Source organism: Rhinatrema bivittatum, chromosome 1, assembly GCF_901001135.1.
Source record: "Rhinatrema bivittatum chromosome 1, aRhiBiv1.1, whole genome shotgun sequence".
Taxonomy (NCBI): Eukaryota; Metazoa; Chordata; class Amphibia; order Gymnophiona; family Rhinatrematidae; genus Rhinatrema; species Rhinatrema bivittatum.
In genome coordinates this window covers 749517918-749590006 of record NC_042615.1, presented here as the reverse complement: position 1 = coordinate 749590006, position 72089 = coordinate 749517918, and the positions used below count along the sequence as shown (strand labels likewise).

The 72089-nt window shown below is 43.2% G+C and overlaps 1 protein-coding gene across 5 annotated transcripts; it reads right to left on the bottom strand.

The window, feature by feature from the left end:
* Positions 1-25746: 25746 nt before the first annotated feature.
* Positions 25747-39584, bottom strand: GDNF (glial cell derived neurotrophic factor). Of its 5 annotated transcripts, none has more exons than XM_029578513.1 (3): positions 38916-39584; positions 33347-33571; positions 25747-30374 (listed from the first exon to the last, which is right to left on the bottom strand). In XM_029578513.1, the coding sequence occupies exons 2-3, from the start codon at positions 33543-33545 to the stop codon at positions 29887-29889; spliced, it is 687 nt and encodes a 228-aa protein (XP_029434373.1). In that variant the 5' UTR covers positions 33546-33571; positions 38916-39584; the 3' UTR covers positions 25747-29886. The 5 variants fall into 5 exon arrangements, with proteins under 5 accessions (XP_029434373.1, XP_029434363.1, XP_029434391.1 ...); XM_029578503.1 differs by having other exon boundaries at positions 38470-39583; XM_029578531.1 differs by having other exon boundaries at positions 33461-33571; positions 38470-39583.
* Between the last annotated feature and the right edge of the window lie 32505 nt (positions 39585-72089).

The following is a 72089-nucleotide window of genomic DNA, read 5'->3' as shown; positions in this document are numbered from 1 at the left end:
GGCATATCTTGTGGCCAGACTGGGGGGGAGGCATGGTTATGGTCAGAGCGCAGACCAATCCTCAGCCCAATCGGTCACCTTCCTGCCCTGTGTACCATTATACCGTACAGTATGAGGGCAACAGGCCACTGTATCCTACATACTTTATGAGCCACACATGCTTCCAGTATGTGGAATCCTTTATTTATTGTAATTATGTATTTCAGTTTGTTAGATCCCAACATTCCTGACAATAGTCCCATCATGCTGGTTCACATGACACAGGAGTGCAAAATAAGCTTACACCTGAACAATAGTGCAGAAAAAGCTGTTACATGTAACAGCGGAATATGGAATTTGGAGTAAGAAGGCAACATATGAAAAGGAAAACACGATAAGTATATATAATCACATTGTATGAGGTAGCTAATAGTCATATTTATGGTGAGGTGTGTTGACTGTTCGGAGTTGAATAATAGTGGAGTTATGGCCAAGCCTGCATGAACAGCCATGTCTGGAGTCTCCATAGATGATAGGGTCAGCCATTGGTTTCTCACCCTGCCTGACACGCTGTCCTCCCCATCACATGCCAACAGTCAGGCCATCACCTTTGTAGGCAAAAATGCGTAAGGTGGCTGGGTAGCCCCAGCCCACAGCTCCGTGCAGCCAGCACTGCTGACACTTTCTTCAGGTGAGATGTCATGACGGGAGTATGTCCGGCCTGCATTAAATGGTGGCTGTGTGTCCCAACAGGGGCCATCTATATCATGAGGGGTCTGACAGCATGTGTGTGTGCTGCTTCCAGGAGCATGCATGGCCAGGTAGCTCTTCCTTGCTGCTGAGGTGCACTGTGTTGCTGAGTAACCCCATCAGATAATGTGTGCCGTATCTGGAATGACACAGGTGTGTGGTACACCTTGGATGGCAGAAGTGCACTGCACAGCAACCCAGAGTATGTAGCAAGTGCTTAGCCCAATGGCACAGAATAGGTATCACACATACAGCACCTCAGCAGAGGCTTGAGGCTGCGCTTCCCCACCCTATTATGGCCTACATCCTCTGTGGCAGGCCAGCACCCCACACAGTTGTTGGGTGGACACACATAGCAGGTGAAGCACGTAGCAGACTGAAAGGAGCTCTGCACACTAACCTATTTCCTAACCCATCGGTGGGCAAACAGGCCGTCTGGGCAGGGGTCTGCCCCATGCCAACCTTAAAAGTGTGTCTGTATAAGGTGTTGCCGAACCTGGCTGCCCCTGAGTGTGTTGTCATGCCGTCGTGCACGCGCACATGGGGGATCAGGTCTGAGGTCTGGAGCTATAGCCACAGGTATTCCATGGCGAAGAGCCACATTATGGAACACACAGCAAAGCAGGATTATTTGAGCAACCTTGGGGGGGGCATACAGTAGCGCTCCACCACTCTTGTCCAAACATCGGAAGCGGCTCTTCAAAAGGCCGATGGTACGTTCGATGACCATGCGGGTAGCAGTTAAGGACCGATTATAGGCCAGCTGTTGTTCTGTGGCAGGCTGGGGGATCGGGGTCATCAGCCAGGGCCTGCATCCATAGGCTGCGTCTCCTGTAGCAATGACATAGGGAACAGATTACACATACTTATGTTTCTGTCCCATGGATGTATGTGCTCAATACATGCAGTTGAACCGGATGGCACGAGGCAGCCCATTCCTGTTTCCCTACACCTTATGTGTGTGGTGTCAGGATTGCTTTGGCACACAGCTGGTGTGTGGCTATTAGGCGTTATAGCACGTGAAGGGCCCCTAAACAGTGAGATGTATGTCAGCTCTGTGTATGCGGTTGGTGCATTACACCACTGTCCTGACATCCCTGTGTTTAAATCATATGCAGTATGCACTCCAGTCATTGTGTACTGACATATGTGCTCAGGTACACCTTCTCTGTCGGTATGCCTACCCAACAACATACATGGTGTCAACTGGCTGCCCCTCAATGTGCACAACTGAGTAGAGATGTTGATGCAAGGTCTCAGGAACGTCAGGGGCTCACTAACACCTGTGGATGTGAGCTGCTCTTACATGACAGGTCTCAATTCATCTTGCACACTGCCAGTAGCCATGGCTACACCCAATATGTGTAGGCTGTCCACCTGTGCGGTGAGGTGAGCAAGCCATGCCACATACAGGGCGTACTGCATAGTTTGTGCTTGGCAGCCAATGGTACATGGTTGGGTGCCTGAGCCATTACGCCACTTTCAGTAACACGATGTCCCACTCAGGTCTGTTGTGATGGGGACCTGTGACTCCATCACAACAGGCGTCTACATCACCTTTGTGTACCATTACAGAGATGACCCTTGCAAAAATGTTATATGTATGTTAACGTGGATCTTACCTACAAGCCAACCATCCCCATACAGGCCATCTTCGAATTTGCGATACAGAGCTGATTGCCTGAGTACGAAGGCATCGTGCGCTGACCCCGGGAATCTGGACATCACCGAGAGGATCCGCATTCCAGCATCACACACCACTTGCACGTTGAGGGAGTGGAACTGCTTCCTGTTGCGGTAGGCTGCCTCCGTCTCACGGGGTGGAACGATGGCCACATGGGTGCAGTCAATAGCTCCAATGACATTCGGAAAGTGGGCAATGGCATAGAAACCACGCTTGAGGTCCATCAGGTCCTGTCTGTTGCGTGGGAATGCTATGTAGCGAGGCATGCGGTCCATAACAGCTGCAATGACCTGGTGCAGACACCGGGAAAAGGTGCTCTGTGACATGCCACCCACAACAGCTACCGTGGATTGGAAGGAGCCACTTGCTGTGAAATGCAGGGCGGCCAAGAGTTTGGTCAGGCCAGGGATGGCACGGCTCCTTCGGGTTCGGGCCTCAAGGGCACCTCGTATGTCTCCATATAGTTCCATGATGGCACGAGTGCTGAGGCGATATCTGCTGATGACTACATCCTCTGGCATTCCCAGCAATGAGGTTCGTGGCAGATGGATCCTATGCCTGTAACGATGGCGACGTCGACCAACATCCTGGCGTCTGCGTCTGCGTTGGGCCTGGTCAGCCATGGCGTGCACCTGCCCCATACACTGTGAATGTGTGGAGCAGATTCACCTACTAAGAACAGGCCTTTTTATTGGCCAGCTCTACATTTGTAGGTCTATGGGGATTGGTTTGGCAAATTTTCGTTCAACGCGCTAGTAGCGCGCTGCGCGCTGTGCGCCGCGATAGACTGTATCGCATTTGAAAGGGTTGTAGTTATTGGCCGCGTTAGGAGCCGCTCTAACACCGCCGCAGAGTTCGCGCCACGCGATACGTCTGCGCTAACACCGCCGCGGGTTTCGCGCCACGCGGTACATCCTGCCTACTTTACATTTGCCCCGCCCCAACTCCGCCCCCTGAATACATTATTCCATATTTGCATTCGCGAACCGCGATATATGCGTGTTATCGCGGTTCGCGAAATTAGCGCAGGCGGTACAGCCGTATCGCGCGCGGTAACTCTTTGGAAAATGAGGCCCTTAGAGAGCCTCTGTGACACTCTATATATCTCCTATTCCGGACTTTGCAAAGACTGAATGAGAGAGAGACTTAGAGAGACTCTATGACACTCTATATATATCTCCTACTGTAAGAGGGGCACATTCAACTCAGGGTGTGGTTTTTTTTTGGGGGGGGGGCAGTGTTACATTGGTCTGCCTAGGGCGCAAGGATCTGTAGACCCTTGTAACACGGCCCTCCCCCAAAACCCACCCTGAATTGAAAGTGCCCCTGTTACAGTGGGAGATATATATAGAGTGTCAGATTGTCTCTGTCTCTCTCTCTCTTAAAGGAAGGGTATCTTTGCTCGTGTGCGTTTATTGGGCGTGCTGCTTTTAAAATTTACCTGTATGACACGCGCACATGTGTGCGGGCACATGTGCGCGTGTTTGTGGGCCCAAAGATGTGGCTGTTTTATAACAAACGCACATATATATGCACATGTTATAAAATAACCTACCGCGCGCACATGAGGGTGCACACAAATGCCGTTTCTACTGTGTAAGCGGGGAGATTTTAGTGGACGCGCTTGCCAATATCAGTTTTACCAGTTCATACCCAGTTCACCCAGGTAAGGGATAGGACTTCCACCCCTCCCCCCAGTTTAATAGCCTCCATTCTCCCCTGTTAGCCCCTTAAAACCCTACAAATCTATTTGTCTTTACTTTAGAACTTGTACATCATCCATGGCAGCAGTAAGGTTACGTGGCAAGGGTCCCTGGCACACACCTTTGTGCGTAAGTATTTACATGCCAGTTTCAATGTGAAATTCAGGCATGCCCAAGCCATGCCCATGCCCTGCCCTTTTTTGGAACTTTTCATTTGCGTGCATAGCGGCGAGTATGTTTGTACTCGGGCAGCTTTTAAGATCCGCTTGGCGCGTGCTGGCCCAACTTGTGCGCATATATCCCAGTTCAGGTGTGCGCCGAGCTTTTAAAATTCACCTTTTAATTTTTCAAGGGACACTCCACACACATTCCCAAAACACTGCAGAACAATGGCTAATTGTCATTTTATCCACGTTCTTGGCATCACGTTAACTTGAGGAGCCTTAACCTGCCCTCTGAACAGCACCACTAAGAATATGCAATACTATTAACAACCTCATCAAACCCAAGGCAGAGATTAAGTGAACTCCCCTACCCAGAATTTTTCCAGACAATACTCTAGTGACACAGGGCCCTTCTTAAAGTCCCATCATATGGGTTTTCAGGATATCCTAAATGAATATTCATGACATCAATGTCTATGCAAAGGAGACAGTGCATGCAGATTTATTGCATACATATTCTTTATGAATATCCTAGCAACCTGTCTAGCTAGGGGCCCCTAAGACAGGTTTTCAAACCACTGGTATAGTGTGTGTGTGTGTATATATATATATATATATAAATAGATAGATAGACATATATAACTGTTACCATAGACCCTGAACTTTCCTTTAAGTCTCAAGTCAAGCTATTGTAAAAGAAACAAAATCTTTCTTAAGTCTTTTTGTTTTAAGAAATATTAAACCTTGCCTTGGGGTATACAAACAATTTTCCAGGTCCTTGTTCTCATAGGCCTGAATTATTGTAACTCCATTTATCTGAGGTTTCTTCAATATACCATTAAAACACTTCAAGTGGTTCAAAATTCTGTGGCCAGACCACTGACAGGAACATCACACTATGACCACATATGACCCAAAACTTCATTCCTGTCACTGGCTCCCAGATGCTTGGAGAATTCAGTTCAAAATTGTAATGTTAATGCACAAAGTTTTAAGTAATGATATCTCACTTTGTATCAGTTTTCTTTTGAAAATTTATCGACCGTCTGACTCTAGAGCCTTGTGATCTGCTCATAAATGTTTACTTGATATTCTTAATACTGGGATGAATCTTCTGATAGAATGTTTGCAACTATGGCTGTAAGTCTATGGAGTGAGCTTCCTGAATCAATACAAAAAGAAAGTTGTGCAAAATCTTTCAGGAAGCAGTTGAAGGCTTTCTTGTTCTCAGAAGCTTTTAAACGAAGTTAGAACCATTTCGGCAATATTTTAAACTTTATCGACAGACTGTTTTGTTTTGTTCCTTTTTCTTTCTTCTGAAAGTAATAGATTTGATAAGAGATGATATATCTGGATCTCTTTATTCTTGTGAACTCAGTAGGTTTGGTACTAATTGATTCATTGAGCCTCAGTAGAGCTGTGCACTTACTTTCGCGTCAATACTGATTTGGTAGTCATTTTAGGGAGCAATGCTGATTTTTAGTAGTCACTGTCAATAGTCTGAGATTGTTCTATCTCATGGGAGGTATTTGTATATTATATAATATGTTTGCTTTTGTGTAATATTTTTGGGAGTCCATATTCAGATGTTATGCAGCTCGGCAAGTTAGTTAAGTACACTTATCCAGTTAACTTAACTGGGATATTCAGCTGTGCTGCTGTGCCAACCGATTATACTCCACTTTCTTAAAGTTAGCCGGATAAGAATATCTGGCTAACTTTAGGACAGCTCCGCAGTTTGACCAGAGCTAGCCAGCTAAGTTATCCAGCTAAGTTAACCAGGTAACTCTGAGCCCCTCCCCCCACCATACCTCTTAAAGATGTCATCCGTAATGTGGGGGCCAGAACGCCCCTTAGCTCCGGGCCCATGATAGGGGCAAGGTCAAGGGATTGGACCTAGGCTATGTGGCAGGTTTGGGGGTTGAGATGGGGTCCACCTGCCCCCCCCAGACCACCAGGTTTATTTTTTGTGATTGAGGTGAGGTAGTGGGGGAGAACCACTAAATCCCAGGGATAATATGATATTTGGATGGGGGTGGGGAAGAGATGGGGATTAAAGGGGTCCTAAGTCAAAGGGGTAAGAGAAGGAAACAGGCCATTGCAGTGCATTTCTCCTTATTGTTTTTTAGTTTTTGGGGGCAAAAGCCGCCTCAGTAGGCAGGGGCAGTCAGATGGGGGGGTCTCCATAGACCTATCTCACAACACACGTTGCAAAAGATTTTTTAAACTTTTATGTGCAGAAATTTATCTCACTATGTGGACCATCATACCACCCTTGGTTGATTCAGGCAGTAAGCCACGCTTTCAACCACAATGGGTCACTTTTAATCATCGGTCCGATACAGTCTTTTGAATTGCTTCAATTTTCTACTTTATTTAATTTGCTTTTTTTATTCATTTTTTGTCCATTTATAATAAAATGTCTTTTAATGATGTTAGAAGCGGAATTGCCTTACTTGAGCGGAGCGCCGCCGCGCTTCCGAGCTGTTACCTTCACTCACTTGTGCAGAGCGTCACCGCGCTTCCAAACCTCTATTTTCAACACTGCCGTGCTTAGTGGGCAGGGATTTCCGATCAAAGGTGCTCGTGTAACTTCGAGCTCCTGTAGTCCGACGTACGTTTCGCAGTTGTGCTGCTTCAGGGACTCTGTCCTAATCGGAAGATTTGGGCTTAAAGACGCAAGGTTAATTCCCGCCAAAATTTCTTCAATGTTTAAATGCCTTCATGTTGGCTTTCGTCTAATTCATGCAGTATGTAATGCCTACAAAAATGACAATAGATGTGAAACCACATGTATTTTTTGCATATACTTTTTGCACTGACATTTTTTAACAGAAAATGTGCACCTCCCAAATGAATTCATTTGGGAGGTGCACATTTTCTGTTAAAAAAGTATTGTGCAAAAAAAGTAATGTGCACCTCCCAAATGAATTCATTTGGGAGGTGCACATTTTCTGTTAAAAAGTATTGTGCAAAAAAAGTAATGTGCACCTCCCAAATGAATTCATTTGGGAGGTGCACATTTTCTGTTAAAAAAGTATTGTGCAAAAAAAGTAATGTGCACCTCCCAAATGAATTCATTTGGGAGGTGCACATTTTCTGTTAAAAAATGTCAGTGCAAAAAGTATATGCAAAAAATACATGTGGTTTCACATCTATTGTCATTTTCGTAGGCATTACATACTGCATGAATTAGACGAAAGCCAACATGAAGGCATTTAAACATTGAAGAAATTTTGGCGGGAATTAACCTTGCGTCTTTAAGCCCAAATCTTCCGATTAGGACAGAGTCCCTGAAGCAGCACAACTGCGAAACGTACGTCGGACTACAGGAGCTCGAAGTTACACGAGCACCTTTGATCGGAAATCCCTGCCCACTAAGCACGGCAGTGTTGAAAATAGAGGTTTGGAAGCGCGGTGACGCTCTGCACAAGTGAGTGAAGGTAACAGCTCAGAAGCGCGGCGGCGCTCCGCTCAAGTAAGGCAATTCCGCTTCTAACATCATTAAAAGACATTTTATTATAAATGGACAAAAAATGAATAAAAAAAGCAAATTAAATAAAGTAGAAAATTGAAGCAATTCAAAAGACTGTATCGGACCGATGATTAAAAGTGACCCATTGTGGTTGAAAGCGTGGCTTACTGCCTGAATCAACCAAGGGTGGTATGATGGTCCACATAGTGAGATAAATTTCTGCACATAAAAGTTTAAAAAATCTTTTGCAACGTGTGTTGTGAGATAAGTGTGGTTTGTTGCACAATACTTATTAACTGTTTCTGTATAGTGGGTCTCCATAGACCCCCAGGGAGGTTTTGAACTAATCTGGGTGCATTTTTAGGCACCTTTGCCCTTTAATTTTCCCGCAGGCAATCGGGGACCCATGTTAGCACCCTGATGCTCCCTCGAGGAAATATTTACAATTACCTCAAAAGCACTACAATAACAAGGCTGACTTTTTCTAAGACCACAGTGTTATTTTATTATTATAGGATTGCCTATGCATAAACTGCTTTGTATACATTAGGCAATTTTATGCATGCAGATGCATTCTATAAAGCAGCTTATTTACATGGGGGAAGAACTCTTCAAGTCTGCCGTGCAATATGGTGCTATCGCATGATCAACATCATTTAACAGTAAATCTAGGCCTAAACTTGCAGAGGTATCTTACAGCGATATCAATGCTGCAGTCGTTGGGTGGCAAACATCACTTGATGAAGAATTAAACTCTTTGGCTTAACTGAGAGTACTCTTTACCAAGGAGAGTAAGCGAGTCCCTTGGTTCACTCCTAGAGTCTGCGACTCTACGTATGAGATAAGGCATGGTGAGCATCACTGGGGTAAGTCTAAAATGGATGATGCACTAAATAACTGCAAATACAATACGATAACTGCAGTGCAATACAAGTCTTGTACTGATAATGCCAAAAAGGATTATTGCTCGCCTCACATTCCGGAAGCCCCGTTACAATTTCATGAACTATTTTTTTATAGTTAAATAATTGACCCAAAAAATCAGCCCCCCTTCTACCCCAACTCATGGAAGCCTTAACTGTGAAGGCTTTGTTTCTTTTTTGTCAAAGCAAGATTGAACAATTCGTGCAAAATTTTACAGATGGAAGACCTGCACAGCAAATAGTTCACCTGGCTGATGGCACTTGCTGAGAACAGTTTGAGTTGACATCTGCTTCTGAGGTACTACAACTTGTTAGCAAGCTGAAAGATAACTTATATCCTTTAAATTCATGTTCCAGTGCTCTGTTAAAAACATTGTGAAAAGACCTTGGTAGTTATATGGAGAACCTGGTTAATTTATCCTTTAAGAAAGGCCACATACTGAGCATTTTAAAAAGAGCTAGTGCGCACCCTTTACTTAAAAGACATAATCTTGATTCTGCTGATTTGCTCAACTAGCGGCCTATTTCAACTGTACCTTTCCTGGTTAACTTTATTGTGAAAGTTGTACTCAAGCAATTACATTGCATTGATGCGAATCGTTTTTTTGGATGATACACAATTTGGGTTTCATTCTTGCTCATAGCACAGAAACATTACTGCTCTCTAGTTTTTGATATGTTCCATCACGGTTTTGATTCAGATTCTCAGTATTTTTTCATCTTGCTAGATATTCCTTCAGTGTTTGACACTTTGAATCACTCAGTCATGATCTAGTATTTAGAATTTGTGGGTATTTCTTCAAAAGTGGTTTAAATGTTATGTGTCTGACTGCACTCAGAGAGTTTGTTTAGGGAATGAATGCTCTAAAGCTTTAACTACAAGTGTACCTCAAAGCTCTGTACTATCTGCCACTCTTTCTAATAGCTATATATTTCCATAATGTCAATTATTAGTAAATCTGGGAGTACAGTTTAAACTATATGCTGATGACATTCACATTTTTTTCTTCCCATTTCAATTTCTAGTTCCAATACTTGATTTGAATAACTCATTAAGTGAAATCAAATGCTGGATGTCATGTAGCAAGCTTGCTCTGAACCTTAACAAAAAAACCCCTAACTTCCTGGGCAGACTGGATACACCACTTGGATGTTTTTCTGTTGTTATTTACTATGTTAACCAAGCATGGTAGGGGGGCATGGAGCCAATCAGTTGAATGGATGGAAGGGGAACCCCAGTCTAGGGTTTCCTCTATTTCTTAGCTATTTAGGAAAAATGTGAAATTTACTTTAAAGATATGTTGGCTTCAGGTCAAATAATGTACCTCTCAGGGGTTGGCTTGGCATATTTGTAGAAGCTGTTGAAGCATGTGCTGCATAGTAAGTGCACAAGGATGTCAGATATGCAACTTGTGGGCTTGTTTTGAAAAAAATTCCCCTGGGCTGATGTTTTTCTGCAATCCGCCTCTGGATACTAATGAAGCAGGAGAGTTAGGGCATCCCAACATAGAGATTCCAATAAAAGCAAAAATAGTCCATATACCAAAAATAAAGAATCATCTGTGCTATAAGATTCCAAATTATCCCTATCAACTGAAAAACAGGCTGTTAATATAAACAAAAACATACTTTGAAATGTCTGTATACCAATGCCAGAAGTCTAATGGTAGATGGTAGAGTTAGAGTGTATAGCATTGAATGATGAGATAGACTTAACTGGCATCTCAGAAACATGGTGGAAGGAGGATAACCAATGGGATAGTGCCATACGAGGGTACAAATTATATCAAAATGATAGGGAGGAACAACTTGGTTGGTGGTAGGGGTTGCGCTTTATATCCAAGATGGCATAGAGTCCAACGGGATAAAGATACTGCAAGGGAGTAAATGCATAATTGAATTGTTATAGGTAGAAATCCCATGTGTGTTGGGGAAGAGTATAGCAATAAGAGTATACTACCATATACCTGGCCAAATTGATGAGACGGATGATGAAATACTAAGAGAAATTAGGGAAGCTAACCAAATTAGTAGTGCAGTAATAATGGGAGATTTCAACTACCAAAATTATATCAAGGAGAGTCAACAAAGTAACCCCATAGGAGAACTGTAAACAAAAAAGGGGAACTGAACTTTAATTCAAAATATTACCTATAGTGACGGTGTCAGCAAGCCAGACATTGTGATTCAATCCCGAATCCAACCGGACCTCTAATCATTCACCATCACTTGAACAACTATTTTATTATTTTTGTATGAAACTATTTTTTATATGTTTTTTTTCTTTTTCGTTAAAAAATTAGTCAAAAAGACTTATGTAATTCACTCCATAAATGACGTGAAGGCAAGAAGTAGCTGGCATTCTCTCAGAGTGTTGTATACAAAAACGCCCAACACGGCCGATGTTTCGCTTATTAAAGCTTCCTCAGGGGCATCTAGATGGATATCAACATGGGAGTGTTTTGCCTAAAAATTTAAAGAAACAGTCTTAGCAACTTTCAATGAAATAAAGTGAAGAACAGTACTTATCTGACCGCCGTAGGTTACCGATTCAAAATGGACCTGACGTCTCAAACATTCTTCTGCGTCGCAGGGAGGAAACGAGGCTAACGTTTACGTCCTATTAAATATACAACAGGTGTGACGTCATGAAGATGACGTGTCATGTGTCAAAAAAAAATTGTTTTGTTAATTGATTAGTAATATAGCACTGGATCCTGGGAAAGATAAGACATTGTATATATGTGAGAACAAATTTTCCTATCCTAAAAAAGGATGTAATTCCAGATCAGCATTTAAACCTGCCGGACTCACGGTCCCCAGTCAATATATCCAGCGTTGTTCTAGTTTCAATAGCTGTCCTTCACGATTACCGCCGCGCCAGTGCACTGGAACGTGATCGATAGCACAGAATTTAAGATCATTGAAAGAATGTTTATGTGTTAAACAATGTGTGACCAGTGGCTCTTCAATCCGGGAATTTTTTATGTTGGATCTGTGTTCTATCATTCTTGTTTTCAGAAGACGTTTAGTTTTGCCTATATATTGTAATCCGCATGGACATACAATCATATAGATTACCATTGTGGAAATACAAGATGTTACATATTTCAAGAAAATTTTGTAACCTGATTGTGAGATGATACTCTCTGTTATTGACATAGACATTGGACAGACTGAACAAGAATTGCATGGTTGATGAGAACCCATAACGATATTGTCATTATTCTTGGTGGTGAAATCTGAACGAACTAACATATTTTTTAAATTGGGTGCTCTTGAAAATGTAATCCGGGGGGGAGACTGAAAAACTTCATGCAACTGCAACACATGCCAGTTATTGTAAATGGCTCTGCGGATTTTATATGCCTGTGTTGAAAAAGGTAAAACACAAGTGATTTGAGTGGAATTATCAGTAGAATTGTTAGGCAAAAATAACCACTCACGATGTGCAAATTTTGCACGCAAATAAGCTTTTCGAATGCATGTGCGCGGATAACCCTGTTGTAAAAACCGTTCGAAGAGATTTTTTGCGTGAACTTCATAGTCTGCTGTAGTGGTGCATAGTCTCCTCAATCGAATAAATTGGCTGATTGGTAGATTGATTTTAAAATTTCTCGGATGAGCACTTTGAAAATGAAGGTAAGTATTTGAGCACACCGATTTCCGAAATATAGATGTCATAAAGCCTTGTCCTGTGAGTGTAATTTGAATATCCAGAAATGAAATTGTAAAATCATTGATCTCAGATGTAAATTTTAAATAAATGTCCCGAGTGTTTAACCAATTCAAAAATAATGTGGTCTTCATGAGAACCTCTCCATATTACAAGAACATCATCAATGTAACGTTTCCATATTACTAATTGATTAGAATATGGATTTTGTTTCAGCCATTGCTCTTCAAACGTGTCCATATATAAGTTTGCCAAGTCTGGGGCCATTGTCGCACCCATGGCAGTTCCGTGAATTTGCTGATAAAACTGTTGATTGAATGCAAAGAAATTTTCTTTTAATGCAATTTCCAATAGTCGAGACAGAAAGTAGCTGGGAACACGATGAGGACGCGGTCGTCGTTCAAAATAAGTTTCAGCTATTTGTATCGTGGCATCCTGGGGGATTGAAGTGTAGAGGGCCTCGACATCCAACGTGGCTAATTTTAAATCGGAAGTGTTCATAGTGAGATGTTCTAAGAATTGTACCATATCAGACGAGTCTCTAATAAAAGTTGACATTTGAGGGATGAATGGTGCCAAAAATTTGTCAATGAATCTTGACAATGGTTCTAATAAAGAACCGCATCCTGATACTATGAGACGACCCGGTGGATGTTCCAAATTTTTATGAATTTTTGGTACTGTATAAAAAACTGGTACCTGCGGATGTGATTTAATCAAAAATTTGGCTTCTTTGACTGTAAGAAAACCCGACTTGGAGCCGTTTTCTACTAATTTTGTGATGGTATCTTGCAATCTAGAGGTGGAATACACTTTTATAACTCTTTCAGAGGCCATCATAATAGGCACTACCAGCGAAACACACCTTCCTTGCCTTATTTTTAATCAGCCAATAACATGCTGCACGCATGTTATAAAATTCAGGGTCGGCGCATGCAGGGGAGTGCACAATTGTGCAACCTGTGCGCGCCGAGCCAAGCAGCCTGCCTCCGTTCCCTCCGAGGCCGCTCCAAAATCGGAGCGGCCTCGGAGGGAACTTTCCTTCTGCCTCCCCCCACCTTCCCCTCCCTTCCCCTATCTAACCACCCCCCAGCCCTACCTAAATCCCCCTCCTAACTGTTATCGATGAAGTTACGCCTGCCTTCAGACAGGTGTAACTTGCGCGCGCCGGCTCTCCATCCCCCGGCCCGGTGGCTGTTCCGGAGGCCTCGGTCCCGCCCCTGGAATGCCCCTGGAACGCCCCCGGGCCGACGCCCCACCCACGGCCCCGCCACCGGAAAGCCCATTTTTTCAAGCCCCGGGACTTACACGCTTTCCGGGGCTTGCACGAGCTGCCGAGCCTATGCAAGATAGGCTCGGCGCGCGCAGGGGGAGGTTTTTTCTACCCCTAAGTTTTTAAATGCATACAAGAAAAATGATTAAAAATTTATGAAAATATTGGCTGATTAAAAATAAGGCAAGGAAGGTGTGTTTCACTGATAGTGCCTATTATGATGGCCTCTGAAAGAGTTATAAAAGTGTATGATTATCAATATGAAGATTCTTTGTTGTGTCAGCTCATATTCATCCATATTCTTGGTCAACAGGAGTGCAGATTTTTGGACTACTTCGTATTCATACATTTTCATAGTCAACATTACAGCAAATGTAGATTCTAGTTCTACTATCTATACACTTTACTTCATTCATTACTTATTGCTTACTTCAGTACTTTTATTTCAGGTAATGACATTGATGTTTTCAGTGTATTGGTATTTTATGATAAATCGCAAGCTTTCTAAAGAGCCATGTTTTTAGTTCACCTTTAAAATTCTTTCAGGTGCAATGACTCTACAAGGGAGTTCTACAACTTGGGGCCTGCTATGGAAAACATTTGGTCTCTTATTTGCATTAAGTGTGTGTTCTGAGTGGACAGCACAATTAGAAGTCTTTTGTTCCGTGATCTTAGAGTTCTCTGTGGTGAGTAAAGATGAGTGTAACTCCTAATCGGCATGGGTCAGTATTGTTGATGATATTGGAAATTAGGGTTAATTCTTTATAATGTATTCTGGATTGTACAGGAAGCCAGTGCAGTGCTATCAGCGAGGGGGTGATGTGGTCAAATTTCCTTGTCCCCAGGAATAGTCTTGCAGAGGCATTTTGGAGTAATTGTGGTTTTAGTAAGCTTGAAGGTAAGCCTAGTAATAGGGACTTGCAGTAGTCTAGGTTTGAAAATATTGGTGTTTGTAGGACAGTGCGGAAATCCTTTATTGTTAGTAGAGGTTTTGGCCAGTCTAAAATTCTCAGCTTGGTGTATCCTGTTTTTATTAATTTGTTTTTATTAGTTGGTTTATATACTTTTTCATAGTGAAGTTCTCATCTATCTGTATTCCTAGATCTCGAACTTGATTGGATGATGCAATTTTAATTCCAAAGTCTAGTAGTGGTGGTTTGATTATCATTTTATCTCTCCTTAACCACAAAATTTCAGTTTTTTGGGGGTTTAGAGTTAGTTTCAGTTGACAATTTTTGTTGTATTTCCTTCATGTATGTTGACAGAGATGACGCAGTTTTTTCAAATGTTTTGTCGAAAGGGATGTAGAATTGAATGTCATCTGCATATAGGAAGAAGTTGAGTCCTAAATTTGCCAGTAATGCGCATATAGGCAACAGATAAATGTTGAATAGGGTGGCCGATATAGCAGAACAGTGGGGGACCCCTGTATCAATTGGGAAGGTGTCAGAAATTTGATTGTCTAGTTTGACTTGAAATGTCCTATCTTTCAGGAAAGATAGTCTAACACAGTTTGGGGTTGATTTTAAAAGGTGCGCACGGGCGTAGATTTGTTCGTGCAACCCGGCGCAAACAAATCTACGCCCGATTTTATAACATGCGTGCGCTGCCGCGCGCATGTTATAAAATCCAGGGTCAGCGTGCGCAAGGGGGTGCACAATTGTGCAACTTGTGTGCGCCGAGCCACGCAGCCTTCCTACGTTCCCTCCGAGGCCGAAATTGGAGCGGCCTTGGAGGGAACTTTCCTTCTGCCCCCCCGCACCTTCCCCTCCCTTCCCCTAACTAACCCGCCCCCCAGCCCTATCTAAAACCCCCTCCTAACCTTTATCATAGAAGTTACGCCTGCCTCCGGGCAGGCGTAACTGCCAGCCCCCGGCACGCGGCACGTAACTGCCGGCCCCCGGCACGCCTCCGGGCCGGCACCCCGCCCCCAGAATGCGCCTTTTTGCAAGTCCCGGGACATACGCGCATCCCGGGGCTTGCACGCGTCGCTGAGCCTATGCAAGATAGGCTCGTCGCGCGCAGGGCAGGTTTTCAGGGGTTACACCCCTTTATTAAATAGGCCCCTTTATTAGTGTGGAAAAATTTGATTAGCAAAAATTTACATTTCTTTTTTAAATGTTGGGTCTTGTTATTTTGACTGTTAAAACAATGAGCTTACTGATGAATTTGAGATTCTTTTTACTTCTAATATGTTAAATGTAACTGAACTCCTGGTTCTTGAAGCTGATTGACCAATAGAAAGGTTCTGTTTGCTAATGGGTGCAAAGAATCAGGCTTCTCCATTAGATGGAAAGTGTTTACATTAGGCATGTCAATTCTATTTGCTTATAAATGATTAGGGGAAAGGAAGTTGATTTTAGAAAATGAGAGGGACTAAAGGATCTTTCTGATTGACAGCAGGCACTTTCTTGCTGTGCATAAAATTCTTTAAGATCAAACAGTTCAAATCTACTTTTGACTTTTCACCATATTGATCATAGTATATACCAAAGATGCAATTCCTAATAAAGATGGCATCCTACTAAGTATAGAGATTACACTATTTATGTACTATATCCCAACTGAGGATACATACACAGACTGAAGTCTGTAATCAACTATATATATATATATATATATATGTACATATACATGTTACACTATTGCACTATTAATGTAATACAGCTTATCTCAGCAATGTTATTTAATCTGTTGTAATCTACCAGTTGTATATTTCTATGTAATGCGTAACTAATATATTCCATCTACTAGTTATTTGACACACCTTGCCCCAACACGGGCTATTTAACTACTGTCAACAACTCTGAATGTCTTACCCTGCCAATATTATATTACATTTTCCTGTGTACAACTCTATATGTAACACGCTTTGAGCTCCAGAGCTGGAAAGTTGTGCCATAAAAAAATGTTGATGACTATGATGGTCAATAAAAATTACCAAAACACCATGAGAGAACCTTCAGTATTTGTGTGGAATAGTCAACTACCAGAGAGGAAAAAAAGAAAAGATAAAACTTCTCTTTCCCATGTTTTCAAAACAGTCACAGTTTTTCAGCTTTTGACAGTGTTAGCGCTTCTAAGGGCTTTCTGGAAGCTTCCATCTGAAGGTTTATTGGTATTAAACAAAGTTATCTTCCGTCATGACATTTTGGGAACTGTCACACAAGCAAATGTTTTGTATCTCTTGAAAGCTGAAATTCATAGCAATGATAACACACATGCTCAGAGAATAACCACTTATATATAAGATGGTCACAAGATCAAAAATCACTGAAAAAACCCCAGCATGTGATCTTACTGCTTTTCTTCATTTTGCTAGTAGCATTCATCTGATACAGTACCTGCCTGTTCCTCTGGATAAGGAATGTGTAAATGTGATTTTCTAATTAAAGTACTAAGTGAAAAAAAACATTCTGTATTAATTTTACGAAAATTAACCAATGTCTAAATTAAAATTTGTTAGTGCATTTAGTAGAATTTGCACTAAATTATGAGTTATAGTTACATTTCATATTAATATGCTTTACCAAACAACCCAGATCATTCATTATACTTTTTAATTAAAATAAAAAAAAGATTTCTAGTAAAGAGTTCACAACTGGAATAGCACAATCAAGATTGTGCGGTTGTAAGGATGTATGTTCATTTCTGGAGTAGTGTTCACACAAGGTCAAATGTACCCAAGGTATGCATATATATCTTTAAGATTGCATGCCTTGTCCTGCTATTCTATAGAATTTTGACCATAAGCATTTACAGGAGAAAAGGGTACCAAATCATGCTAATGGGGCCTGCAATTTTAATTTAAGTATATTGGTGAACTCCACAGTAACTTAGAAGTGCTATATGGGTGAGAAATGACACCATGGCTATGACATCTGGGAAGTACCGTATGTTGACAGCTAGCACACCTTAGATTCTGTTACCAATCCTGAAACGTTTGTTCAGTTTTTTGAGTGATGCACAAACAATATACCCGTGTTCACAATTAAATATTTCACAACACTTTTTTTAAAATACATAAACCATACCTATTACATCAAAACCATCCATACCACACTCATTCATTCATCTAGACATTATACAATATTAAAATTTCACTAGACAAATCAGTTACATTTTAACTCCCAACATACACAAATATTGCAACAATCCCTAATTACAATGTAAACTTTCCACAAATATTGCAACAATCCCTAATTACAATGTAAACATTCATTTAATTTGTGTTTGTGCATCACTAGTGATAATACCTGTGGTAGACCCAGGATAGCCTAATAATATACAGTTTTTTGAGTGGACAATCCAGTGAGGATAAGAGACCCTTGTGATGACAATAAGTACAGAGCATCATTCAACCTGACAAATCATACTTTTATCTCCCCCTGCCCTGTCTAAAATAAAATACCATCTATACATATCAGATACACAATATATCAAGTGACTGAAAATTAGAATTTAACATAGAAAAGTTATTACCCTTAATTACTGTATTATTATATTTAATACTATACTGGTTGTATATATTTGTATCATGTGCATTTAACTCTCCTGCAATTTAGTCATATATTTAAAACTCCAATGGAATTAATTTAAAATTAATTTTTGAAAAAATAAATTACAGGTAGGTGTTTGTATGCATTAATATATCTAAACATTTTTCTGTCACTATTTGCCCTACTTTTAGCATTTCAGTCAGATAGGTCCCTGATCCAGTGGCACCTGCTCTCCTTTGTATTAGCTGAAAAAATGTCCACACTTTTACTGTCTCTAAAGCCAGAGCATCGCTCTTGCTCTCTCTTGCCAAGCCTCCCTCTAGAGTTTTCGGAAGGCATCTGACAAAGTCTGTCATGAGAGACTCCTAAGGAAATTAAAAAGTCATGCGACATCAGGCAGTGTCCCATTGTGAACTGGCAACTGCTTAAAAGCCTGGAAACAGAAAATAGGACTAAATGGTCAGTTTTCCCAATTGAGAAAGGCAAACGTGTTAAATGTCACCGATCCTAATACCGACCCCTATGGATCGGTGCTGTTTATAACATATTCATGAATGATCTGGAAAAAGAAGCAACAAGTAAGTGATCATATTTGTAGATGACACAAAATTGTTAAAATGTGAGTGGATAGTGAGTAATTGCAAGAGCACCTTGGGAGACTAGAGGACTGGCCATTCAACGGGCAGATTAAATTCAATGTTGACAATTCACTGGTGACATAGATAAAAATAATAATCGTTAGGAGAAACCACCCAGGAAAAGGATCTTGGAGCCACTGAGGACAATACGTTAAAATCCTCAACTCAGTGTGCAGTGGTGATCAGAAAAGCAGACAGGAATTATTCAGAAAGGGATGCTGAGGGGAGAAGTCAAAATGGCCGTGGCTCGAGGACGCTGAGTCAAGCTGCTCTGCCATCCGCTTGTTTTTTTACCTCACATTTTTGCTGTTTAAATTAACGAATTTTCCTTGAAATGCCTCACAAGTGGAAGGGTAAGGTGAGGGTCTACCCCCAGGACCTACCTAGCCAGGCGGGACAGAGGTATATCACCGACTTCGCGACTGTCTCTCCAATTGTGGGAACTCCGAGCGCCGCTGCGGGTGAGCCGAGAGAAGCGGCTATCTCGCCTGGTGAAATCACCTTGAGCCCACCAGGACCCCGAGGCCCACTGAGTAGCTCTCCCCTCCGCTTTATCAACGGAGCTGGACTCACCGGCGCAAAGTTAGCCGGGGGAGATCAGCATGGAGGGTCCGCTGACCAGGCTGGAGTCGGGCTCTCCCTTTCTCCCCGGTTGGAGGCTCAAGAAATTCCTGCGAGAAGTTTGGAGAACGTGGGAAATGAACCTCTGTAAACAACAAGAGAGAGGCCACACGGGGAGGTAGGAGAAAATATATTGGGTCCCCTGGAGTTTTAAAAACCAGCGGAAATAACATTAGAAGCCATATGGGATCTCATGGCTGTAATAGCCCGTACCCTGAAGATACAGTCTCAACAGTTGGGCAAATTTGAGAATAAATTGGACACCGTGGACAAAGAATATTCGCAGAAATTTCAAGACCATTCTAGCAGTATACAGGATTTGACTATGAAGTTAAATCAAACACAGTCTCTTAATGAAGGATTGTATTATATCTCAGAGAAGACTGGAGTCTGTAGAAAATTATCTTCGTTATTTAAATGTTAGACTGGTCAATTTTCCTAAAGTATTGGGAGAGCCAGTTCTTGTGACTTTTAAACGCTTTTCAATTGAATCCCTAAAGATTGAAGCTGAAAAGGTGCCGCCTGTGAAGAAACTATTCTTTCTAACAACAAGAAGGAATAGTTTACAGATTACCTCTGGAGGAGAGAGGGATGACCTCAATAATTTAACACATTATTTGGAAAATTCTGATATGGAAGTCACAGAAAGGGCAACTCTTTTTGTCCAATTCTTCACGGAAGCAGAGAAAGGACAGCCGATGAAAGCGTACTTTCAAAATATTAATAATGTGTTTATGGGAGGTGCAGTGAGGGTCTATCCAGACCTCTCACGTCCTACTCAACAGCGTAGGAAAATGTTTATAGCTATGCGTCCCAAGGTTTTGGCTAAGGGTGCTAGCTTTCTCCTCCGATTTCCTTGTAGATGTATTGTGAAATCAGCTGGTAACGTATATATTTTCTTTATGCCTGAACAGTTGAGACAGTTTATATTTATTTATTTATTTATTTATTTATTTAATGGTTTTATATACCGTTTTACCAACAATAAATGCCGACCAAAGCGGTTTACAATACTTCGAAGCAAAATTAGAACCAGAAAAAATAAAAACTTCAATAAAATCACATAGAAATAAAATAAAACAGGAATAAAAATACAATGATAATATTATCAATAACATAAAAATTAGGTGACATGGGGTAAGGAGTCTGGCTGTTATTATTTTTTAAAAAAACTTAAAGAACAGAAAATAAAACAATAGTATCAGTATCACTGATCTACATTAAGAGTTAGTCTAATACAACACGTCCAATTACTGGGTATAGATCAAGGCCTAGAAAATTTCTAAGACTTGTGAAAGGGGGATACAACTAAAAAGTCTACATGCTATGGGTAACCTCAATGTCCTTGAATGCTACGTGGAACAAATGAGTTTTCAACGCTTTCTTAAACTCATTCCGATTAAATATATGCCTTAAAGAGTCAGGCAAGGCGTTCCACAATATAGGACCTACGACTGAAAAAGCTCTATTTCTGGTCACGTTTAGTGCCGCATTTTTTATGGAAGGGACCTCTAATAGGTTTTTTTCCGCTGTTCTGAGTTCTCTTTGAGGTTTGTAAATACGCAGCGTGGTGCATAGCCAAGTAGAATCAATGTTATTTAGTAAGGAGTGAGTTAACATGATAATTTTATATTGAATACGATACTTAACTGGTAACCAGTGCAGCTTATATAGAATTGGTGTAATATGCTGCTTTAAAGGTGTACCTGTAAGGAGTCTTGCAGCAGAATTCAAAACCAATTGCAGAGGTTTAATAGTGGATTCAGGAAGCCCTATATATAAACCATTGCAGTAATCTAAGCCTGATAGAATCAGTGCTTGTAGAACTGATCGATAGTCTTGGTAAAATAAAAAAGACCGTAAACGTTTTAAAACATGCAATTTGAAAAAAGAGTTCTTCACAGTTCTGGAGATATGTTGAGTTAAGGATAGGTTAGTGTCTATCCAAACTCCTAAGTTCCGCGCTAATTTGGTAACCTGGATAACATCATTACCCAAATGTATGCTAGAAGGAGGAGCAATTGGTTGAATCGGATATAAAGCTGAGATACAGTACTTCAGTTTTCTTTTTATTCAATTTCAAACGATTGTGAGACATCCATTTTTCTATGCTGCTAATGTATAGTTGAATCAAGGAAAATGTATCAGACCAGGAGGATTTAAAAGGAATAAAGAGTTGGATATCATCTGCATAAAGTTTAAATTGAACATTCAATGATGCCAAAATTTGACACAGTGGTAAAAGATAAATATTAAACAAAATTGGTGACAATGAAGAACCTTGGGGGACACCTGTACTTTGAATGTATTTTTGAGAGGAGCAGGAACCCATATTAACTTGACAAACACGATTGGAAAGAAAACTCTCGAACCACTCTAGCACTGTAGATTTTATGCCAATAAGTTGAAGATCGGTGAGCAATATTTTATGGTCCAGCGTATCGAACGCCGCAGAAATATCCAAAAAGATAACCATGAAATCTTTATAGGAATCGAAACCTCTAAGAAAGGTGTCAAAAGAAGATAATAGCAAAGTCTCTGTGGAGTAGCCTTTCCTGAATGGGAGGGCATAAGTTTGAGTTAATTGGGGGCAATATGATAGAGAGTCACAAGCTTGTATTTAGCGAATTATTATTTCATTGAGTACTTCTCTGATTTTCCTTGTCTTCCTCCCCCCTAATTTCCAATGATAAAACAGTTGATTATATAGTGTTTTCATTCTATTATATATATATATATATGGGAATGTATGTAAATTTCCTGATATTTCTTTTTCTGTAATTTCCATGCAAGGTTATCTTCCTTGTATATTTCTGAAAAACTCATAAATAAAAATTTAAAAAAAAAAGAAAAGAAAGGGATGCTGAATATGGAGTGAAGGAGTAGCCTAGTCATTAAAGCAGCAGGCTGATAACCAGGGACGTCAGTATATTCAAATCCCAGCTCTCCCACTCATGCTCCGTGTGAACCTGGGCAAATCATTTTACTCTCTATCGCATCAAATACAAACTTAAGGGGTCATTTACTAAGCTGCAGTATTTTCCCCAGCACACTGTGGCTTGGTAAACCTCATGGTATTGCCCCTGGCTTGTAAGATATCTCATGTTAGTAGACTTCTAAAAAGAATCCCACACAATGGGTGCCCCAGGCCTGGTGCCACAATCTTGTTAAAGGGCTGAGCAGCTCAAATTACCCACCCAAGTGCAGAAAATCCCTAGGGGGTCCTGGTGAGACTCCCCTTTCCACCCCCAAGGCAGCCCCAATGGTGAGAAATGGAAAAATAAGAAGAAGAAACTACTAGCACTGCAGGTCCCTCCCCTCCACTCTAAACTCTGCCGGTTTTCATTAAATTCCCCCCAAACCTCTACCCCCCCGGCTGGCAACCCCTCTTCCACCCTAGTGTCGTCATCCCCCCCACCTTGACATATCATAAAATCCCTGGTGGGAAGGTGAGGCCCGGTGCGCTCCCTAAGCTCCAGGCCCTGCACTATCACCTTCAATATGGTGCTGGCCAGTCACTTTTATACTTTTGCCCCTGTCTTGTGATTCGGGCTGCTCAGACCCTTTAAGGACAGGCTTGGGAGCATCAGAACACACATTAATGCCCTGATGCTCCTGAGGAAAGTTAGCTCCTGAGGATGCTCCTGAGGAAAGTTAGCTACTACTCCTGAAAAGAATGCAGCTTGCAATATTACAGGCAAACTGCATTATTTTATGGACATGAGATTAGCTAATAATGAGCTGCTTTGAATGCATTTGGATGCAAAGCAGCTCATTTTCATACTTTTATTACTGGGTTGGGGAATAATACCCGATAATGAAAATACTGATTGTTATTGCTGCTTTAAGGAAATGCCTAACACAGCTTAGTAAATAATCCCCTTAGATTGTAAGTCTGGGGCAGGGATATACTTATTGTACCTGAAATGTGTCCTTCAGCTTATGTTTGGAAAGGTGAGCAATCAAATCTAAAAACCAAACAAAAAAAACCCAAGCGTGTCTCGTAATGCCTCTGTATTAATCCACGGGGCAATTGCATCTATTGTGTGTTTTGGTCATCTCATCTAGAAAAAAAATACAAAGAATTGCTACAAAAATCATTAAAGGGATGGAACGGCTCCGTTATGAAAGAAAGCTAAACAGGTTAGGATTCTTCATCTTGGAGAGGAGATGACTAAGGGCCTCATTTTCCAATATCGCATTGGTAACGCATTAAGGGGTGTTTCCCATGCAAATGAGGCTTTTTTCGTGCAGGGGGAAAACGTTGCGTGCTGCAATGTTTTTGCCATTCGCGAAGTTTCCCCAGTGCACGATAAAACAACCAAAGAATCATTGTAGTGCATGATATGTTGTCAGTATCCAAGAGAGTTTTACCACAGTTCACGATGGAGAGACTGAGAGAGACTTGCTATAGTGTCTCTTCCCTAGACAGGTATTTGTATCCCTATGAGAGGCCCACCTAGTAACTCGAGGTGGGGATTAGGTAGTAGTGTAGGGGGTTGGGGGCCACTTTCACATTCAACGTGAGACGTACGAACAGAACAGTGGTCTCTTGTGAAGATTTGATGGCCTTCGGAGTGAGGAAACTCACTCCAAGATGAGATTTGGGCAATGTTCTCTCCACCTAGCTTGATGGACACTCTACCTGGGCAACAACAAGCTAGGTGGAGAGAACATTGTCCAAATCTCATCTTGGAATGAGTTTCCCCACTCCGAAGGCCATCAAATCTTCACAAGAGACCACTGTTCTGTTCGTACGTCTCACGTTGAATGTGAAAGTAGCCCCCAACCCTCTACACTAATACCTAATCCCCACCTCGAGTTACTAGGTGGGCCTCTCATAGGGATACAAATACCTGTCTAGGGAAGAGACACTATAGCAAGTCTGTCTCTCTCTCTCTCTCTCTCACCCACCCACCCACGTTAACACTGCAGCTGTTTCGCTGCACATGGTAACTCTTTCTTACTTTACATATGCTCCACCCCAACTCCGCCCCCCCCTGAATACAAACTTAGTAATTTGCATTCGCAAATCGTGTTAACGGCTGTTAGTGCGATTTGCGGAATTAACTCCTTGGAAAATGACCCCCAAAGAGGTTGGAACAGGTAAATAGGGGACAATTACACTTTCCATTAGTACTAAGACTAGGAGACACTTCATGAAGTTAACTGGTTGCAGATTTAAAACAAATTAGAGACTTTTTTTTTCTCTCAATGCACAATCAAACTGTGAAATTTGTTGCCAGAGGATGTGGTCAAGGCATCTAGCATAGCTGGGTTTATGTTTGGACAAGTTCCTAGAGGAAAAGCCCATAAACAATCATTAGCCACGTAGACTTGGGAAAGCCACTGCTTATCCTTGGGTGCGAGCAACAGGGAATGGAATCTACTCTTGATGGTCTGCTTGGTACCACTTTTGGAGTTAGGGTGCAGGTCATGATGGACCTTGGCCTGGCCCAGTATGGCACATCTTATGCTCTTAAATGCTGACATACAGACACACTGGTGACTGACTGACTACATGCTAGGAATATTTTTGAAGCATGCCAGTATTTGTAAGAAAATATTGCATGTTAGAACTAATGAACTGAGCCAACAGCTCCAGATAACCAAATCCCAATGTTCTTGGCTTTAGCAAGTCTCTCTTATTTCTCTCATTCAGAGGGTGATTGTCATCCTCTCTAATCAATTCGGTTTGACTTCTTTGCCGATGTTTACAGTCCCAACGTTATCATTAACTAAGGAGAGAGCTGCAGATTCTTTAGTCTAGTGAAGAAGTCTTAGTTTCACAGTGGATTCGTCTGTGCTTAAAAACACACTCCTTGCCTCTGATTCTATTTTTTTATGTTTGTTCCCTCACTTTAAGCAGGAACAATCCCTTAAGAACATAAATGGTAAGAGCTCTGTGATGTTTACTGAAGGTTTCCTGCAGCTGGCTGTAGGCTAATGAATCTGTTAGACTCGCAGTGCACGCTCTGCATTTCAGAGATGTTCAAGATTTGGGTAACGAGATGGTGGTTGCTGTTAAAGTTGCTTACTGTTTAAGTTTTCATCTATTTACCACCTTATTTGCATTCTTTATCTTTTTAAATATAGCCTTTCGCTTCATACTGTTTTTTCCTGTTTTCAGTGGAAATCCAAGCATGAATCTCATCTTTTTATAGATCTTAAAACAACTGTTCTGACAGTTTAGTCGGATCACAAACATTTACATTCTTTGTTACCCTAGGTATTTCTTTTTTCTACCAATCTCAATATTTTCTCACGAACTGAGTGGTAATCAAACACAGTGCACAACCCCTCATGGGTATGAGTAAACCTTCTCCCTCTTTAAGAAGTGCTAGTAAAATACGGATAATGATAGAAATGAGTTTTATTTCGTAAAAAGTTATAAAATGAATATTGTACAAAAATAAAGTCTGTAGAGAACTTTGGTTGAATAACACAAATGACTGAGACATAAATCACAGAAGTAAAATACTCCAGAAGCAGAAGTAAAATACTCCCTCCATTTGGATGCTATTTCGAAAAATCACAAACTTTACCCTTTTATAGATTAAACACAAGAGTACTTTGCCATAACTGAAATCCTACTATGGTGTGGGAGAAATGGGCTGAAGTTGGCAGACAGCCAAAGGTGAAGCGACACATCACTAAAGCAGCAGCACTAACTCCAGTAAATCGGATTGCTTATGTTCTCATTAGCTTTTATTCTTAGGTTTTCTTTCTTTCTTTTTTAATCCCAATCTACGGTCATCCTTACACTATCACACTGTTTAGAATAGACATAAGCCCCTTCAGGGCTGGAGTTTGGGTAGGAGCAAGCTGGGCAATCGCCTGTGGCGCCATGAGCCGCCCTGGGCACCACTAGCATCACTCATCCTGCCGAGGCCCAAGAGAGTCCCAGAGTGGCTGCGGCGGGATAAGGGAGCGCTGGCGTGGCCGTAATGGATCCCTCTCCCGCCCCTTGCTTACAAGAAGGTCTCCCTGGTAGTCTAGTGGAGGCCCGGTACGTCCTCTAGCTCCGGGCTTTTTGACGCCATTTTCTAAAATGTAGGTGGGGGTGTCACTGGACTACCAAGGAATGCTTTGTGTGGGCATGGGGAGATGCCATGAGGGGAGGGGGGGGGGGGGGGGTGCGGGAGACGACGTTTCACTCCGGGCACCATTTGCCCTAGAGCCGGTCCTGAGCACCTTTTTTAATAGCCTTTCGCCTAGTTTTAATCGCTGCAGTTGTTCATGCTTTTCTCAGGCTTTACATATGTCAGGGTAGTACGGCCATAATCTTGATTTTCTCCTCCGTGACAATTAAACTCAGAAGGAAAATAAAGGGATCTTAACGGTCCTCACAGACTCTGAATTGACTTGAATCTTTTTAGGCCTAGCAACACATTGTTTCCCACACCACAGGCAGTGGTGGGAGTACCTATTTCACCTCTAGTGTGTATATAGTGGGATCAACAGTACTATCAGGGCTGTCCTGGGCGGGGGTGGCGGGGTAATATCACATTGCGCGGGCAGGAACTGTGCACCATGTTCCCACTGCTACTTTTGAAGTGGCTTGCTGGCCAGTGCTGCTGTCTCTCTCTCTCTCTCTTATCCCTCCTCCCTCTGGGGCTGTTCTTCACAGCTGCAACCCCTACCCGCTCTTCAGCCTTGGAGGGGGGTGGCATGGATAGTCATTTCCCCTGCCCCATTCAATCTCTGATGGTGGGGGTGGGTGGGTGTTGCAGCTTGGTTATATTTGCCCTGGACTCCGCACCCCTCCAAGGTCAGCCCTGAGTACTATAAATGGTTAAAAAAAACATTATTAACCTTAGAAAAACTTTTGCTTATTACATAATCTGTAGCATGGTAAAGATTTGATGGAAGTTATTAATGCTTCACTTAAACTGACTATATTCTATTTTACTGTACTTCCATTATTATTCAATAAGTAAATCGCCAACATCAGAAAGAAAAAATAGCTTTTTTTTTTTGATGTGATAGGCAGTAGCTCTCCATTTTCTGAATGCAGTTCTTTCTTTACAAAGAAACACTATCCAAAGCAGAAATACAGAATTTTTCTTAATGGATTAGTGCCAAGTGGATCATGAAATACTTTGGTGAATTAAAGGAATTTTAGAGCGTTTTACATAAATAATTTAATTTATTTTATCCCTGGATTGAATTTAATCCCAGCATTGGGATATATTTTTAATCCTGTGCAGTGTGCTTGTGTTGGTTGTGTCAGTCACACTGTCGTGTCTGTCTGTAGTCACCAGATGAGGCCCAGAATAGTGGAAGGTGCAAAGTGCAAAGACAATATGCTCTTCTGGAAAGCACTGTCATACGCACACGCAGACAGAAGCACGGGCCACACATGCAGGCAAACACACACATAGGTACACACAGGCAGAGACATACAAACACCCATACACAGGCAGACACTCCCCTACAAAGATACACATACACACAGAGGCACATGCCCTCCCACAGACACACAGAGGCCGGCACAGGTGCACGCACACACACACACACACGCACACACACACACACACACAGGCTATTGACCAGATAACTCAAGCAACCTTGGGAAATGTTCACTAATATGCTCTGTCTGCAAAGCCCTGTCACACTCCCACACACATGGACAGACAGGCACAGGAACATACATATAGGCACATGGAAGCTCTTGCAAATGTGAACAAGCTTGCACAAGGGCACTCACATGTTTACACAAGCATACATGCAAGCTTGTACTAGTGTGAAGTGCATCCAAGCACGCAGCACACAAACTCATGCAAGCACGCACAAGCTCACAAAAGTGCACAAAGGCTCTTACATACACAGACCCACACGTGCACATAAGCTGTCACATATATATGCACACACAGGCATAGACATGCACAGGCACACACTCACATGCACAGGCTCCCCCAAACACAACATGCACAGGCATACACACACACATATAGCCCCCTCCCCCCCAAGCACAGGCACACACATACACACAGGCTGTTAAAGACCAGACCACCTGAGCAATACTGGGCACTTTTCACCAGTATATATATATAAGAGAAAATAAGCACAAGATTCAATTAGATTTCCAGGGTACTTGTTGAGGCTTAAAAATTACTATCTTGGAAAACACATTTTTTCCCCCAGTGTTATTTTTCTGGATTTGATTAAGGAGCAGGACAGAAATGTGCCCATTAGTTGATTATGGTAGTAATAAGAGGTCAGTCAGTAAAATTATGATAAAGATAATGCTTTCTAAATGTAAATATAATTAATAGACCCTTATTCAGGAAGAAATTTTTCCACATGTACATAATGGGTAAAAAAGCTTTGTGAACAGGGCCTAGAACTTGAGCAGTACGAAAACCAGACTAGAGTTTTGTTAAAAAGGTAAAGTAAGTGATTTTTTTGTGCTGCCATAAATGTTGATACTTGGATTCTTGTTCCCAGTTTAACCGTGTCTTGCAAGCATGTTCCACTTTGGCACCTTTTGAAAAGAAACTTTCAATAAATAAGTAAAAGGAGACTTTCATAACTGGACGGTAATAAATAACAATAACTTAAATCTCAATAAATATCTCTTATATATTCAGGTATCTGCATGGATGCATGGCATCGAGTAAGTCAGTTTTGGTTGGGGGAGGGGAAGAAACCAATTGTCAACGTACTGTTATGGAAGAGAAATGAGTCCTTTGTAAACCAAGAGAAACACCTTCTTTGTTGTGTAGTTGGGCTTGATGTCCCATCAGCCTACCACCACTAAAATGCTTAAAAACACAACTTGCCATTACCAGTAGCAGGGAAGTAATATCTTGCACTTATTGTACAAAATTAGGTACAGGTTTCCATTCAATGGCTCAAATGGCTTCAGATCTTAACCTCTTTTAAATGAATTGCTAAAAGGCAATTCTCACCCAATTTAGCCTTAGAAAGTTAAGTGTGTGTGTGTGGGTATGGAACAAAATGGTACCTTTGGTAAATTGTTTTGGAGGAACGTATTCTAGCAAGGAGTGGTCAATAAATACTGTCAAAAAAGCCCAGTTAGTTATGGAGGCTGCACAGGATTAACATTCCCCTTCACTGCCTGTAATGTAACAACCGAAGAGCAAAAAAAAAAAACCCCCAAAACATCAGTGCATGATACAAAGCTGGTTGTGTTTTTAAGCCCATTTATAACTGATCCAACCACCTCCTCCGCTGAATCATGCCCAACAAAGTGGTGCTAGCACATCCATTCCTCCATCCGTTATGGAGCTCCAACCTGATGCTTGTTGCCTGGTGGTGGTTTTGCTTCAGGAACCAGAAGCCTCAGCTTTCTGTATGGCTTCCATGCAGGTCTGTGTGGCTGGCCATTTGCACCTGCAGACTCCCAGGTTAACTGTATACTCCATCATCCTTGGTCCACGTCTCCATCTTCTGCAAACCCTTCTCAGGGAACCTCTGTTCCCTCCCGTTTGCATTATCACAGGAATGCAATACATTCTGCAGAGATATCAGTGAGTCAGACACATCCACATTTCTTGGCGGAATGTTGTTTCAGCGTATGATAATCTAATTTTTCATCCAAAAACGAAACTGCGTCATCGAAGGCAATGGGTCTGCAACAAGCCTGCTTCACTTTGTCATTGACCAACTTCTTCTTTCTGGTTAAGTTTTTTAAAATTTGGTCGTAAGTGGTCTCTGGCGCATTACAGGATCCACTACAATACCGGAAGATGAGCTCCTCTTTGGTTTCATATCCCAGATCCAAATCAGTCACATTTAAATGTATTTCCTTTAAGACACAATTCCGATTTTTACGCCTCCTGTCCTTGGCCATCTTTCTACTGGAATAATCGGTGTATGCCGTGGCTGCACTTTGTCGATTCCTTTCTCGTTTAGAAAGAACTGGCATTTGTCGTTCTGGTGACCTCCTCAGTCTTCTTATGGTGGTTTGGATAAACTCCATAACATCATCAAATTGATTTAAATAGTGGTCTGGCATATTAGCTGTTCAAAAACAGAGAAAGAGAGAAGGTGTAGGTTATGTGAAACCTTTATTTGTTATTATTATTATTTGTTTCATAATCCGCATAATCATTGGTGATTTGAAAAAATGACTTCTCTTGTCAGAGTAAGGGATCAATGGTAAAGATGCCTGTGAGTAGGAGTTAAGTTGTTAGCAAAATTTATTAAAAAAAAAAAAAAAAGGTGACTTAGAACTGCCATGGGTTAAGCTATCATAACTAAATACCATTCTTGTACCGGAATACAGGGACTAGCCAGTTTAAGGAAAGAAAACACAGTGGCTTCCTGCAGCAATATGAAAAAAAATATATATATATCTGTTAGTGTGTATGTGTGTGTGTGTGTATATATAAATATACTTGAGCTTTGCACTTAGAGGTTAAAATATTTCAAATATTGGTATTTGCCATCATAACCAAAAGCAAATTGATTGTTTAGGTAGGTGCTTTACATGAAAGTAGATTGAGGAACTTGTCAAAATATTTGGGTTATCTGAACATTGTTGAGTATAAATTCACAGTGCAGGCTGGTAGTAAAATAATATTCTGGTACATTTTAGAATTTTACCTTTGGCAGGTTTATGTTAATCATTTCTCAGAATGTGGGGTACTGGACAGACTGAAGAAGCATTCATCTGCTTTACCAACCCTAACAAACGGCATCATGCCTTAGAGAAGCTTCTTCACCGTGTATTTATTGCTGGGGGTTACTTTGGATAATCTGTCACAGGCAGTAGTGGAATGTGACAAGGGAGTTTTCTGTTATGCCTTACTGATAGTCAGCATCCTTGGTTTCCTTCATAAATAAGGCAGTATGTACACAAGATATTTTAACACTTTTACACTGAATATTGTACAATACCTTCACTCTAGAGCAAACTGGGAAAATAGTTTTGCTTTGTGCTCTGTTTTCTCTCTTGGATTGTTTTCCTACTAGCTTGTGGTGAAATCGATGTACCTTGGTCAGACGCGGTGCAGCACAGTCATGAATATTATTGGATTAATTCATTAAGTATTTTAGCCTACTCTTCTTATGAGATCACCATGTCTGTGTGTGAGTGTTTTTCCCCTCACTCCCACCGCCCACAGGTTTAGCTTCGGTGGGTAATGGAGGAGCAGTGCACCTCCCACCCTTTAAATGCTCCAGCTGCTAGTGCCGAATCAGGCCCCTTCTGCCCACCGCACCAACATACATTCCCTGCCCTTTGCTCCTCCAAACTAAGCAATGCTCCTATTCCCCCTGAAACTTTTGTGGTTAGTGTCCTACTCACATTAGATTTTTAATACACAGCAAGGGTTCCAGGTGTGTACTGACACGTTTTTTGTTTTTTTTTCGGTCTATGTATGTGTGTGCATCAAGGTACACAGGCTCCATTAGTTCTGTTGTTATAACCCTTGCTGCTCAAATCTAAGATGAGAATTCAGCTTCCTGTCTGCTTTTTACTGTGAGTCTATAATTGTTCTAAGGGACTACAATGCACTAAGTATGGATGCTCTACAAAAGCAGAAGGAGGAGGAGATGGCTTGAGAGAGAGGGAATTATTCTATTATTATTATTAAGAATTTACAGAGCACAATTAAAAAAAAAATCCTTAAATTATATTCAGTTGGATTAAATACGGCTCTGCTGTTGGGACAGACTGCCCACATTGGTAGCTCAGGTTGAGCTATGGTACAGAGTTTCAAAAAAAATGTCAAATAAACTGTGCACCTGCCTTGGAACTGGCTTTACTTTCATGTTTGCCACAGAAATGTGTGATGCTAGAGGCAAAAGCAGAACAAAATAGAAACCTGTCAGCTGTATTCAATAAGAACTATGACATCAAAGATGCCAAGGTCAACCCCCTCTTTTTAATGATTAATACCGTTCTGGTTCATTACCTTATTCACTCGCATGCCAGAGGAGGGGGGAAAAAAAAAAGGATATTGTGTTTGTTTCTTTGGTTTAGAAGCCCCGCAGAAACTGACACTGGTAGTGGTATCACCTGTCTCCTTAGCAAGGGGAAGTGTTAAGTAACATGATGGATACCTTCTGCTTAATCACCTCCATGCATATCAGATATAAATGACCGAGTAACAGAATAGACCTCAAAGTAATGATCAATAATAGGGATAGCACACAGTCTTAGTGACAAAGGGAGGGGGGTTTTCAAATTCAAGGGGAATGTGTAGCTAATGACCTCTGACTATTTCTGCTATGTCACACTATCTGGGGTAAAAGGATTAGAAAACGAAAATGCACAATTTGTCCCATGTAGGCTTTTTTCTTGTCTATCAAGGTAAATTATCTCTTATCACAGAGGAAGAAAACTGATTTCATCATTGTACAAAAGTGTCTTTTCTTGACACGATATGTCGCTGAGTGACCAGCACATGCTTTCAAAATTCTGGGAGACAACAAAGAGTCGGTGCCCCGCTGTAAGCAGTTTGAGTATTGGCCATAGCAGGCACTGCGTAAAAAAGGCTGAACTTGTAGCAAACATTCAAATCTATTACTGGCATCAGTGACTGGATTCTTTACATGCTACACGATGCCTTTTATTGGACAAGTCTGAAAATTATTAACAGGCAACGATGACATGCTCAAGCTCCCGGTTCTTTCAAAACCTCCTGTGTCACAATGCTTCTGGATCATTTTCATGTTGGCCTAATAAAAGGTATCATCACTTGCAAAGAATCCAGGATGGACAGGACTACTAGAAGCTGCACTACCACCTGATGTCAACTTCAGATGAGATCCTAGATGCCTTCTGAAAACTTCTGGTGCATCTACTACAGATATCAGTATAAACATTCCAGTGCGCTATTATAAAACCTAGGCTGACTCCAATGCATGCACCAAAGTCTTACAGAGTTCCTTGCAAAATTATTGGGAAATAAGGAGCTTCCTGGTCATACGGCAGGGTTATGGAGCCAGTGAGTGGCAGCAAGGCAGGATCTGGCACTGTTGCTTACAGCGAGTGGGCAGAGGGGGGCTGGCTGCTCCGGGGTCCCGGGGCACTGGCAAGGGCTGCTGCTGCTCCTCCTCCTCTTCCGCTGGGGACGCTGGCACATGGAAGAGCTTCTTACCAGCCTGCCAGCTTGCGGGCAGTGGGGTGCTGGACACGGAGCTCAGCAGCAACACACAGACAGCCACAACAGTCCATAACTTCATCTTAGACGGACTTCCAGGAAAGGGACCTGTCCATTTCAAAAAAAAAAAAAAAAAAGAAGGAAGAAAATGCCAGATTAAATCTAAGAATTACGTGCATGGGTGGCAGAATTTACTCTGTCTCACTTCTCAGAGTCTGATTAAATAGCTGAACACTGGCTGCTTTTCTCCCGTGACTGCACTCTATGCAGAGGCCTGGGGAACTCCCTTATCTCCTCCAGCCTTTTCTTCCATAGCCTGTACCACATGGTTATGGGCTATGGGCTGTCTAGCCCTGCCTCTCTGTACGGTGCTGTGGTGTGACTCTTGCCTCTACCTCTGGGGACATTTTGCCCCTACCTCTAGAGGTCACTGTGCTTGGGTTCTGCTTCCTCTTCAGACTGCCTTACACAGAGAATGGCCTCAATTAACCAGGCAGCTCAGAGTACGCAACAGATGTAGGATCCTACAGAAAATAATCAGCCTGTCTTGTCCCTCCCCCAAACATTTTCTATATAATAAATTTTTTAAAAAGGCCATCTATAATTAGATGGCTTTGTGCATGTGCCCTATTTTTCTTTGCAAAGGAAATGCTAAAATCAGAGCACAATGGGTTAGCCTGGAGCAGATTCAGCTTATTCATCACCTCAGCCCCAGGATCCGAAGAGCAATATTTTATTCAGAATGCAACACTTGCAAGGGAGTTTATTCATTTCATAATGATGTTTCAAGGACAGCTGGCCAGCAAAACTTGCCCTTCATGAAATATAATAATCTGTAGTATCTCAGAGGGTTTAAACCTGGACCTTGATCACAGCCTCTTTCAAGAAATAACCGGATCCTCTCTGGCTACATCTGCAGACATGTTGGAAAGAGAACCTGCTTTTCATGTCGGAGGGTTAACAGAGAAAGCATAACCACATGATGTTCATCCCTGCTAAGTTTGGGAAACTTGGAACTTCAGTTTTTAACTCATTCCTTCTCAGAATTAAATTGTCTGGCTTGAACTCTTTGGGAACACAATAAGTATTTTAAACAACACTAGTAGGATTTTTTTTTTTTTTTTTAAATCATTGACTTGGCAGTTATAACAACAAGAATATCAAAATCTTCTCAATTTGTATTTAATTACTAATGAGATGCCAGTGGTTACTTAATATTTCACAATTCATACTGAGTGTCTGGCCCCAGGATGATGAATCTAAATCCAGTTAGGGGATCAGACTTAAGGCAGGCATCACACTGATACATGGGAAATACCAAGAGTGGGCTTGGGGAAAAAGAGAATTTCTTTCATAAAAATACACACCTCTCATTCCAACATGTGTGAACACCACGGCAAATAAAGCAATGAGAATTAGAAGCAGGAGTGACTGAGAAAAACAGCAAACACAGTTCCAATACTGTATCCCGGAATCTAGCTACTTAGCCCTCTTGTTTCACATCGCTGATTTTTTTTTACTCCAGGAAAGTTTAAGAATGGTAAATTAGTATTTTCAAGTTGAACTGCGGGGTTTACACAATAAATTGGTGCCTCTTGTTTCATTTCTGGCCCTTTTCAATTCCACTTAAAACCTACCTCTGAGATTGTTTTTAAATCCCCCAAACTTTCATATTTTGACCCTCTGGGTTAAACATGTCTTACTGTTGTACTTAAGCGATTGCCAGGAATTATTGGCTTTGGAGTTTAAGCTCGATGGAGCAGGGCTTGCCTCTATTTAGTGCTTCTGTACAGCACCTTGTAGGTCTAGTAGTGCTATAGGAATGTTAAGTAGTTGTATTAAAACTAGAAAATTCATTGATCGCATTTGAAATCATGCACAAAACCCTCAAATCTCATCCTCTACTCAGCAACAGCTGAACTGTCAAAAAGAGCTTTATAATAAGGCAAGGAAAATTGCTGGGGTAACTGCCTAGAATACATAACGACTTCAATTAGATTAGGAAACATTTCATCTAGAACACATACTGGGTCCTATGCTGTGGTTCTTTGGTAATCTCTTGAGAAATCTGGTCTGGCGATTAGCCAAGTGTGAATTGTATTCTATCTGGTAACTTAAGATGTCCAACAGATGTGGGGCCTCTGTTTCTTTTAATGTATCCCTGAAATTTATTTTATATTTTCATCATATAACTAACTCCCTTCTGTGATGGATGCAATATTTTAACAACTTGTTGTTCTTAAGTATGAAAAAGACAAAGAAAATAAATATTTTGCTTTCCTAATTACGAGCAGTTTAGAATTTTGATATAAAGAATACCTGTGTATTCTTGTTTAGGGTGATTTGCAAATTTTTGCAGACATTGTAACATCCTACCAATGAAGGTGGCGTGCATGTTTTTTTTTTCTCTCTCCAGAACAGGTTTTAAAATGTCTCTGTAAACACAAGGAGAGATGGAACTTAAGGGGGAAATAATTCTCAGCTCTTACAAAAAAAAAAAAAAAAAAGCTAACCCCAGAATTGCTCAAACTAAAGACATCAACACTGCCAGCAATCTATCCCACTCACCTGGTGCACCCTGTAATTAATTGCATGTTGCTATTATTACTACTACTTTTATATGTATAGGTATATAATTTTCCTCCCTTTTATTTTGATCATCTAAGCTATTACTTTGGCAACACATGCACATATTGTCATGCCAATAAAGTTATCTGAATGTGTCAGAAGTAACTTTTTATCAGACAGCTTAAGCAAACTGGACGCTTGGGCCCTGGGGCACATGTTTGGAAACTGCTTCCTTCCCTTTGCTTTCCACTAAGCCAGGGCAAGTGGAGGGATTTTACTGTTCAGAAGCCATGCGCAGTCCCTCGGCTTCGATTGGCTCCGGAGTGCCCGGGCGGACAGAAAAGGGAACGGTCATGGAGGGCTCTACTCCGTGCCTGCTAGTCTTTGCCCGGACAGTAGAGGGCAGTGGTGTCTAGTCACTTTCATACTAAAGATCCATTGATTCATCCGTTACTGCTACAGAAGCTGGGCCCTTCCCGGATTTGTTGTTGTAAAAAAAATGATAAAAGAGGACGTTATTATTAATTAGGAGGCTGCCTAGCAAACCTTTAAACGTACTGCAAAGCAGGGTTTGAAGCAACCGCGCAGTACCAGGAATAGGGGCCAACATTTCAAAATGATTGGGGCTGGTAATAAAAGCGCCCCCTCCCTGCACGCAGCCAAAGAGTTTGTTCAATATTAAGGGGTATTCACGCACCCATAGCGCTGGCAGCTATGGTATGAGATGAGGGCTTTTCCCACATATTTCACGGGTTGCAAAAGTCAGATAGAGGTGGTGCCCCCCTCCCCCCCTTATTTTTTTTTCACTTTAAATCGGAGGCCTTTGGCCTTTGCTGAGAGCTCCTGCAATTCTGCGAAGCGGCCGGATGCACTGTTGGCCTGAGGAATCAGGTCCGTGTGGTAACAGGAGCAAGGGCCACGTTCGTTTCTGGCTCGGAAGATGCGCCGTGGATTTTCTTCTCGTGCAGCACGGGCTCTCCCTTCCCCCATCGACTTTCCTAATATGGACTACGGCGCTGACAAGAGAGCTGTCAGATATTTACGAGGGCCCCGCAATGTGTCCACTCCTTTCCCCTTGTACCGGGACCCGTCCTCCGGAACAAAATGTGAATCTTGCCGTGGCATTTCTGAGATTCCTCTGCTCTCGCTCACTGTTTCCAAGTCCGAGTGGGACTGCGTAGATCCGATCTGCCTCTTCCACTCCGAATTTGGCAGCTTTTTTTTTTTTTTTTTCAGTCCGGGGGGGAGAGATGAGACATAGGTCGAGTTAAATAGCGCGCAAACCCCTTCTCTGCACTTTGCAGTGACCCACCCAGCACGAACCTGCCAGGCGCAGCCACCGGATCAGGCTAGCAGCCACTTGTTGCAGACCAAGTCTCCCCCAGTCTCTTTCCCCCCGTTAAAAAAAAAAAAAAAAAAAAATTGAATCCAGGGCTCCAAAATAATACCGAGGTAAGAGCGGGGCTAAACGATGCTGGCCGTCAGCCCATGCCAGAAAGAGCGCGGTTGTGCGATGACAGAAATGAATTTGCCAGCTGGCACGGGAGACACTCGCTGGGACCCATATCAAAAGGGCACACACGGCTCCGGGGGAAGGGGAAGTGGGAGATCAAAGGCTCGAAAGGCAATCTGCCTCCACCGACCGTGCCTGTTTTTCTGGGGCCACGTTTCGGTTACTGCTGCTAAGCTATATCCGTCGGAACGACGTGCGCGATCAGAGCTTGCATAATTGAATTCAGCGGAGCACTTTAAAGTGAACGTGCAATGCAGGCAGCCCCAGACCGAAGGCGAGGCTATGTGATCCTCTGTTACTTATAAAGTTGCTTTCATGGTTAATTGTGAGAATGGAGATTGAGTAATACACACTGTTCCAAGATCTCGAACTTTTTATTTTTTCCTAATGAAACTATCAAACCCAAAAGGTACTCATTCTTTTGGTGCGCTCCTTACTGCCTTAGATCCGTTATCATAGAATTAATATGCCCTGTTGTTAAAAGTCAAATAGCAAACTTTTTTTTTTTTAATAAGTCTATGATGCCCAGGATAATTAAACTGAGAGCTATAGCTGCCCTTGCAGGTTGTTATCATCACGCTAAAACTTGTGCACAGTGTATACATTACTTTTCACTGCTGAAATAAACCATGCAAATTGCAGGGAAATCTTACCGAATTTTGTCTACATGTTTAAAATGTGCATATTTCTCCCAAATCATTTAATAGCAGTACCATTTTCTTCCAGATTGCATTTTCTTTGCAACCTCGTTACTTTATTTTCAAGCAGTACATTACTGCTCAGGAAAATAAAAGCAAAGTCTGAATTTGCACAACCCCCAAAAACCCTTCTTGCACAAGTCTCAAGATTTGCTTTACCAATCCACTTTCTCCCAAGGATTTCAAGGGCTTCACTCAGCAGGGAAAACCCTTGGTAGGCTTCTTACCTTTTAGCTGGTCTCTTCAGACCTAAGAATGACATGAAAACCCAAGATTCAATCCACCAGCCAAGAAATTCATGAGTTGCGTCAGGCTCAGGTATCCTTTACAGTACACCGTGGCAATATCTTTTAAAGTTCACAATCATCAATTGTATGCAAAAAAACCCAAACCAAACAAAATGAACAGCAGCAAAAAAAGAAAAAACAAAAAAAAAAAGAAAGAAAGAAAAAGAAAAGATGAACCCAGCAGCAAAAAGCTTGGTGCTTTTGCAGAGTCTGAGGGGTTTCTTGGCGGTGCTCCTGAAGCCCCTGGCGGCCAGGGAGAGGGAGCAGCCCTGGGAAAGGAAGATCCTCCTGCTCTCACGCTGCTCGTCCTCTCTTCCCTTGCTCGCAGCTCAGCTCAGCTCAGCAGCCTGGATGCAATCCTTTCTAGAAATCTGAGAAATACACACCATCAACAACTGCGAGGAGTCAAATGAAGACATCAGGGCTCCGGTAAGGGCAGCTGGTCCAGCTAGCATGAAGGTAGGGGAAGGGGAGGGGGCAAAACAGCTGAGAAGCAAAGCAAGACTGGATGGTAGAGTCAAGATCAGAGAGCTCTCAGGCTTGTTAGTGTCCCTTCTTGTCAGGGACATGATCCCATTGGATCAAGGATCAGTGGGGCGGGGAGCCAGGGTGGAAGATAAGAGGGCGGGCAGTAGCTCGCCCTGCCCTTTCTTTTGCTCAGGCTGTGTGCGGTAGGTTAAGCGGTGTTACCAGGCTGAGAGTCAGCCTCGGTCGCTGTCCCTTTTCTCTGGAGGAACTGCCTTTGCTCCAGTCCTACGGAGAGTGTGAGAGAGCAGGTGCAAGCTTCTTGCGAGCAGCGTTATTGGTGCTATGGCCGGGATTTGTGGCTTGGGGGGGTGGCATGCGTGCCTAGGCTGGATCTGGGAGTAGCAGCCGGTGCCGCTTCCGTCCCGGGACAGGACCGAGGATGGAGTGGTTGTCCAGCCTGCCCTCTTCCTTTCTCGCACACACCCGGACCTGATGTGGTGCAGTAAAGGGTGGGAGGGGCGTTGCGTTGCTTGCGGGAATCGCACGCTGGCTTTTGCCTTCTCTCCTGCGCCTTCGGTGCCTGCACGCAGCTCGGCATCCTGCGTCTGTCAGGACTGAGTCGTGCAGCGCTCTCCTCTAAGTCCTGCCGCCTCTATTTCAGCCTACGAACTTGTTTAAAAAAAAAATGCAGCTTTCTCAGAGTTTGGGGGGGAGGTTTATGTCGGTGGTTTCTTCCTGTATCCACTGTACTCTTGTCCACGTGGGACAGCAAGCTTGAGGCGGAAGTAAATTGTACACTCCTCCGATTTAATGGGCGGAGGTGCAGTTAAAAAAAAAAAAAAGTTAATGCACCACCCTGAAGTTTTAGCAGATACCTCGGCTTAAAAAAAAAAAGGGCAGTGGCTCAGTTGGTAAAGAATTGGAGGAGCAGCATCCCTTTCCTGGAAACCTATTTAGCTGGGGTCTGCAGTCTGGCTCCCCCTGCCCCCTTTTCCTCTGAGTTGAAAAGGTCTCCGACAGACGGGACAGTTGGGAAGTATCAGGGGCAGGGGATGAAGAGTGAGTTACTTCCAACCCTCCTCCCTTCTAACATATCCCATTCCTGTTCAACAGGAGGACTATCATGGGATAGTTCTTTGACAGTCCCTCCCAATTGGAGGGACTGATTCACCTTGTCTCTTGGGGGTATGGGGAGGGGGGGGGGATCGATCTGGGTTCTTTCTTTTTGGGTTTGTAGTATTCATTGTTAGGTTACCAGGTTGCTCACTGTTTGTTGGATGGAAAATGCAATAAAGAAATATATCAAAAAAAAAAGTTTGCAGTTCTCCGCATGAGCCTCAGGTATACAGCTGTTGGCTCTCTTCTCACAGATGTTGCTTATAGGAGCTACGCTATTCATTTGCTTCTGGCACTGCTATGCTGCATTCCCACCCCTTACCTTTAATAACACCTGCAGTGGGTGGTGTGAAGGGGCATGCCCGCAGCATTGCTGTCAAGTGGGCAGGCTATGCATATTACAGTGTTAACTAACACAGCATCCCGTTTAGTTGAGCTGCCTGCCTGCCTTGCCAAATCAGAGGCAGAGGTGAAATCTGAGCCCCCTGCATCCCTCATTTCTCCCTCTGCTCTGGCAGCATCTCAATATAATAAGTAATCAAAGCGGCCCTCTTTCAACATAAGAGATGGCATGAGGAGGGTCATGGGATGAGGATGAAAGTGAATAGACTCAGGAGTAAATTTAGGAAATATTTCTTTACAGAGAGGGTAGGGGATCTATGGAACAGAACAGCCTCCCCGTGGAGGTAGTGGAGACTAAAACAGCATCTGAAAGCATGGGATATGCACAGACGGTCTCTGAGGCAGTGGAAGGGGTTTGTAAAGCTGAATAGTTGGTATGGAAGGGCTGACTAGGTAGGCTGTGTGTTCCATTGGGCCTGGACGTATACTGTCAATTCTCAGCTCTCGGGTGGGGAAGAGGTGGAGTCAGGATCAGCACAGGCTGCTGCCTAGGTGTGCAGAGGAGCAGATGCACTCAGTGCTGTGCAGGTATTTATTTATTTTCATTTATTTAAAAGATTTTATATACTGCAAATACACACTCAAAGTAGATCTATGCGGTTGACAAATTAAGAGAAACATACATAGCAATAAAAACAAAGAAAATGACGCAACGGTTAAGTGAGGTACATCAAGGCGGAGGCAGTGCTGGGTGAGCTAGTGGTCTGTTTGCAAAAGTGAATGGAACAGTCATGCAGATTGGTGGTGGTGGGGGGGGGAGGGGGTGCTACTGACTGGGTTTGGCAGGAGTGGTAGCCCCTCTTTCCCTACCCTTACAGGTTGTCATGAGGGGATGGCCACAGGTGTCTCTTCTCCTTCCTTGGCGTGGGCATGAGTAGTTTGGTCCCTTCAGCATTTTTTTCCAGCAGGATGTGATCTCACATAGTGTTGGGGCATGGGATATAGCTACAGCCATGTTGAGATGGCCTGGATTTTGGAGGGCACCGTATGCTCCTCCAGCTGTAAACTTGAAACTCAGCCCTCATCACGGATGAGTGTGTTGCACAGAGTGGGGTGGTCGGAGGTGGCACCTTGGTTGACACTCGGGATACTGGTGGGTCACAAGCCCATGACAAAACACTAGCAGGAGGGCTCCACCTCCACCCTCAACTCTAGTAATATCCACAGCAGTGGTGGCATCAACACAATGCTGGGGGGGCTGAACTCTCATGTTCCTCACTAGTGGGGCATCTTTGGGGGCAGACTGGCTAGGGAGCTACAGCTGGGTTTCCAGATCATTTACCCTCTTATAAAAAAAAAAGAACAAAACCCTAAGAAGGACATGGTGCCCAAGAGATTTTCAAGTCAATTACAACCTGTCATATCCTGCGAACCACCCAGGAGTAAATTTGTTCATTTTGAGGCGTCCTTGACTCATTATGCCCCTATCATTGTGTGCACGGGGAATAGCTGTTCTGCTGTGAGCACAAGCTACTAATCGATGGCCTCACAGGTGAACATCTAGTAGTTAAGAACAAAAGAACATGCCATACTGGGTCTGACCAAGGATCCATCAAGCCCAGCATCCTATTTCCAACAGTGGCCAATCCAGGCCATAAGAACCTGGCAAGTACCCAAAAACTAAGCCTATTCCACCGTTGCTAGTAATAGCGGTGGTTATTATCTAAGTCAGCTCAATTAATAGCAGGTAATGGATTTCTCCTCCAAGAACTTATCCAATCCTTTTTTAAACACAGCTATACTAATTGCACTAACCATATCCTCTGGCAACAAATTCCAGAGTTTAATTGTGCGTTGAGTGAAAAAGAACTTTCTCAGATTAGTTTTAAATGTGCCACACGCTAACTTCATGGAGTGCCCCCTAGTCTTTCTATTATCCGAAAGCGTAAATAACCGATTCACATCTACCTGTTCTAGACCTCTCCTGATTTTAAACATCTCTATCATAATCCCCCCTCAGCCGTCTCTTCTCCAAGCTGAAAAGTCCTAACCTCTGTAGTCTTTCCTCATAGGGGAGATGTTCCATTCCCCTTATCATTTTGTTAGCTCTTCTCTACCTTCTCCATCGCAAGTATATCTTTTTTGAGATTCGGCGACCAGAATTGTATACAGTATTCAAGGTGCGGTCTCACCATGGAGCGATACAGAGGCATTATGACATTTTCTGTTTTATTCACCATTCCCTTTCTAATAATTCCCAACATCCTGTTTGCTGTTTTGACTGCCGCAGCACACTGAGTCAACGAGGTCAATGTATTATCTCTTTCTTGGGTTGTAGCACCTAATATGGAACCTAACATTGTGTAACTATAGCATGGGTTATTTTTCCCTATATGCATCACCTTGCACTTAACCACATTAAATTTCATCTGCCATTTTGATGCCTAATTTTCCAGTCTCACAAGGTCTTCCTGCAATTTATCACAATCTGCTTGTGATTTAACTACTCTGAACAATTTTGTATCATCTGAAAATTTGATTATCTCACTCACGTATTTCTTTCCAGATCATGCAGGATCTCGATATATGGGTTCACTAAACCAGTTGCATTACGTTTATGGGCAGGAATGACACTAGGTAAACTAAGTCAGTTAGGGCCGCATGGGTTGAATGGCTTCACACCTGCCCCTGTGTGTCCTGATTTTGGAAATACTAATCTCTCTTGTTACAACTGATAGTGTAATCACGCAGGTCCTCAGGAATGTATGCATGGGTTTTCTGATCGCAGATGATTTGACATGCAGGATCTTGATATATGAGTTCACTAAACCAGTTGTTGGCACTTAATGTTATTTCCTTAAATCCATTAACTTCTTTCTTTGCATGTGTTTCCTGTTTCTAGGTGCTGACATCAAGAATGTGTGTAGTGATTTATCTATCTTTGGTATTGGAGGTGGAGAGCCAATCAATTCAGGACAGTTGGATGAGTGGTTGTTTGGTGAGATTAGATCACCTGCATTGGCCCTGTTCGTGATCATGTGCAAAGTATACTTACTGGTCAGTGAGGCTGCTGGGTCCAACCTTTCATTGGAAAGTAATCTGGAGTACCACTGTCACCTGAAGTACCCATTGCCTTGGTGGGGGAGGGCCACTACACCAGTGAGGGGCTACTAGAGAACAACAGTCTTGACCCTATGGTGCAATTTGTAGTCATGCACAAAGATGTTTTGCCATAATGTGGATTAAAATGGCCCTCCCAATGAGGCAGCATCTCATTATTATGTTTGGTCATGACTTGCAGATTGAGACAGCAGCTCAAATCTTAATGGGTTTGCTGCTGGGTTAGGCCCCAGTAGATGCTGTGCAAGCAGCCTAGTTCTGACTGAAGAGTGTGGCTGTGGTGGACTTCAACCCAACGCGGGACAAGGAGTTTGAACCCCTTAGCCTATGTTAAATGGCTGCCTGCTATGCCCTTACATGAGATCTGATGGAAAGACTGCTATTTCAGTTAAGATAGGCTCAGCTAAGGAAAACTGTGGTAGGGGGAGGGGAGCAATGGTGAGAGGTATCTAGGTTTAAGTAGACCTACCTGCTAGAGCATCCTCATTATCTCATGACTAGGCTCAAGATGCTTAAGTAGGTATAATAAAGTTTAGATTTGTTCCAATAGCATGGGTGGTCTGGAATGGGCATCCCTTACATGGAACTATTCTGACCCATTAGCATATGACTATATCAGATTGGGTCAAGAACTTATGATGTGTTGGTTTAGACCGTACAGTATCTGCGTGTCTAAAGTGGGCAGGTCCTGCCTCTAGAAGGGACAACTGATCTGCATTTTGAGCACAGTAACCGTAATTACAGCAAGGCCACAGCTTGGTATTTGGGGGGGCCTGGGCAAGCTTTGTGAGCTACCTGGGTCCTGTGCTGGAGAACCCGAGCCCTGGGGGGTTAAGGTTCAGCAGAGTTGTCTGAAATAAGACCCATGCTAGAATGGCAGGGGTCGTTTGATGCCTGGGCTCTAGGCTCCAGTGTGGCATCCGGCTGGTGACCCCAGATTCAGCCTTGTCACACACAGGCCTGGAGGGTTGCTAAGCCTTGCTTGCATGGGGTGGATTGTCCAGAAGGCCTGGATCTACTTCTGACTGGAAGACTCCTGGTCCTGGGTGGCTGCTTAGAAGGCCCTGACCTACTGGATACATTTGTAGCTATATGCTAACAGGTGCTTGGGTACAGAGGTTAGACTCCCTTGTCAGGCTTCATGAATAAAGCTACAGCTTTTATTATTCCACTCGAATAACTGTCTTGAGTGTTCACTGAAGTGAGTGTTCCTCAAATGCATGTGGGCCTGGATGTGCCACGATTGCCATTCCAGTGCCGAGCAAACTGCATGGATGCTGTAACCGTTGTACCTATGCCACATCCGCCCCATGCCATTAAATGGGGCGGGGGTGAGCCGGTGACATCAAGCACAGGGTTCAGAGGAGGATCGCTTCTGTGCATCCCAAGGCTGGCCTCCTCCATATCATGTTAGATTCCTTTGTCGGGGTTTCATGAATAAAATGGCGGTCTTTATTATTCCACTCAGATAACTCTGGTAGATTTTCCAGTGTGCATACGCACTTCCTGGTGCGCACGCATGGACGTGCTGATTTTTCTAACATGTGCGTGCCGGTGCGCACATGGTAGAAAATCCATAGGCTGCGCGCACATAGGCGCCGGATTTTATAATCTGCGCACGTATGTGTGGGTGGCGCATGCAAGGGGGGGAGAAATTATGCAACCTCCATGGCGACACATTCGGGCCATCACCAGTTCCCTCCCAGTTCGCTCCTTAACTTCCCTACCCCCTTACCTAATTCCCTCCCTCTTCCCCCCATCTCCTCCCCACCCCCTAAACCCTACCTTTTAATTTTTTTTCCTTTGTTTCGCAACTTACTTCGGCTCCCGAGCCGAAGTAAGTTGCGCGCGCCGGCCAACTGCCGGCATGAGAGTCTTCGGGACAGCAAACAATGGTGCTGTCGAGGCCCGGCACTTATTCATGCACTTGGGGTTTATGCACGTGGCTGGGCCTCTTTGAAAATTCGCCCGGCACGCACAAGGCCCGGCCATGCGCGTAAACGCTAGAATTTACGCAGTTAGGGCTTTGAAAATCCGCCCTTGTGTCTCACTGTTCACTGAATTGAGTATTTCTCAAATGCATGCGGGCCCAGTTGGGCCATGGTTAATTTTCATACAATTTCCTTCTGTGATAGAAAAGAACAAGAAAAATAAATAACCGGCTATACTAATTGAACAGTTTGGAATTTTGACATAAAGAACATGTCATGGATTCTTGTTTAGGATAATGTGTAACTTTTTGCAGACATTTTAACATCTTCAATATAAAAATATGCCTACTCCAGTTCCAAGACTAAAGTCTCTCTACTTCCGAAGAATGAATGAGCATGCATGGAGCTTTTTTTTTTTATCTCCCTAGAGCTGATTTTAAAATGTTTCTGTAAACACATAGGAAAGGTGAAACTTAAGGTGAAAATAATTCCCCCATTCTCAGCTTTTCCAAAGCACAGCTAATCCCAGAACTGCTCAAACTATGGACAACAACGTTGCCAGCAATCGCTATCCTAGTCACCTGGTGCACTCTGCAATTGCATCTTGCCGTTATTATAGTTATGTATAGGTATATAATTTTCCTCCCTCTTTATTTTAATCATCTAATGTATGATCAAAAATGCCATCATCAAACCAATCATCAAAAAACCTCAACTCGACAAATCAGACCCAGCAAACTACAGACCAGTCTCTAACCTCCCATTCCTAGCAAAAATCATAGAAAAAACAGTCAACAACCAACTTACAGACCACCTTGAAACCCATAATGTTCTTCAGCCAGCACAGCACGGTTTCAGAAAATTCCTCAGCACTGAAACCCTCCTCCTCTCCCTTACTGATACCATCCTCAGAGGCCGTGACAAAGGCAAATCGTTCCTCCTGATACTCCTTGACATATCAGCCGCCTTTGACACCATCAATCACAGAACACTCCTCGCCAGACTTAAAGAAATTGGTCTTCAAGACACCACAATCAAATGGTTCAAATCCTACCTCTCAAACAGATCCTACATCGTCAAGACAAACTCATCCGAATCCTCTCAAGTGCCCCTCACACATGGGGTCCCACAGGGTTCTTCCCTTTCCTCAACCCTCTTTAACATTTACCTCCTCCCACTATGCAAATACCTTTCAGATGCAAACCTCACCTACTTCGTCTATGCAGACGACATACAAATACTTCTCCCCATAAACAAGTCCATCCAACTCACCATGGAAAAATGGAACAACCTCAGCTCAAATCTGTCCCAATTACTATCCCAACTATCACTATGCCTCAACCAAGCCAAAACAGAAATCCTTGACATCCACGATGACCGTCCCTCTTATCCCCTCAAGTGCACCCCCTCCAACCACCCAGGAACCTCAATCAACACGGGAGTGCCACAGATCTCACAAATCTCACTCACTCCATCCACAAGAAACCTAGGAGTAACAATTGACAGCCAACTCAACTTTCAACGACACATCTCCAATACAATTAAGGATGGATTCTTCAAACTCCAAACCCTGAAAAAACTTAAACCCCTTCTCCAAGCGCACGACTTCCGAACAGTCCTTCAATCAATTATCCTCTCAAAACTCGACTACTGCAACTCCCTTCTCATCGGCCTACCAGAAATCCACATCAGACCCCTCCAAGTTCTACAAAATGCCGCCGCCAGAATCATCACCAACAACAAAAAATCCTCCCACATCACACCTACCCTCAAAGAACTCCACTGGCTACCCATCACACAAAGAATCCATTACAAAACACTCACCCTCATGCACAAAAAAATACACAACAACAAAATGAACTGGCTAAACAACGCAATACATCCACACCCCACACAAAGAACCCTCAGATCCACCAACACTGGCCTCCTAGCCATCCCCAATCTCAAATCTGCACACCTCAACGCAACCCGCAAACGAGCCATAACAATAGCGGGACCCACCCTATGGAACACCCTCCCCACCTGTCTCAGAAATGAACCATCACTGCAAACCTTCAAAAAACACCTAAAAACATGGCTGTTTTTAAAAGCCTTCCCACCCGACCCTTAACCTGCCCGAACGCAACACACCTCATCCCATACTCAAGTCTTCTCACCCCCCTGAATCCCTCACTCCGCTACTTCCTCCCACCCCACCTTCCCCCCTCCCTTCCCTCATCCCCCCCCACCTCTATTCCTAAATTACCTAACCAACAAGTCCCTAATCCTAAATTTATTTTATCAACAACACATTCATGTACATATGTTATTTTCTATAACCTTTTGTTATATCCTATAACCTTTTGTTCCATGTACCACTGTTATAATATGTTATAATTTTTTTTTTTTTTTTGGTTACCATGTTATAATGTAAAATAGGGCGGACTACGCCCTATTCTCTTGGTTATCTGGAAACCGATGTGATATCTCGATTGAATGTCGGTATATAAAAGAAATAAATAATAATAATAATAATATTACTATGGCCACACATGCCCATATTGTCATGCCAATAAAGTTATCTGAATATCTGTATCGGTCAGCAGTAACTTCTTATCAGAGAGCTTAAGCAAACTGGACGCTTGGGCCAATACACCTCTTGTATGGGGCACATGTTTGGAAACTGCTTCCTTCCCTTTGCTTTCCACTAATCATAGGCAAGTGGAGGGATTTTACTGTTCAGAAGCCATGCGCAGTCCCTCGGATTCGATTGGCTCTGGAGTGCCCGGGCAGACAGAAAAGAGAACGGCCATGGAGGGCTCTACTCAGTGCCTGCTAGTCTTTGCCCGGACAGTAGAGGGCAGTGGTGTCTAGTCACTTTCATACTAAAGATCCATTGATTCATCTGTTACTGCTACAGAGGCTGGGTGCTTCCCGGATTTGTTGTTGCAAAGAATGATACATTATTAGAAAACTGTTAACTCCAAAAGTCTTTATTAATTGCATACATGCAGTGACTGGGATCTCAGGTTGTAATGCTTAGGAGAGTGCCTCGCAAAACTTTAAATGTTCTGCAATGCAGAGTTTGAAGCAACCGCCCATACCAGGAATAGGAGCCAACATTTAAAAGAAATTGGGGTGGTAAGTCCTCCTCCCTGCACTAGGGGACAGATTTTGTTCAATATTGGGGGTGCTCAAGCACCCACTGCTCTGACTCCTATAATTTGCTTTTTCTCATATTTCACAGGTTCCAAGTGGTGGGGCCTCTCTTTAAATTGAGGCCTTTTGCATTTTCCAAGAGCTCATGCAATTCTGCCATGCAGCAGAATGCACTGTTGGGCTGTGGAATCAGGTCAGTGTGGAAGCAGATAAAAGGAGCACCTTTCGCTGGCGTGGAAGATCTGTCATGGATTTTTTAGGTTTTCTTTTTATGCAGCATGGAGATCCTAACAGCAACAAAATGCCCGTGGCATGCCAGACTACCTCGTTTTATTGCCCATTGACTTTTGTAATATGGAATATGTTGTTGACGGAGAGCTATCAGATATTTACGATGGCCCGAAATTTGTCCACTCCTTTCAATTCTACTGGACCCATCCTCCAGAACAAAATGTGGATATTGCTGTGGCATTTCTGAGATTGTTCTGTTTTCATGCACTGACTGTTTCTATTTTTTTAGCTAAGCCTAGGTGTGACTGTGTAGATTATATATGCCTCTTCCATTCTGAACTTGGCAGCTTGTTTAGGCAGGAGGGAGATATGAGAAATAGTTCTAGTTAAATTGTGTGCAGATCCTCCTCCACGGTCTCTTGCAACCATTGCTTTCACTTTGTAGTGACCCACCCAGCATGAACCTGCCAAGAGGCAAACAAGGAGGCTGCTAACAGCCACTCTAGCCACTTGTTGCAGACCAATTCCTCTCTCTCTCTCCCGCAAAAATTGAATCCAGTGTTCCAAAATAATACCGAGGTAAGATCGGGGCTAAACGTTAGTGGCCTTCAGCCCATACCAGAAAGAGAGCGGTTGTGCGATGACAGAAATGAATTTGCCAGCTGGCACAGGAGACACTTACTGGGACCCATATCAAAAGGACACACACGGCCCGGGGGAAGTGGGAGATCAAAGGATCGAAAAGAAATCTGCTTCCTCCTACTATGGGTATTTTCTGCTGCTGTGTTTCTGATAGGGCAGCTAAGCTATATCTGTTGGGGCCCATGTGTACTGGGTTAGATGCAAGATCACAGCTTGGATAATGCAACTCATAATTCAGTTGTGCCAAAGGACGGAACACTATACCATGCAGGCAGCCCCAAACCGAAGACGAGGCAGTATGATTCTCTGTTACTTATAAAGTTGCTTTCATTGTCTAATCCACACAGTTCCATGGCTTCTAACTTTTTTCCTAGTGAAATTATCAAATCCAAAAAAATTCATTCTTTTGGTTCAGTCTTAACTGCCTGAGATCCATTATTATTGAATCAATATGCCCTGCTGTTAAAAGTCAAATAGCAGGTTACTATTATCACAGTTCAAGTTGTGGGCCGTGTTTTGTACTACTTTTCAATGCTGAAATAAACCATGCAATTTGCAGAGAAATCATACTGGATTTTGTCTACATTTTAAATTAAGAAAATGCATATTTTTCCAAATTCATGAACCATCAGTAACATTAATTTTCTAGATTGGATTTTCTTTGCAGTCTCATTACCTTATTTTCAAGCAGTACATTACTGCTCAGGAACAATACACGACGTCAGAATTTGCACAACACCCCCAAATCCTTCTTGCACGAGTCTCAAGATTTACTTTTACCAGTGCACTTTCCTCCAAGGATTTCAAGGACTTCACTCAGCATGGAAAATCCTTGGTGTAGGCTGCAACAGCTTCTTACCATTTAGCTGGTCTCTTCAGACCTAAGAGTGACAAGAAAACCCAAGATTCAATCCACCAGTCAAGAAATTCAGGAGTTGCGTCAAGCTCAGGTATCCTTTACAGTACACCGTGGCAATATCTTGTAAAGTTCACATTCATCAATTGTATGCACAAAAGAAGAGAGAAAAATAATAAAGAAGATGAACCCAGCAGCAAAAAGTGCTTTTGCAGAGTCTGAGGGGTTTCTTGGCGGTGCTCCTGAAGCCCCTGGTGGTCAAGGAAAGGGAGCAGCCCTGGGAAAGCAGGATCCTCTGCTCTCACGCTGCTCTTCCTCTCTCCCTTGCTCAGCTCAGCAGCCTGGATGCTGAAATCCTTCCTAGAAATCTGAGAAATACACACCGTAAACAACTGTGAGGAGTCAAATGAAGACATCAGGGCTCCTGTAACGGCAGCTGGTCCAGCTAGCATGAAGGTAGGGGAAGGGGAGGGGGTAAAACAGCTGAGAAGTAAAACAAGACTGGATGGTAAAGGCAAGATCAGAGAGCTCGCAGGCTTGTTAGTGAAAAGCAAGACTTCCTCCCGAAATGGATCACATCACATAGCAAAGTTTAGATCCAAGTGGAATGTGTAGAGGAAGATGGATTACTTTTGCAATCCAAACTTGGTTGGGGCAGCCAGCTCCTTACAACCTGAGAAGAGCCCCTTTAATCCTGTGCTCTTGTCCTGGGATCAGATATTAGAAACTTGAGCTATATGCTTGGGAATTGACAGTGCAGATGTAGTGAACAGTCCATGTGAAAAGCGATTTGTTTGCCGAAGGAAGCAGTGCAAGAGGTGGATTTATAGGCACTTTTTCCACTGACGTTCTGCCAGGCGACTTTTCTGATTTGCTTTTGGAGTTGAACGCGTACACAAGACCCCCTTCAAATTCTAGATCTAAGAGAGTTCTGAAATGTCTGGTTGCTGAAGTCAGGCTCTAATATCTATTCCATGGCAAGCAGAGAAAAAGGCTTCTGCAGTTGACGGTCTCAGTCCTAAGCTACATTTTAGTTGCTGGAATGTAATACAACATCAGACTTTGGGCAGACATTCTATGTAAAGTCTTCCAATTCCAAAACCTTAAGACCATTTCTAAAGGAGCGTGGCTGAAGAGGTTGATGCTACACGTCACCAGTTTCTTTTAAATGTTATAAAGAGCACGCGGGAACACCTCCATCCTGTTCCTTACTGTGTCATACTGCAGGTAGCTACACAAGTGGCTTGAGAAATAGTTTCAAGGAATTCTGTTAGTTTAAGAATGCTTTATTCCTCCATTGGAAACTACCAAAAGACTATGCAGATGTAACTCGAAGAGCATTTGATAAATGCAGGACCCCGACATGTGCATAATATGGCTGCTTTTTTCATAGACTGTACTGCCATGTATTGTTTCAGAGTCCTAGCTAGTCATTCCTATGTCTAACGCAGAGATAACAAGCTGTACCCCACTCCTTTTTTGGAAAACATATAAGAACAGAAGAAGTTGCCAGACTGGGTCAGAGCGAGGGTCCATCAAGCTCAGCATCCTGTTTCCAGCAGTGGCCAATCCAGGCTACAAGTACCTGGCAAGTACCTAAACATTGACTAGATCTGGTACAACTATGCCAGTAATAGTAGTGGCTATTCCCTATGTCAATTTGATTAATGACAGTATATGGACTTCTCTTTCAAGAACTTATCCAAACCTTTTTTAAACCTATCTCACTAACTGCCCTAACCACATCCTCTGGCAACAAATTCCAAACATTAATTGTTTGTTGAGTGAAAAAGAAAATGTTCTCCGATTTGTTGATAAACAAATAAAATATTCAATAGCTTGCTCCTTCCTCCCCTTAGATTTTTAAGGCTAGTGCAGTGGTACTTATTGCACTGCCCTAGCTATGGCAGGATATCCCAAACATGTCTGTAGGACCCAATAACCAGCTGAGTTTTAAGATAGCCATACTCAATATGCATGAGATAAATTTACATATACTGGGTCTCGAATGTATGCAAATCTATCTCATGCATATTCATATTGGATATCCAGAAAAACATGGCTGGCTGTGAGATCCCCAGGACAGTTTTGGGAAGTCCTGAACTATGCAGAATACAAACCATTACTTGTTAGGAAAAGTAGATAATTGGTGTCGCTGAGCAAGTTGGATCTCTATTTTATTGTGATATACTTTAAAATGAACTAAACTTTGATTTTGTGACCTGGCAGTTTCCAGCTCAATCAGAGCTGGCCTCAGTTGGGCTATGTTGCTATGAGCCTTCATTTCACATACTTTGGGGAGTAGAGGGGGAGTTCAAATATTTTAATTTCCTTCCCAACTCAGCCCAGCCATTGCAATGATCGCTGTTGGCCAAGAGGCCACAAACAGCAACTGAACCCTAGCTAACATGGACCTTGAGTCTGCCCACTAGATGCTGCCATTGTACAACAAGCTGAGATTTCCTCCCAGGGTACCTAGTGAATCCTGAATCAATTAAAAAGTTCATAAAAGTGTTTCAGGTGACAGTCTCAGGACTAGTTCAAACTCTTGTAATCATTGGCACCAAATGATTACAAGAGTTTTTAATCATTATTTCAGTCTTCAAAGGACACAATGATTAAATTGCCAAAAATTCAAACCATGTGCACAAATAATATTAAATAATAATAATAATAATATGAGGTCCCTTTTCAAAAAATTTGCATAAATGAGTCTCGATTGGAGATTTCAGTCACATCACTTTTTCACAATAAGAAGTCTTCTTCTATGATTGTGATTAGTTCTTAGCACTTTAAATTTTGTATATAAGAAGTGTAGTCACATTTATTAAATTTATACCTGCTTGATCTACAGTTGTTGATGGTTAACAAACTACATTCATAAAATTGTTGTACATAAAACAAAACAAGACATGGTTCTACCTCCTCGATCATTCCTATGGCATCAGTTACAGTATTAGCAGTAAACCCCTGCAAATTGTCCACATTCATTTCAGGTAACAGAAATAAAGCTCCTAAAATCATAATCATTCACATTGTTAACAATATAATACTGTTAATGACTGAATGCTTTCAACATCTTCCTAAAACGAGTTAATGAGGTCTCATTTTTAAGTTTCTCTGGTAGCAAATTCCAGAGCACAGGACCTGCCACCCCGAACATGTGCTCAAGGACTCTCCCAGTCTGATCTACCTCTGATATACCTGATAGATGGAACATCCAATAGATTACAGGAAAAGAATCATAATATATGACTTGAATTCTAGATGTTTAAAACAGTTAAGAAAATTTGGTAGATGTTTGTTACTAAAAATGTGCATGTTAAAAGTCTGAAATGTAAGTTTTATATATAATTTGCTTTTGGAATGAATAATGATTTTAGTCTCTTGTTGAAAAACATAAGAAATTGCCATGCTGGGTCAGACCAAGGGTCCATCAAGCCCAGCATCCTGTTTCCAACAGAGGCCAAACCATGCCACAAGAACCTCGCAATTACCCAAACACTAAGAAGATCCCATGCTACTGATGCAATTAATAGCAGTGGCTATTCCCTAAGTAAACTTGATTAATAGCCGTTAATGGATTTCTCCTCCAAGAACTTATCCAAACCTTTTTTGAACCCAGCTACACTAACTGCCATAACCACATCCTCTGGCAACAAATTCTAGAGCTTTATTGTGTGTTGAGTGAAAAATATTTTTCTCTGATTAGTCTTAAATGTGCTACTTGCTAACTTCATGGAATGCCCCCTAGTCCTTCTATTATTCGAAAGTGTAAATAACCGAGTCACATCTACTCATTCAAGACCTCTTATGATCTTAAAGACCTCTATCATATCCCCCCTCAGCCATCTCTTCTCCAACCTGAACAGCCCTAACCTCTTCAGCCTTTCCTCATAGGGGAGCTGTTCCATCCCCTTGATCATTTTGGTTGCCCTTCTCTGTACCTTCTCTATCGCAACTATATCTTTTTTGAGATGCGGCGACCAGAATTGTACACAGTATTCAAGGTGCGGTCTCACCATGGAGCGATATAAAGGCATTATGACATTTTCCGTTCTATTAACCATTCCCTTCCTAATAATTCTTAACATTCTGTATGCTTTTTTGACTGCTGCAGCACACTGAACCGACGATATTAAAGTATTATCCACTATGATGCCTAGATATTTTTCCTGGGTGTAGCTCCTAATATGGACCCTAACATCGTGTAACTACAGCAAGGGTTATTTTTCCCTATATGCAACACCTTGCACTTGTCCACATTAAATTTCATCTGCCATTTGGATGCCCAATCTTCCAGTCTTGCAAGGTCCTCCTGTAATGTATCACAATCCGCTTGTGATTTAACTACTCTGAATAATTTTGTATCATCTGCAAATTTGATAACCTCACTCGTCATATTCCTTTCCAGATCATTTATATATATATATTGAAAAGCACCAGTCCAAGTACAGATCCCTGAGGCACTCTGCTGTTTACTGTTTTCCGCTGAGAAAATTGACCATTTAATCATACTCTCTGTTTCCTGTCTTTTAGCCAGTTTGTAATTCACGAAAGGACATCGCTTGCTATCCTATGACTTTTTGGTTTTCTTAGAAGCCTCTCATGAGGGACTTTGTCAAACGCCTTCTGAAAATTCAAATTCACTACATCTACTGGTTCACCTTTATCCACATGTTTATTAACCCCTTCAAAAAAATAAAGCAGATTTGTTAGGCAAGACTTCCCTTCGGTAAATCCATGTTGACTGTTTCCATTAAACCATGTCTTTCTATAAGTTCTACGATTTTGATCTTTAGAATAGTTTCCACTATTTTTCCCGGCACTGAAGTCAGGCTTACTGGTCTATAGTTTCCCGGATTGCCCCAGGAGCCCTTTTTAAATATTGGGGTTACATTGGCCACCCTCCAGTCTTCAGGTACAATGGATGATTTTAATGATAGGTTACAAATTTTAACTAATAGATCAGAAATTTCATTTTTGAGTTCCTTCAGTACCCTAGGATGCATACCATCCGGTCTAGTTGATTTGCTACTCTTTAGTTTGTCAATCCTACCTACTACATCTTCCAGGTTCACAGTGATTTTGTTCAGTTCGTCTGATTCATCACCCTTGAAAACCATCTCTGGAACTGGTATCTCCCCAACATCCTCATTAGTTAACACGGAAGCAAAGAATTCATTTAGTCTTTTTGCAATGGCCTTATCTTCACTAAAAGCCCTTTTAACCCCTCGGTCATCTAACTGTAGAACCAACTCCCTCACAGGTTTCTTGCTTTGGATATATTTTAAGAAGTTTTTATTATGAGTTTTTGCTTCTATGGCCAACTTCATTTCAAATTCTTTCTTCGCCTGTCTTATTAGTGTTTTACACTTAACTTGACAATGCTTATGTTTTATCCTATTTTCTTCAGATGGATCCTTCCAATTTTTGAAGGATGTTTTTTTTGGCTAAAATAGCCTCTTTCACCTCACCTTTTAACCACGCCAGTAATTGTTTTGCCTTCCTTCCACCTTGCTTAATGCGTGGAATACATTTGGAATGCGTGTCTAGGATTGTATTTTTAAACAATGTCCATGCCTGTTGAACACTTTTAACCTTTGCAGCTGCACCTTTCAGTTTTTTTTCCAACTATTTTCCTCATTTTATCAAAGTTTCACTTTTGAAAGTTTAGTGTTAGAGCTGTAGTTTTACTTATTGTTCCCCTTCCAGTTATTAGTTTAAATTTGATCATATTATGATCACTATTGCCAAGTGGCCCCACCACTGTTACCTCTCTCACCAAATCCTGCGTTCCACTAAGAATTAAATCTAAAATAGCTCCCTCTCTTTTTGGTTCCTGAACCAGTTGCTTCATGAATCAGTCATTTATTACATTCAGGAACTTTGTCTCTAGCAAGTCCTGATGTTACATTTACTCAGTCAATATTGGGGTAATTGAAATCTATGATAAATCACGTTGTATCAATAAATGTTTTACAATTTTTATTATATGAAAATCATTATTTGTCATACCTTTATATGTAAATATTGGATCATCATACTACCTGTGGTTTGCAAGTATACAACTTGTAATTTTACCACTATGGGTCTTTTTAATCATCGGTCCACTAAATATAAATTGTTTGGTTTTCAATTTTGCTAATTTTTCTTTGGTTTTAAACTGTTTTTGTAAAAATGTGGAGAAAGGTACTTCCCTTGGCTGGCGCTATCGCACTTCAGAATCCATAGTCCGGAGTTTAAGATGCAAGTCCGACGTGTCCACATTTCGTGGGCTGCTGCTTCAGGGACTGCTCAATGCGGTTCATTATGAAAGGAATTCTCCGGATACTGATTTAACAGGAATCTCCCGATTTTCTTCCACACCACTTTTTAAGTTTCACTGGAGCTCCGATTTATTTTTTCTATAAATCAAAACTGTTTTAGTTACTTATGCAATAGGCATGCTTAACAATGAAATACACATCCTCGGGGATACTACAGAAATACAGGATTCTCGGCTTACTGGATCCTGCCACCATTTTCTTTTGACGGCGTTTCAGCGAAGCTGAGTACGAAAACGAGACTGGATTATATATGATTTACATACTTCACCTGACAGCTAATGTGTGGTAATGAGCTGTCATGCACATGAAGTGAATCCACTCAATTTCTTTGTTGAGCCCGTGCGGGGCCACTGATTGAAGTTGAAAGATCCATTTCTGTTCACACTGTCAGAGGCGTTTTACTCTGTCTCCCCCTCTCCAGTGTGCCTGTACGATTTCTATCACTATCCATTTGATGTCATGGAAGACATGGTTAAGTTCTGAGCTACAAGCGGTTCCTCGAGTCTGCCCGTTTTGAGGCAGCATTTATGTTCTGTGAGTCTAATACGTATTTGACGCTTAGTCATGGCCACATAAACTAGTGGGCATGGACAAAATATAGTGTACACTACATGTGAGATGTGACAGGTAAATTTAGGCAAAGGGACTACCTGTCCCGACACAAGTCTAATCATAGTTTGTGTAGATTTCAAAGGTCAGCACAGACATTTGGTGCAAGCTTTCATGTTCTCCAATACTGCTGGGGGGTTATAGATACTTGAATGGACTATATGGTCTCTAATGTTACAGCCCCTACAGAATGCAATTTTAATAGGTTCTTGAAATGAAGGATGAATTTCCTAGAGGATGTCCCAGTGCTGATAGCAGAGGACACCAATGTATGTTTAAGCACAAGGATCTGAGGGTTTGATTCCTCTGATGTTTTTTTCAAGTATAAATATTCCCTGTTAGAATAAAGGGCTCTGCGATATGCTGACTTAACGCAGTGAACCGTTATACCCCCCGCTGTAAGAATCAGTCCGCCATATGTCTGGCTTGGTTTTTGAATTCAGTGCAGTCTGTACACAGTCTCCTTAGTCTCAGGAATTGTCCGACTGGAAGACTGGTTTTAAAGTTGGTTGGGTGAAAGCTGTCAAAACGGAGTAGATTGTTGCAGTCCCTGAAGCAGCAGCCCGCGAAACGTGGACACGTCGGACTTGCATCTTAAACTCCGGACTATGGATTCTGAAGTGCGATAGCGCCAGCCAAGGGAAGTACCTTTCTCCACATTTTTTCAAAAACAGTTTAAAACCAAAGAAAGATTAGCAAAATTGAAAACCAAACAATTTATATTTAGTGGACCGATGATTAAAAAGACCCGTAGCGGTAAACTTACAAGTTGTATACTTACAAACCGCAGGTAGTATGAAGGTCCAATATTTACATATAAAGGTATGATAAAATGATTTTCATATAATAGCAATGCTACATAAAAAATTGTTTAATTTTTATTGATACAACATGATTTATCATAGGTTTAACTTGTTTCGCTGTACACTGGACAAATTGATATGGGTAATTGAAATCTCCCATTATTATTGCACCGCCAAATTGGTTCGCTTCCCTAATTTCTCTTAGCATTTCATCATCTGTCTGACCATTTTGTCCAGGTGGACGGTAGAATACTCCTATCACTATACTCTTAGGGGCAGATTTTAAATACTTGCGCGATTGCGTATTTTTGTTCGCGCACCAGGCGCGAACAAAAGTATGCTGGATTTTATAAGATACGCGCGCGGGCCTTTTAAAATCCGCCCCTTACCCAGGTTGGTTCCTGACACAGCCTTTTTGTCGAAACGTTGGCCATGTCGGACCACTGTTACTACTAAAGAGATATGATTTTTAAATTTGGAATTAAGATGAGTTTTTCACTGTTTGAGCATTTTCAAATATATTTGTAAAATACAAGGAGACTTTTTAAAACTGCTTATTCTCTAGCCGAGTAAGATAGTCTATTCTTATTTTCTGCAGGCATATGAAGCCTTTTTCCTCCTTTTTTATAAATTAATTTCACATCTTTTAGGTGATTTATAAATTTTTGTGGAGTGCTGTTTTTTCAATTTTGGGAAATACCCAGACAAATCTTGGATTAAAAAATTACCCCCGTTTTCCATTTAAATTTTGTCTGAGTAACTCATTACTGACACAAATTAAACCGGATATAAAAGTAGGCTTTCTGGATCAAGTTATCTGGATAAGTCTGCTTGTGTTGAAAGGCTGTCCTAAAGTTATCCAGATAACATAGACTGGGTAACATAGACTTTAGATAGGCATATTCAGCAACCTTGTATCCGGTTATGTTCCGCTGAGTATCTAGAGTAAAATTACCTTGTAAATTTTTCCAGATAAAATTTCTACTCCCTAGCTTACTCAGTGTGGACCTTGTATATTTTAACATTTTTTATTGAGAAAGGTTAAATATATTAATAGCAAAAATCATATGATAGTTATAGTAGAGAAAACTAAAAAAATATGGGGCGGATTTTCAAACACTACGCGCGCCGGTACTTTTGTTCGCGCCACCAGCGCGTATCTTATAAAATCCGGGGTCGGCACGTGCAAGGGGGTACACATTTGTGCAACCTGCACGCGCCGAGCCCAGCACGGCCTGCCTGTTCCCTCCGAGGCCGCTCCGATTTCGGAGCGGCCTCAGAGGGAACTTTTCTTCGCCCTCCCCCACCTTCCCCTCCCTTCCCCTACCTAACCCACCCCCCCGGCCCTATCTAAACCCCCCCCTTAACTTTGCGCGCGTCGCCGGCAGCCCCGCTCCGTCCTCCGGTCCCGGGGGCGTGGTCCGGAGGCCTTGACCACGCCCCCGGGCCGGCGCCACGCCCCCAGGCCCGCCCCCGAAACACCACGTCGTTTCGGGAATGCCCCCGGACACGCCCCCTCCCTCCCCGTTTTGAAAGCCCCGGGACTTACGTGCGTCCCGGGGCTTTACGCGTGCCGGCGGCCTATGCAAAATAGGCGTGCCGGCGCGCGAGGGCCCTGCGCGCGTAAATCCTGCCGGATTTAGTCAGGAATTGTAACTGCTCGGTTATGTCTTTGGATATAATTTTAAGGGTGGGGGTAGAGATAGGGGAGTTCCAGTGAAACAATCAACAAACAAATTGCTGGCAAGAAGATATAGACTGTGATTATTCCCAGATAAAGGCATTCCTATAGAAAAAGAGAAGCACTGAAACACTATATCCTTTTTTTAAATTAATATAAGCAAGTACTTGAAACTGTTTCTGATGATATTCTGCTCTTATTGCAAATTGTTCTTTTTTTTTTTTTTTGCGATTTAGCCACCATACATGTGGACACCAAAAAAAATGTATTGGGGATGATGAGTTCCCAATTTTTTAAAATGAAAGTAAAACTAAGTACTTTAAGTAGTTAGTTCTCAATCATTCCTCTGTTGGTTCTCACTGAGAGATTTAAAGCTTCTTGCTTCAAAGTTCCAGTGTGAAAGAAAAGATTAGGAAAATTTTCAGATTAGAGGAGAAAGCAAGGTGTGCTGTGAGAGTCACTGTGCCCTAGCTGTGCTGCTAGCAACTGAAATCCTCTGTCAGAGGTTTATTGTATAACTATATATATATATTTTTAAAAAAAATTCTAAACCACTCTTTTGGCCTGAAAGCGGTGTACAATATTGGTAAAAATCCTGCACAAAGTGGTGCTCAATTTGAAGAATAACATAAACAATACACATGAAATAGGTATAGCATAATCCATTGCCAAAATAAAGCAAAACCAGGCTAATAACCTAGCAAAACATGATACAAAATGAGAATTGCTCATGAGTAATCCCTTCAGCCACCTCAAAAAGACAACCAAGTCTTTACCCGCTTATAGAACTTCAAATGATAGAGTTCTGATCTGATCTCCAATGGGAGACCATTCCACAAATTAGGGACCACAACAGTGAAGACGCTTAGCCTTAGTTTGTTCTTCGCAATTGTCTTGAAGGAAGGAATAGTCAGTAAAGTAGCTTGGATAAAGTGCATTTCAGTAGAGAAAATGATCTATCTTAGCTTATTATGCAAAAGAGATAGTCCATCTGCTCGCATAACATGGAAGGTCAGCACCAGAGTTTTATATCACACTCTTTGTCGAATAGGCAGCCAAAGCACAAAACACAACAATGGGTATGCAAGAGAACCTTTTCAATGGCTCAAGAGCATCCTTATCACCATATTATGGACCATATGAAGCCTATTTATAAGCCTTAAAGTGAGACCAGGGCATTGCAGTAGTCCATGTAGGATATCATTGTTGTGCCTGTGGACCCTTGGACTGGGGTGAGATTGGCTCTAGCTTCAGGGAGGAGTCTTTTAGGTTTTCACCAGGTGGCCTCAGGTGAAGCAGAGACCGGTCTGGAGCTTTACCTTTACCAATCCATGTTCCCCTCGGGTTGAGCTTTTGGGTGCCAGGGCTGGCAGGACTTAGATGAGGAACTCTGCTGAAGAAAAGGGATGTGGTCCAAGGTCAGAGGTATTGAGGGTCCAGGCAAGGGTCGGAGGCAGGCAGTGAGTAGGCATGTTGAGAGTTTGGGCAAGGATCAGAACCATATATTCATCTAAGGTAAAGGAAGATGGACAGGTAGAGCTGAGCAGATGAAGGCAGGAACAAGCTGGGCACAGAAAAACCAGAACAGTCTGGGCAGACTAAGGCTGGAAGCAACATGGTAGTGCAATAATAATGGGCGATTTCAATTACCCCAATATTGACTGGGTAAATGTAAAATCAGGACATGCTAGAGAGAGAAAGTTCCTGGCTGGAATAAATGACAGCTTTATTGAGAAATTAATTCAGGAACCAACAAGAGAGGGAGCTATTTTAGATCTAATTCTTAGTGGAGTATGGTGGGGCCGCTTGGCAATAGAGATCATAACATGATCAAATTTGAATTGATAACTGGAAGGGGGACAATAAGTAAATCCATGACTCTAGCACTAAACTTTCAAAAGGGAAACTCTGAGAACATGAGAAAAACAGAAAAAAATGAAAGGTGCAGCTACAGAGATTAAGGGGTAGATTTTCAAATACTGCGAATAGGCGTACTTTTGTTGGCGCTCCAGGCGCAAACAAAAGTACGCTGGATTTTAGTAGATACACGCGGAGCCGCGCGTATCCGCTAAAATCCGGGATCGGCGCGCTCAAGGCTATCGATTTTGTATAGCCGGCGCGCGCCGAGCCGCGCAGCCTACCCCCGTTCCCTCCAAGGCCGCTCCAAAATCGGAGCGGCCTCGGAGGGAATCCTCTAACGCCCTCCCCTCACCTTCCCCTCCCTTCCTCTACCTAACCCACCCGCCCGGCCCTGTCTACACCCCCCCTTACCTTTCTCCGGGGATTTACGCCTCCCGGAGGGAGAAGTAAATCCCTGCGCGCCAGCGGGCCTGTTGCGCGCCGGGACGCGACCTGGGGGCGGGTATGGAGGGCGCGGCCATGCCCCCGGACTGCCCCGGGCCGTAGCCACGCCCCCGTACCCGCCCCCGTACCCGCTGCCGACACGCCCCCTAAACGCCGCGATGACCGGGCCCGCCCCCCCGACACGCCCCCGACACGCCCCCCTCGGAGAACCCCGGGACTTACGCGAGTCCCGGGGCTCTGCGCGCGCCGGTAGGCCTATGTAAAATAGGCTCACCGGCGCGCAGGGCCCTGCTCGCCTAAATCCGCCCGGTTTTGGGCGGATTTAGGCGAGCAGGGCTCTGAAAATCCGCCCCTAAGAGTGTACAACAGGCGTGTACATTGTTAAAAAAATATTCTCTCTCTGCTGGATGGGGCAGCATTTTTCTCTCTCTGGGTGACTTAGGCTGCTGATGTCACTTTGCCCTGCTTTTGGTGCTGTGGAGTATTTATGCCACCCTTGATGACTTGGGGTCTTGTTCCTTTAATGGAAACAAATGACCCGAATGAAATAAATGAACTCCTGATCTGAACTAAATGAACTGAACTAAACAGGAAACCAAACAGAAAATGCTTTCCATGCACATCTTTAGAAACCAAGTCAAAACTTTTGTTGCCTCCCTGTACCCCCAAACCGCTGTTCTCTGGCAGGCGGCTACAGACAGTGTAGGAAGTCTTGTCTGCTTTCTGGTCAAGCTTTGCAAATTGTGACTTAGCTTTGGGAATACCAGATGATTCTCTGCAAAGATCAGGACAAGGAAGAACAGAGAAGACAGAATGCCATAGGAAAAAAAGGGAACTGGTGTGTCTTGTCAAACATTATGAGGGATTTTATATGTTAGAGGAAAAACCATGGTGGAAACGCAGTGGGTGTCGTGATGCATTTTCCTGGCAGGAACTGCAGTCATAGAAAAATGAAAATCTGGTATTCCTTTCTCTGGCTGATCTAGAATCTGCAAATCTGGCCCTTTGCTTCAGATTAATTTTCCAGAGCAATCTGTTGTGCTTACTGCTAGATTTATGATGTATGCAGCATTATGAAAATATTGGTAACAGACTGTGATGCTACTTTCTTTAGCTATCAAACGGTATCTTCAAATTAATTAAAGACCTTTTAGTGTCTTTATTCATAGAGACCTATAATTTAATATGTTTTTGGAAACATGCCTGACAGGTAGTGAATGATATTAGATGTGTGATTGCCATATAAATTACTTACCTTATTGGTAATTTGATTTAGTATACTAAGAGGGTAATTTTTAATAGTACACATAAGTCAGCATATATGCATATAAATTGGTGCATTTAAACTTAAGGCTGTACTTTATAAATTGTCTGCAGGCAGTCACACAGTTCACAGGCTCGGTGTGACTGGATGTTCATACCGTGCATTTGCATGGAGTTGTATACCTGAGGGGGGCCATTGGCAGCAGGAGAAGCTGTGGGGCCGTAGGTGGAGCCCAACCTGCCGTGACTGAAGAAGAAGAGAGGCCGCTGTGTTCCCTCTAATGTGTGTGCACTCCTCCGCACAACTTTTGCCTTGGGCAAGCAGAGCTTCCACTCTTCCTCCCTGCCCCCCAAGTGTAGGAAAGTCAGCAGGGCATGGTGGACCTCATCCCACCATGACTGAAGTCAAGAGGAGGCCGATGGGGTCGTGATGGAACTCATCCCACCACAGCCTGAAGAGGAGGCCATGAGTGTGTGTGAGAGCTTGGATGTGTTTGTGTTAGAGCCTCTGTGTGTGTCTGTGTGAGAGCTTGTATATGTGTATCTGTGTGAGTCTGTATGCATATCTTTGTATCTATGTGAGACCTTGTGTGTATGCCTGTGAGAGCCTATGTATCACTTCTAAATATAATGGGGCGGATTTTCAGAGCCCTGCTCGCGTAAATCCGCCCAAAACCGGGCGGATTTACGCGAGCAGGGCCCTGCGCGCCGGGAAGCCTATTTTACATAGGCCTCCCGGCGCGCGCAGAGCCCCGGGACTCGCGTAAGTCCCGGGGTTCTCGGAGGGGGGCGTGTCGGGGGGGGCGGGCCCGGTCGTCGCGGCGTTTTGGGGGCGTGCCGGCAGCGTTTTGGGGGCGGGTACGGGGGCGTGGCTACGGCCAGGGGGGCGTGGCCGCGCCCTCCGTACCCGCCCCCAGGTCGCGGCCCGGCGCGCAGGAGGCCCGCTGGCGCGTGGGGATTTACGCCTCCCTCTGGGAGGCGTAAATCCCCCGACAAAGGTAAGGGGGGGGTTTAGACAGGGCCGGGCGGGTGGGTTAGGTAGGGGAAGGGAGGGTAAGGTGAGGGGAGGGCAAAGGAAAGTTCCCTCCGAGGCCGCTCCGATTTCAGAGCGGCCTTGGAGGGAACGGGGGGAGGCAGCGCGGCTCGGCGCGCGCAGGCTATACAAAATCGATAGCCTTGCGCGCGCCGATCCAGGATTTTAGTGGATACGCGCGGCTCCGCGCGTATCTACTAAAATCCAGCGTACTTTTGTTTGCGCCTGGAGCGCAAACAAAAGTAGGCTATTCGCGCTCGTCTGAAAATCTACCCCAATATGCATGTTGTGATATTTTTGCCTCAGACTGTACTTTTGAATGTTCTTTTTTATGTAAAAGCAGCTATAAGTGCATAATTGAATTGTGTATCTGTAGAGGGTGCAGGAGTATATGCGTGTGGTGGGGGAAGGTGGCTTGGGGGCAAGGTTATAAGGTTTGCCTAAGGTACCTAAAACCTTCCCTTGACCAGGAAAGGGGAGGAGGCAGGAGTCAGTTTTAAAAAATATAGATTGCTGGAGTGTGCTGGGATTTTTTTGACAGGCGTGGGACAGAGACTGAATGAATCAGGGGAGGGGTTGAGGGGAGGGGCAGCACAGTAAAGGGCCGGATTTTAAAAGCCCTATGCGCGCCGGGTTTTTTGGTGGGTTAGGTAGAGGAAGGGAGGGGAAGGTGAGGGGAGGGCGAAAGCGAGTTCCCTCCGAGGGAACGGAGGCAGGCTGCGCGGCTCGGCACGCGCCGGCTGCCCAAAATCGGCAGCCTTGCGCGAGACGATCCTGGATTTTAGCAGATACGTGTGGCTACGCGCGTATCTGCTAAAATCCAGCGTACTTTTGTTTGCGACTGGTGCGCCAACAAAAGTACGCGAATGCACATTTTTAAAAAATCTACCCCTTAGAGAATAGCCACTGCCATTAGCAATGGTAACATGGAATAGACTTAGGGGTAGATTTTAAAAAAATGCGCGTTCGCGTACTTTTGTTGGCGCACCAGTCGCAAACAAAAGTACGCTGGATTTTAGTAGATACGCGCGTATCTTCTAAAATCCAGGATCGGCGCGCGCAAGACTGCCGATTTTGGGCAGCCGGCGCGCGCCGAGCCGCGCAGCCTGCCTCCATTCCCTCCGAGGCCGCTCCAAAATCGGAGCGGCCTTGGAGGGAACTCTCTTTCGCCCTCCCCTCACCTTCCCCTCCCTTCCTCTACCTAACCCACCCCCCCGGCCCTATCTAAACCCCCCCTACCTTTGTCCACGGATTTACGCCTCCCGGAGGGAGATGTAAATCCGCGAGCGCCAGCGGGTCGCTGGCGCGCTGAGACGCAACCCGGGGGCAGTTCCGGAGGGCGCGGCCACGCCCCCGGACCGCCCCGGGCCGAAACCACACCCCCGGGCCCGCCCCCGAAACGCCGTGTCGATCGGCCCCGCCCACGACACGCCTCTGACACGCCCCCGACAAAAAACCCCGGGACTTACGCGAGTCCCGGGGCTCTGCGCGCGCCGGCAGGCCTATGGAAAATAGGCGCGCCGGCGAGCAAGGCCCTGCTCGCATAAATCCGGGCGGATTTACGTGAGCAGGGCTCTTAAAATCCGCCCCTAAGTGAACTTAATAGCAGGTAATGGACTTCTCCTCCAAGAACTTATTCAATCCTTTTTTAACCACAGCTATACTAACTGCACTAACCACATCCTCTGGCAACAAATTCCAGAGTTTAATTGTTTTTGTTAATTTGACTTTTTGTTATTTTGTTATTTTGACTTTTCCACTTTGGCAGTCAAAAGTGGCCCTCTCTCCCTCTGACATCTTTCAACTCTTTCCTTTCTGCTTCCCATGTAATGCCTGCAGTGCGCTGATTCACAAGGGTGAGTGGGAGAAGTAGGAGGGCCCTTCAGAATCTTGAAGCACAGATTTAATCGGGTACAAAAGAGTGAATAAGCGAGATTTTACTAATTTTAAGGTTTTCTTGCTTTTTTTAAATACAAACTTCATTTTTATTCAGTTTTGTTGACAGCAAGCATTCAATTTTAAATTCATTAGATTTAATAAAACTATACAGTGAATAACTCAAAATTAACGAAAATGAACTGACAGTGAGGCAGCCAGTAAAAAGTTTCAGAAAAGTTCCAGCCAGTAGATAAGACATATAGAGCCGAAGAAGGAAATAAACTTGATTAGAGTTAGAAGTGAAAATAAAGGGGGACTCAAAACAGGACAAGAAATGGCCTAGGGCATCATCATGAGTACTCGGTGCAGCAATACAGATAGGGGCGGATTTTAAAAGGGTTACGCGTGCCGAGCCTATTTTGCATAGACCCAGCGATGCGCACAAAGCCCCGGGACGCGTGTATATCCCGGGGCTTTGTGAAAGGGGCGGGGCGGGGGCGGTACCAAGGCCTCCTGCACGGTGTCTGTGCCGGGGGATCATGCGCCGGCAGCTGGCCGGCGCGTGCAAGTTATGCCTGCCAGAGGCAGGGCGTAATTTACAAGATAAATAAAGGTAGGGGAGGATTTAGGTAGGGCTGGGGGGCGGGTTAGATAGGGGAAGGTGGGGGGGGGGGCCGTTGCCTCTGAGGAAAGCCATCGGGGCTCTCCTAGGGCTAGGCACGCGCAAGGTGCACTAGTGTGCACCCCCTTGCGCACACCGACCCCGGATTTTATAACATGCGCGTGGCTGCACGCGCATGTTATAAAATCGGGCGTACATTTATGCGTGCCGGGTAGCGCGCACAAATGTAGGCCACGCGCGTAGGTTTAAAAATCTGCCGCATAATCTGAGTTTAATTCCTGGACTGGGACTCTCCTTCCTGGGCCTGCCAGGGCTAGAGGATGCTTCAGAGGCAGTGTTCACAGCCCCCAGCAGGACATAAGCCTCAGTTATCACGCAACAGGGACAGCCAGTGCTCAGACCGAAATACTACAATTGTACAGGCCGAAGGGAGTGTAGAAACCATGGCCAAAGACTGTCAGTTGCCCTACCTGGTTAGACAGGGCTGGGAAGCTCTGCATCAGGCAGCACAATCAACATCAGAATGAAAGGGAACGACATTGTGTCATGCATGATGAAACCATGTCAGTTTTTCTCAACTCCAATAAAATTTGGGAGTTTACACAGCATTCAACTCATCTGGTTTCCAGGGGTAATATTCTCAGCTTGAAAGAATATTTCACTAGAAACATCCTATATCTTTTTTTGTTGTAACTTGATAGTTGGTAGCAGGTAGAATCACTTTTGACTGTTTTAATTAGTCAGGCTTTTGGCATTAAGGCAAATTAACAAATAAGAAGAAAAAAAAAAAAAAAAGTAATACAATTTTTGTAACATACAGCCTTTAAAATTATCCCGTTTACAAGTGAAACTGATATATCTTTCTATCTCCCAGTGAAATGCCCCAGGTGAAGTGTCCCAGAACAATAACATAGCTGAAAGCACAAGCCAGAGTTAAGTGATGCGACTTTGGTTCCAGTTCATTGTAGGGTGTTATAAATGTTTTTCAAGGGCAGAGCACAGTAGGGTTGCTACCTCACCTAGACCTATCCAAAGACGTTTCTTGGGGAAATCAGAGCTAAATCTGTGTGTGTGTAATGGTGTAAAACCAAACCAGTGCCGGATCAAAATCTTTTGAGTGTTCCTGGGTGATGTTTGTAAGCCTAGGCTAAGGATTAAGCTACAATGTTTAGAGAGTGTCTCACAGCCGACTCATATCCAAAGAACAATTCTAGTGTGAAAATAAAATATAGACAAATGCCAAACAGAGCAGTGCAATGATGTTGCATTTGGATTTCCCTGTGGGAAGACTGCAGAGAGAACTCATGAAAAACTGCCGTTAGTGATTCTACTAACTCCTCTCCCAACTAAAAATTAAAATCACTTGACATCTATATCTGAACGTTTCAGCCTGAATTGTCACCTTCTTCCTTATATTGTTTGTGTCAAGAGGTTTTAAGGGCGTGACCCTCGTTAATACCCTGGACCTGAGTTTGCAGATTGTGAAGGAGATTTTCAAACTTCAGTAACAGACAGAAGGAGGGAACTTATAGAGCCTGCTTGCAACTCTCATGCATGGTAGAGTAACCTCTTGAGAGTTGCCTGTGCCATGCTATAAAGCATTCTCCCAAAAATGAGATAGTGTTTTCAGCATTCATTGCATTTAGGGTTGCAAACTGGCTCTAGATTTTCAGGACTGGTGGTTCATCCAGGCCTAGTTTTACCCTGTTGCAATGCAGGGACTTGTTCTCCTTTCCCTAGTGCATTCCCTAAGAAAAAGCAAGGCTACAAGTTTCTACACCCAGGGGAGTGAAACTAGAATTGGATCAACCTGTCTGGAAAATCTGAACCCAGTCCGCTCAGCTCCGCTAGACAGAAGCCTGCTTTGCCTAGTGGGAAATTCAAGCCTGGGTGAGCGTGGCTAAGGGGAGTTTTCAGATCATTAAACATTAAAAGAGACAGTGAGACACTGTAGGGTTTAGATTATTGAATGAGGCAAGAAAAATTCCAGGTGCCAGGTAAAGATTTCCCTTTGCCAGTGCCTTTTTTCTGTGATTCTACTAATCACTTTTATCATTTATAATTGGGTAGAAATAATAACAACTTTGTTTCTTTTCCTCTGAGCCAGGTGTAGGTTTATATGCAGTCTTGGTGCCAGAAATGTCATGTTATGCTATCCAGCCAGGACGCTGCTATTCATAATTTTTTTTTTAAATGTGATAAATATATGATGCATATAAATATTACAAGACAGCATGGCTGGTTTGAAATTGTGCCAGAGGAGTTCCAAAACAAAGCAAAATACAAGCAAGAAAAATACCAAAAATTATAAAAAATAAAAAATGATTCCACTCCACTTACAAGTCTGGTCCACTATGCAGTGGGAACATGAGCCCCCCCTTCAAGAACTCATTGTTTAACAACAAAATTAAACAAAAAGTCAAGCTAGAATGTGAACCAGCACAATATAACATATGGCCTTAAGGGGTGGAGGATTTGAAGGTATTACATTTCAAAATATCTTGCAGTTTTGTTTGGGTGACAGGTGCTGTATAGATCAAAATGACTGTTAATGGGAGCTGGCAGAGAGATAGGAACTTGCGTGACCAGTTCAAGTCTCCCTCTGCCCTCATTTTGGTCCCCAAGTTACCTTTCAAAGAAAGAAACGAGGTTCTTAGGTTATTTATTTTAATTTTTAAAGAGCGGGCACTAGTTACCCTACTCCTGCTGGTGATTTGTAAACAGAGCCCAAGGTGCTGGGACGCAGCTTGCCATGGGACCGTCTTCTGCGCGCTGCTTTCCTTAGGGGCACACTGGTCGAGACGGGGGAGACAGTGCTGGGTCAGGCTTAGAGCCAGGGTGGGCGCTTTCAAAAGAGAAGTGCTCAGGGAAATGCAGGCTGACACTTCTGAATTGGGTATTTACAAGTAAAATTATACACACACACACACACACAAAAAAAATCAGTTGTGGTTTCCTTCTTGGTTCTTCTTTGCTGAGCATCGATGTGGGCTTTCAAAACCAAAAGCCAGTGAGTTGTGGGTTTGGCTGGTTATCCTGCCAGCTGTTGCTTCCACACAGCCGGCCGCTGGAAGGAAAAGGAGAGAGGCAGCACCACAATTGCTCACATGAGACACTCTTGTTTACTTCACAACAGGCCTCCCACTTGAACCTAACCTCATGCTGACCTTAATGAGAAAGCAGTAAAGACCCACATGTCCCATATAATCACCCTCATTCAATCCAACTGCATGGAGTATGTGCACTTCTTGTTGCATGCAGGGTTGCTTTAACCACTTAAAGGGCTCTGGGCAAACCTCTGCAGATGGGGGCCCCCTTTTATTTTTTCCATATCAACCGCCACGCTGCTCCTCCTTCCCTCCTCACCCCTGTTAATCTGCTGCTGCTGCTGCTGCTGCAGCTTTCTGCCTCTGCATCAGCTGATGAGAGGGCAGCTACAGGCTCCTTCCAGCCTGCGTGGGCCAACACAGCCACACCTCTACCCTTTTTCTGGCCTATGCAAGGACACTTCTGTCTTCCACTGGCCTGCATGGGTCCATGGTAAAGTGAAGCTTCAGGCCTTCCTCCTTCTGACTGATGGAGTTTTTTCTCCTTTTCTCAGGCACCAGTTCTGGCCCGATCTACTTATTCAAGGTCAGGACTGGGTGCATGTACGACGGGGGATCCTTGCGCCTCCAGGAGAAACACTGTGAAGCAGAAATGACTCAATTCTTCTGTGGCAGCGTGGAAAGGATTCTTTTACTTGGGAAACTAGGATAGAAAACAATAAATCTTATATAAACATATAAATATATGGTTCTGCAGCGGTGAGTGTGCTAGAATATTACCAGCACAACAGGCACGAAGAAAGCTGGAGACTCAACTCATTAGTGTACTTTCATCCTATCTAGGTAGCCTTGCAGACCCACCTAAGGGTGTACAGCTTCAAACATTTTTGTTTTGTTTTCTTTTTCATTTTTGGGTATTTTTTCTTCTGGGTTTTGTTTCGTTGAATGTTTCTTTTATTTCTGGGGTTTTTTTTTTTTTTTTTTTTTTTACAGAAACAAAATAAAATTTAAAACCCCCAAAACAAAAAACGAAATGGAGTCTCTCCAGGCCCCCTGTACCTCCTTACCCTCCCTCAAAATGTCTCGGAGCCGGGAGTCATTCCGGTCCCCACTTATCCCATCCCATCTGCGGGTGTCCAGAGAGGCAAAAGAGGTGCCCACTCACCGCCTGGCCTGAGGTTCTCCACAAGAAAAGGCTCTGGGCCATTGCCCATATGAATGGCAAAGTGTAAGCTGTCAAAATGGTGCTGGCTGGACCAGCACCACAGTGTGATGTCAAAATGATGATGATGCCATAGAGTGATGTCAAAATGGTGCCTTTTCATGGCTGGCTGGATACACAAGAAAATGGCACTGGCTGGCCTTAAGAAGGTGCCATCTTGACATCACTCTAAGGCACCAGGCTGGCCATTACCATTTTGACATTACCCTATGTCACTGGGCCAGTCTGTACCAATTTTGACATCACACGATGGCGCCGTTCTTAGGGCTGACCGGCTTGGAGTCTTTTCTTGTGGATGACCTTGGGAGAGGAAACAAATGGGCATCCCTCCTATCCCTCTGAGAATGGGATAAGTGGGGGCCAGGCTGGTTCCTGGCTCCCAGAATGTTTTTTCTTTGGGGGAGGGGGGGGGTGGGGAACTGGAGGTCACAGCTGGTGGGCCCAGGTCAGCCCCGAGGAGGGCGAGTCTGCTTCAAGAGGCCTCAGTGAATTCTCCAGTCTTCCCCAAAGGGCCTTTATTTATTTATTTTTTTAAACTGAAATAAACCAACAAAATTGTGTTGGTTTTCCTTCCGTTTCATTTGAAAATATCATAAAATGAAATAGGAAATGTTGTTTCAAATGGATGCACATCCCTAGATCCACCTCTCCAACCCAGTGTCAGGTGACTACCATTAGGAACCTGCTGGGCAGACTAAATGGAGCATCTGGCCTTTTTCTGCTGTCCTTACTATGTGACCTGGCTAGGAGGGGTATTAACCCTTTCTTCTCTGGAGGACAGCCTTCTGTTACGGATCCTCTAATTCTTGTCTGTGCAGGCTGGTGTGAGTGAGCTGTTCAAGGCCTTGCACTATGGGTAGGATTTTAGATGCCCTAAATGCAGAGCTGCCAAGGGGATCAATTTTTAAGAGGGAGATTTTTATTA

Excerpts from the sequence above, each read along its gene's own strand:
- GDNF (XM_029578493.1), bottom strand. Across the intron at positions 30,375-33,346 it reads CCCCCCTCTGCCCACTCGCT|CTAATATGCCAGACCACTAT; the intron begins GTAAGCAACAGT and ends GTTTTTGAACAG.